Here is a 69289-nt window from a genome sequence, read left to right as displayed (position 1 = left end):
CTCCCTCCCAGGAGGCTGGCTTCACCCGCAGGTGGTGATGCCCTGTGGCAGGTGCAAAGGCAGGTGAGGAGGGCAGGTGGAAGAACCCCAGCAGGATGAGGCAGCCCCAGACCCACTGGGAGACAGCTTTGAAGGGCTGAGGTCAGCAGCGAACAGCAGGCGGAGGCACAGTTCACACGCAGGAGGGACCGAGCATCAGGTGACCAGCACAGGGGCCCCACGGCCTCTTCCAACCTGGAGCATTGAGCAGAGGAGGGAGCAGGTGATTTCACCCCAATCCGTGCCCTTCACAGGGAGGAGGGCAGGGCAGGTGTGCACTTCCTGGAGAGGAGGGCAAGGCTGAGTGAGTGCAAATCCCCCTTCACACCCCACAGGTTCTTCCCTGGCTCCCACCTGTGGGCTGTGCCTTGATTTTGACTTTGTTTATCCAGGGCCTGGGAAGAGCGACATTTAGTCCTATTCATCAGGAATTACCCAAGGCACTTTCTGAGAAACGGTGTATCAGGAGATAGTTTCTGTATCCTTACAATTCACAAGTCCTCATTCTGCCACAAACTTAATGGATTGGTTCTCAGAACCTCATGTCCCTAGATAAGAAGCCAGGTTCTGGTGCCTGTGGCCCCAGGGCAGGTGAGGGACCAGGCAGGTGAGGGTATGTGCAGGTGAGGGACTGGGAAGGTGAGGGTCCCGCAGGTGAGGGACTGGGCAGGTGAGGGTATGTGCAGGTGAGGGACTGGGCAGGTGAGGGGCCCCGCAGGTGAGGGACTGGGCAGGTGAGGGTATGTGCAGGTGAGGGACTGGGCAGGTGAGGGTATGTGCAGGTGAGAGGCCAGGCAGGTGAGGGGCCCCACAGGTGAGTGACTGGGCAGGTGAGGGTATGTGCAGGTGAGGGACTGGGCAGATGAGGGTATATGCAGGTGAGGGGCCGGGCAGGTGAGGGTATGTGCAGGTGAGGGACTGGGCAGGTGAGGGTATGTGCAGGTGAGGGACTGGGCAGGTGAGGGTATGTGCAGGTGAGGGACCGGGCAGGTGAGGGGCCCCGCAGGTGAGGGACTGGGCAGGTGAGGGTATGTGCAGGTGAGGGGCCGGGCAGGTGAGGGTATGTGCAGGTGAGGGACTGGGCAGGTGAGGGTATGTGCAGGTGAGGGACTGGGCAGGTGAGGGTATGTGCAGGTGAGGGACCGGGCAGGTGAGGGGCCCCGCAGGTGAGGGACTGGGCAGGTGAGGGTATGTGCAGGTGAGGGCCCTATAGGTGCTCCCTTGCCTCCTCTGGAGTCTCCTCTGCCCTTTGTGGCAGTGCCTGTGGGTTGGTGGTTTTCCTGGGGGGCTCTCCGTGCCCTCGGGTATGGAAGTTCCCGTCCTCACTCCCTCCCTCCCCTCCGTTTCTTTGCTTGCCCGGGTGGTGGCCCCTGGGTCAGCCCTGCAGCGGCCTCGCCCTCTCCTTTCTGGGAATTTCCTGGACTTTCCTCCCAACCCCTCCACAGGACGTTTCTCACTCCCACCGTTTAATTTTTGGTTTCAGAGAGCTCCTTCTTCCTCTGACTTCTCTTTTCCGCTCACATCTTGGTTTTGGTTTGTGGTTCTAACATCGTCCTAACCTCGTGCTCTTGTGAAGGGTTTGTAACCTCGTGCTCTTGTGAAGGGTTTGGCTTCTGTGGGTTTTATTTGCTTGGAGAAGGAGCTTCCTTTTGCCCCCCAAGCTCCTGTGTCTTCCATGCACCTTTTCAGCGTTTGGCCATCAGAGGCTGGACACTGCTGGAGCCGGTACTCCTGGGGTGGGGGCCTCCTCAGGGCGTGGGGGCTGCTGTCTTGACTGACACAGTCACCCCGTCACCAGCCTTTGAGGGGTGGGAGGTGGAGGACTTGGATGTGTGTGGTCAGCCCTCCTCCCTCGCGTATCATGAATCTGTTAATATCATCGATTAAATTGCAGATTGAACTCAAAATGTCTTCCAACCTCACCCACTGCCTGTTCACCAGCCCTTTACACAGAGGGGCCACTCCCGCTCCTGTCACTTTGTGTCATCACCGTGGGACGTCCCAAGTCTTGTCTGGAGACAGCATCACCCGTTACCTTTATTTCCATTTCCTTTTCCTTTTTTTGAGTCAGGGTCTTGCTCTGTGGCCCAGGCTGGAGTGCAGTGTTACGATCTCAGCTCACTGCAGCCTCGACCTCCCAGGCTCAAGTGATCCACCTGCCTCAGCCTCCCGAGTATATTTTTTTACGTTTTGTAGAGATGAGGTCTTGCTATGCTGTCGAGCTCCTGGACTCAAGTGTCCACCCGCCTTGGCCTCCCAAACTGCTGGGGTTACAGGCGTGAGCCACCACACCTGGCCTCCATTTCCATTTCTTTTCATTTCTTCCTAACTGCTTAGTGGAATTTAAAGTGGGGTTTTATCTTTCCCTAAGAAATAGACCTCTCTCAGCCCCAGGTGAACACCCTGATTTTAAACTACCTGGGGAAAGTGGAGGGAGCTGGGCTTTCTGTCCAGAGGAGCTGGACTCCCAGATTATAGCCAGGTCTCCACGCCGCTGCCTGCGTCCTTACCATGTTGAGCACCTCTAGGTGCCAGGGGGGCAGGGCAGGGGGATTCTGCCCAAATTTGGCAGCTGCCCACTCCCCACTCAGCCTGGGGTCTCAGGGCCCTCCCTGAGGGACACAGGCCTGGGGGCATCCAGTCCACCCTGAGCGACTTCTGGTGGCTGCTGCGCACACATGCAGCCTCTGCCCAGATCTTTGCTCCTCATCCTGAAGGAACAATCCGGCTCTGCGTGTGTGCCCGGGGCTGGGTCCGGGGGCCAGCTCGATTTCGTGTGCAGGGAAACAGAGGTCTTCCAAAGTCACCTGCGGCTGTGCCAGCTCACTTCGAAATGAACACATCACATTCACTTTCCATATTTCACATTACACGGTGCAGTAAAGAAACCCCCTAATGTACACGAACTGGGGCTTCAAGGTCGTTCCTCCGCCCCGGGCTCCTGGTCGCACTCTACGTGGGGAGGCCGGTGGCCAGCCTGGGTGGCAGGAGGACCCCTCCCCAGCCTGACAGCCTACGGTGCCCACCAAGCAGGAAATTGGGGATTGGGAGCCAGGAGACATCCAGCAGTAACTTCTGGCAGGTTCACACCCGCCCCACCCTGGTTGGGCCCAGCACAGGGAGACTTGCACCGCCTCTTCCGACATTCCCCATGTAACACCTTCAGCAGCAGAAGGTTCTGGTGACTTCCAGACGAAAGAAAGCTCCACAGCTGGCACCAAACTGGCCGTCCCAGAGGCCCAGCAAGGCCACGGGTCAGGAGGGTGGGCACGGCAGGACCCCCGATGCCACAGCCTCAGGGAAACCCCCCCCCATGAGCCCCAGGGACGGCTGCAGCTCCCGATCTGCCCATCACTGGCCTCCCCAAGGGCCAAGGGGCAAGGCTGGGAGGGACCCTCGCTGGGGAGCCCACAGGTGCCAAGAGAATGAAGCCGATCTGGCTTGCCCCACAGCCCAGACCAGCCTGCTGCAGGCTAGGGATGGCCTGTTCCTTCTCTGAGGGTGGGCCCACCTGTGGCTGGCCCGCTGGCCAGGTCTGCAACACAGGCCAAGGTCCTCAACCTCTGGGGACACTTACAGGGTAGTCCAAGGCTGATGGAGTTACACCGCCTGCCTTTTGCTGGGCACACCATGTGTGCCCCCGTCCCTCGGACTCCCAGCACAAACTGAGCCTGCCACCCCCTCTCAGCTGCCCCTAATGGCCCCCAGTTGCCAGCCAGGTAAATATCAACTCGCCCAGCCAGCAGCCAGCACCCCAGGCCTCCATGGTTGGGTCAGGCCTTTCCCCTCCTTAAGTCTGATGACACCAGCCTACCCTGTCAATCCTGTGCCCTCCCGGCGGAGGCCACCCACAGGCACCGTCGCTTCCTTCCTCTGTGCCCTCCTAAGCCAGGTGAGGGCCCTGCAGGCGCTCCAGGCTCCACACTCATCTCCAGGCTCAGGTCCCTTCACCAGCCGCCCCGCCCGGCGTGCAGTGAGTGCGCAGGTGACGTTCCGTGTTGGGGCAGCTGCGTGCTCCGTGCACAGGGGAAGACAAAGGCTCTCAGAAACAGAGCCCACGTCAGCTTCCAGCCTCACAGTTGAATCCCATTAAGAGCTCAATCATTTCTTTTTTTTTTTTTTTTGAGACGGAGTCTGGCTCTGCCGCCCAGGCTGGAGTGCAGTGGCCGGACCTCAGCTCACTGCAAGCTCCGCCTCCCCGGTTTACTCCATTCTCCTGCCTCAGCCTCCGAGTAGCTGGGACCACCGGGGCCCGCCACCTGGCCCGGCTAGTTTTTTGTATTTTTAGTAGAGACGGGGTTTCATCGTGTTCGCCAGGATGGTCTCGATCTCCTGACCTCGTGATCCGCCCATCTCAGCCTCCCAAAGTGCTGGGATTACAGGCTTGAGCCACCACGCCCGGCCGAGCTCAATCATTTCTAAAGGTTAAATATGCTGGTGCTTAAAAAATAATCCTATTTAGCTGTTTAGATTTAGGGCACCGACAAAAGTTCTATCCAAGAACGTTCTGTGGCTCGAGGTGGGCCATGCTCCCCTTGGTGCCGAATCTTGAATTCAAGGTGGCGTGACCCTCTCCACCATCCGGGTGCCGGCTGCTGAGACGGGGATTCCTGCTGAAAGGGGAGTGGCCCGCCTGCTGGCCTTACCTCCTCCCCACAGCCAGCCCACTGGCCAGAGTCGCCTGTGGGCGGCTTGGCAGGGCCGCTGAGCCTCTTTCTGCCTCACGCTGTTTCTCTTCCAGTTTCCAGACACCCGTCCTCATCCAGGAGCCCATTTGGAGGGTGGGCTGGACCCTGATTTGGGGAGGGTTTTCCCACAGCTGTGGCTGCCAGGCTGGATTCATGAGCAGCAGAGCTGCACCTTCAGCATGCAGGTGTCTGGGGCTTCACCCCATGTCAGCCACCGGGCCCACAGGCAGAAGCGTCAGACCTGGGCCTGCCCAGCGTCGCCCTAGAGTGTCACATGAATGGGTCCTGGCTGCAGGCCCTCCTGGGGGCGGAACCCATCCCCATGGTGGCCCCTTTTCCATTTCTGTGTGGCACTCCCCACATGGATACGCCCCAAAGCATTCATTCTAACACTGGAAAGGTCACTTCCCAATGTTGGCTTTTAGGATAAATACTGATAAGAACATTCATGTCCGTTTCCTTAGTAGACACACGTGCTCGTTTTTCTTGGGTGATTTCCCAGGATTAGAATTCAGGTCATGGGATATACATAGCTTAGCACCAGTAGACACCACCAAACGCTGTTTTCCAAAATGAGTGTCCCAGCATACACCGCACGAAAATAGCCGGTTCTGGGGGCTCCGTACCCGCGTGGGGCAGTGTTGGTCCTTTCCATTTTAGCTGCATGGGGGAGGGTGTCGGCGGAACCATTGTGCTTTCGTTCCACGTTTCCCCAGTGACTCACCATGTTAAGTAAGTGTCACGTGCCTACTGGCCGCCACTGGCCGCTCCTGGGAAGAACCTGTCGACTCGGCTGCCGTTTTCCCTGGATCATCCGTCGTCTTTCTCTTGAGTTAGAATTCTCCAGGCTTTCTGGACGCGGACGCACATGGCAACATGCCCTGCAAATACCCTTTCCCAAAGCCACAGCTTACTTTGTAACTCTTCATGGTGTCTTTTAATAATCACAAATTCCTAATTTTAATGAAGTCCAATATTCCTGGTGTTTTTCTGTTGCAGTTTTTTAATGCCTTCTTTTTAAAAATCTTTGTCTCTGCAAGTCTTCAAAGATGAGTCGTCTCTCGGTTTCCCCAGAAGCTTCTCTGTCTTTCTTGTATTTCCCATCAGGTCTGCAAGCACCTCAGGTCAGTGCCGGGGCGGTGTGGAGCGGGGCTCAACCCTTTTTCCACGAGACTTGACGTGGGTCCGGGGCCCAGGGTTGCAGGCCCTGCCCTCCCCAATCCCACTGTGTGTGCAGGTCAATTCCCGGCCCTTTCCTGTCCCTTCTGTCCGCACGTATCTCAGTTACTGCCGCGTTAGAGGAAGTCTCGGTGTTTGCCGCGTTAGAGGAAGTCTCTTGCCTCTCATCCTCTTTCTAAGGTCATACTGGAAACAAGCGGGGTCCCACCTCCGTCCCGGGGTGTTCACCAAGTCTTGGGCCTGGGTAGGACGGGGCTTGGGCAGAGGAGCTCTGAGGGTACAAGAGCCACAGGCCCGCCTGGAAGCACGTTGCCTGGATGTGCAGGGACAGAGCCCCTGCCTGCACTCCTGCCCAGGGCCTTTCCTTGCAGAAAGCCACGGTCTGGAGGCCACGGGTGCAGAGGAATCCCGTCCTCTGGCTGCCCAGTGCTCTTAATGGGAAGACTTTTCTTGGCAGATTTAATTTCATTAAAACTTACGGGACAGTTTACATGTCTGTTCCTTCTGGGGCGAATAAGTCATGTCTTTCAAAGAACGTGCCTATGCCATCAGAATTTCCCAAGACAACCACACAAAACGGTTCCTTATCCGGGCTCCTCACGTTGCCTGTCCACATCAGCTGCACCCGTGGTTTTGTGACCCTTTCATGTCGGACATGGCTGATTCGCCTTCTTTCATTTCTGAGATCCACACGTTTTTTCTTCTTCTCAATTGTCCTGCAGGGACCTGTGCGTTTCGAACGTGTTTCCAGTGAAACAGGGTTTGGCTTTAGCAATTTTCTGCTTCACGTTTTCCATCCTGTTTCCTTTGCTCCTCCCTTTGCTACTTCCTTTGGCTTCGACTCACTGTTTTTCTAGCTCCTTGAGACGGGAGGCCAGGTCCCCGGTTTCCCACCTTCCTCCCGTCTTGCATGTGCTGGAGGGAGGAACGTTTCCATTCGAGAACCGTTTTAAGTACAGACCCCAAATGTCAATAGCTGTTATGTTCGTTATTGTTTAATCCAAAAGGTTTTCTATCTTTCATTTTAATGTCTTCTGTTTCCCATTTCAAAGGGTATTGCTTGATTTCTAAATGTTTAGAGATTTTCTAGTTATCTTTCTCATTGGCTTCATCTTAGTTCTACCGAGTCAACATGGTGCCCAGTGATTTTGGAGGCTGTGGACTGGCTCTGCCTGGTGGGCAGGCGTTCCACCTGGGCGAACACACACACGCACTGGAGAAGGCAGTGGTTCTGCTGGGCAAACACACACACTCCAGAAGGTGGTGTTCCAGCTGGGCAAACACACACACGCAGTCCAGAAAGCGGCATTCCGCTGGACGAACACACACACACACTCGAGAAAGAGGCATTCCACCTGTGTGAACACACGCACACACTCCAGAAGGTGGCGTTCCACCTGGGTGAACACACACAGGCACTGGAGAAGGCAGCATTCCACTGGGCGAACACACACGCCCACTCAAAAAAAGGGCATTCCAGCTGGGTGAACACACACACCCACTCGAGAAGGCACCATTCCACTGGAAGAACACACACGCCCACTCAAGAAGGTGGCGTTCCGCTGGGCGAACACACACACGCACTGGAGAAGGCAGCGTTCCACCGCTGGATGGGGGATGGATGGAGGATGGATGGGTGGATGGATGAATGGTGGATGGATGGAGTGTGGATGGGTGGGTGGGTGGATGGATGGACAGTGGATGGATGGAAGATGGATGGGTGGAGTGTGGATGGGTGGGTGGATGGATGGACGGTGGATGGATGGAAGATGGATGGGTGGATGGATGAGTGGGTGGATGGATGAATGGTGAATGGATGGAGTGTGGATGGGTGGATGGATGGATGGATGGTGGATGGGGGAGGGCGGATGGGTAGGGGGTAGGTGGGGGATAGATGGATGGGTGGGTGGATGGATGGACGGTGGATGGATGGAGGATGGATGGGTGGATGGATGAGTGGGTGGATGGGTGGGTGGATGGATGGACGGTGGATGGATGGAGGATGGATGGGTGGATGAGTGGGTGGATGGGTGGGTGGATGGGTGGGTGGCTGGATGGATGGTGGATGGATGGGAAAGGGTGGATGGGTGGATGGATGGATGGGTGGATGAGTGGGTGGATGGGTGAGTGGCTGGATGGATGGTGGACGGGGGAGGGTGGATGGGTGGATGGGTGGGGGGTGGATGGGTAGAGGGGTAGGTGGGGAATGGATGGATGAGTGGGTGGATGGGTGGGTGCGGGGACAGGTGGGTGGTGGTTGGCAGGCATGGACAAGAGGAGGAAGAATGAACGAACAGATGGCTGGAGAATGGACAGGGCAACAGAGGGAATGGAATACAGGATGGTTTCTCCTTTCAAAAAAAGAGGAAGGTTGGCTCCAAGGAACAGCAGTCTAGCCTTAAGCATTTATTTTTCCCCGGGAATTCATTCTGTCTGTGAATACTGACACACGGGGAGGACATTTACTGATCCACATCATAAAGAAATTTTTCTATAGAAATTCCAAAACTGGATGAAATATTAGGAATCAAATTATGTTTCAAGCCCCCCACAAAGGAACATTAGCTGATAAGTAACAAAGAAGCAGAGGGGCTGGAGGAGGGTTTTCCATTCCCTCCTCCTGGATCAGAGCACAGGCCTCCGCGGCAGTGGCTGGGCTCAGAAGGCCGCACTGTGCAGGCGCAGACACCGGGTTGAGACGCCAGGACAGCTCACTTCATGGAAACCACTGAGAAAGGGAGGAGAGAACTGTGAGAACAAATGTTTTCTCAGTAACTTTCTCTTAAATGAGGTTAAGTATCATAAATATGCAAATTAGTTTAACAAAACAAACATGTTTGGGACTTCCTCAACTACTTTGTGAAAATTATTCTGGTTTTATGTAAAGAAATGAAAGGTTTAGTGCTGTTTCTAAAAATGGCCATGACCGAATAAAGATGCAAAAGGCAGTGACAGAACAGTCCGGAAATGCCTGCGGTTCCCACAGCCTGCTGGAGCCGGTCAGCGTGGGTGTGCTTGAAAGACAGACACACAGACAGGCAGACACATGGACACACGGGCGTGCGGACACGCGGCGGGAGTCTCTGCCCCACACGTCAGGGCGCTGTGGCCCGGTGCCGGCCGGGGGTGGGGACAGGGCTGCTTCTCCCAGTCCTAGCTCGGGATGTGCTGCAGTGAGACCACCTGGGAGGTGATGGACCTTCCTCCTGGGACAGTGAAGAGCAGAGCTGTGAGCCCCCAGTGTCCAAGCCCACCTGCCTGCCTGCCCCACCCCCACCCCCGGCACTGTGCTGGCCGCAGCAGAGGACACGTGTCACGTGTGCTAGAAAGCCTGTTCCCAGAGTCCCCTGCTCCCACCTCCAGCTGCCTCCACTCGTCAAGTGCTGGCTGTGACCCTGAGCCAGGTTTGCTCAGGGACAGATGTTTGGGTGGAGGGAGGCAGCGGCATCGAGCCATCAGGGCAGAGGCCGGGGGCACCCTGGTCTCCTGCACAGCCTGGTAGGTGGACACTGGACCTTCTTGGCCTTCACAAAATGGCTCCACTTAGCCCCACGACGCTAGCTGCACCTCACACCTCGGCCGGCCGTGGGTTTGACTCTGCAAGGGGAGGGCTGGGCTGTGCGGCTTCTTAGCCCATTGGCTGAAAGTTGGGAGAGGTTCCAGAGTGTTCTGCACCGAGGGGCAGGGCACCTGTACCTGGGCAAACATCCAGTCCAAGCGTCCATGGTCACACAGAAGAGAGGCCCCGCCCTCCCCTAGCCACAGCGTGGCACAGCAGGAGCCCTGAGAATCCAGCTTAGGGGGAGCTGGTGCTGGGGTGCACGAAGGGGTCTCTTAGCCCCGTGGGTTGTCAGCTCTCTCTGTGCCCTGGGAACAGCCACCCAGGGGTCTGCCCCACATCATCCGAAGGCGGCCGGCAAGTGCTGACCCTGTTCAGACCACGCTGGTGTGAGGTCCCTGTCGGCTGCCACCAGGACTGGCCCTGAGCCGAGGGGTGGCCCCGCCCTCTGCCCGGGCTCCCGGCATGCCCTGTGCTCCGGGCAGGTCCAGTGTTCAGAGAAGCCTCTCCCTGGGTGTGTGGGGGCCAAATTCCGGCCCGTGGCCCTGACCATGCAGCTGAGCCTGGGCCCTGAGTCCCGGATCTGCCATTTCCCTGCGTTCTCTGCAGCCCCTGGGCTTGTCATCACTTTATACTTTTAATTAACTCGGCGATTATAGCCTCTTGTCACTCGTGCGGAAGCGGATTTGGGCTCTGTGGGGAGACAGGAGAGAGCTCCTCTCTGTGGGAGCCGCCTCTCAAACAGCACCTGCGGCCGGCGTGGCTGGGTTTTCATTATTGCAAAACCCTTTGGTGGCTTTTCGTCTGTTTCAGACCAAAACCAATAAACACATTCATTTATGTCTAAGTGAGGCCAGCGCCAAGGGCTCGGTGTGGTCACGGCGCACAAAGACCTTTGGAGAAACCCAATCGTGCCCTTCACTGGCCCGATGCCCGCAGGATCGGCCACCCCGGGCCTGGTTCCAGCTCCTGCCGGCTGCTGTGGGGGGCTTCGGACCCTGGGACCCACAGCTAGGATGCTGACAGGGAGGCCGGGGGGCTGTCAGCAGGTCCCAAGCAGGCCTCTCGGGTGCTCACACCAACCCTGTCCCATGTGTGACCTCAATGGAGCGAAGAAAGGGGTGGCAAGGCGGCTGACATTTTTCTAGAAGCACTGGGAGATGTACTTGGCGTTCTGTTGTGTTTACAGAGGACGTCCACGTTTTCCTGGAGCAGTGTGAGGAACCTCGCCCCCTCCACCCAGGGCAGGCGTGGGAGGGCAGGGGCTGTAGGGTGCAGAGCCAGGGGGCTGTGGGGTGCAGAGTCAGGGGGACCTGGGGTGCACAGTCAGGAGGCCGTGGGGTGCAGAGTCAGGGACCCTGGGTGCAGAGTCAGGGAGCCCTGGGGTGCAGAGTCGGGGGCCGTAGAGGGCAGAATCAGGGGGCCATAGGGTACAGAGTCAGGGGCCCTGGGGTATAGAGTCGGGGGGCTCTGGGGTGGCCATGGGGTGCAGAGTCAGGGGGCCCTGTGGTGCAGAGTTGGGGGGTCCTGGGTGCAGAGTTGGGGGCCCTGGGGTGCAGAGCCAGGGGGCCCTGGGGTGCAGAGTCGGGGGCTCTGGGGTATAGAGTCAGGGGGTCCTGGGTTGCAGAGTCAGGAGGCCATAAGGTGCAGAGCCAGGGGGCCCTAGGGTGCAGAGTCGGGGGGCTGTGGGGTGCAGAGTCGGGGGCCATGAGGTGCAGAGTCAGGGGGCCCTGGGGTGCTGAATCAGGTGACAGAGGTGACAGAGAAGCCACACCCTGCGACGTGTGCCCTCCCTGTGCGGAGGAGGCCTCCCCGCAGCCCCAGGCTCCTCTCTACCAGCAGCTCGCCCTGTGCTGGGGAATCCTTGAGAGCTCAGCTTTTGTTCTTCTAGAGACAGGATCTCGCTCTGTCGCCCAGGCCAGAGTACAGTGGAGCGATCACAGCTCACTGTAGCCTCGAGCTCCTGGGCTCAAGAGATCCTCCTGCCTCAGCCTCCGGAGTAGCTGCTAATAGAGCTAGACATGACAATGCCTGGCGAATCTTTCTATCTTTTACTGTGTAAACATGGAGTCTTGCTATGTTGCCCAGGCTGGTCTAGAACTCCTGGACTCAAGTGATCCTCCCACCTCTGCCACCCGCAGCCCGGGATCACAGGTGTGAGGCCCTGCGCCTGACCAGAAGCTCTTCTGACCTCATTTCTCTCTCTATCTCTGCCTGCTGGCCTTTGAGGCTCAGAGGAGCTGGCCCTGAGGCCCTCACCACTCACAGACTCGCCGGCCTTCCTCGTCGCTCTGCCCTGGGCCCTTCCCACGACTTCTCTCTTCTCCACTTGGTTCCTATTCATCTTTCAAAGCCACCTCCTCCAGGAAGCCCTACCTGCTTGCTCCTCCCTTCCTTTGCCTCAGGTGAGCGCCTGTCCCTAGTGACTTGAGCCACAGCTATTCCTGTGCCTGTCTCTCCTTAGGGGCCGCCCACCCGGCTCACATCCTCCGTGTGACTTGGCCCATCTGCACAGGCTGGTGACCTATTGGAAGGCTCAAGGAGCAATTTCAGAGATCAATTCCTCCATTGCTCTGCAATCTCGGATCTGAGTGGAGACACCCCAGCCTCTCAGGGGGTACAGCAGACCCAGGAAGGGGCACCTGCCAGGCAGATGCGAGGCCACGGGAACCACTCGCGGCTGAAATCCCGATATGCTTGTCTGGGCAACGTCCATCACCGCGAGGCACAGATGGCGCACAGTGCACCCTGCCGAGGGGGCTGTATGCCACAGTCACCTGACAGCCAGGGCCGCAGGCCCGGGGGCCACACCCAGGACAGATGGACGGACAGGCCAACCGAGGCCCTCATCAACGTCAGCCTTCCCAGAGCAAAGGTGCTGCTGGGATCTGTGGCAGCTTCCCCCAGGACCCAAGTCCCAAAACCCATGTGCAGAGGCCCCTCCAAGGTTAACTCACACCAAGAAGCCGCCAGCCAAGAAGGAGAGAGTGGGGGTACTCGGGGGTCCTCTCTCCCTCCTTCTCTCTCTCTCCCTCTCTCCCTCTCTCTCTTCCCTCTTCATCCCTCCGTCCGTCTCTCTCCCTTCTTCCCTCCCTCGCCCTCCCTCCCTCCCTCCCTTTCTCTCCCCGTCGGGCCTCCCCACTGTGCTGTTGTTCCCCCAGGGTCAGACTCAGTAGCCCGTGGCCCCCAGCCTCACACACCCTGAGCCCTCAGTGCATGTCATGAACCAATGACTTTAAAATGAGCCAACCAACTCTCACCTCAGGGCCAGGCACAGCAGATTCCTTAACCCGACTGCTGCTATTGCTCAGGGTCACTGGCTGGCTGTGGCTGACAGCGTCCAGCCACACACTCCTTCCCCAAGACGTGGCCTCCCAGCTGGGGGCTCTAAGTGAGCTCTGGACCACTGGCAGAGGGAGGGCAGCCCTGGGGGCCTCGGGAAGCCGTGGGGTGGAGCACAGGGCAGGGCGACCCAGGCCTGGCCTTGGCCCTGGAGAAGGAGGAGTTCCACAGCTGCTCTCTGGCAGCAGATGCCCCTGCCAGACGCCACACGCCTCCAGGCACCTCAGGATGGGAGGTGCCAAAGGCACACCCTCATGGACGAGGGTCTTGAGAAGTGACTATTCCCAGAGACAGGCTCTCCTGGGCTTCCTGTCTCCACCCGCGTGGGTGCCTGTCGGTGGCAACACCATCCAGGCAGGGACTCAGGTGAGGCTGGTGGTGCCGGGGCCTGCAGATGAGGCCCTTCCAGGAGACTGGGGCAGCAGTGGGGAGAGTGCGGCCCGGGCGGCACCGTGGGCCTGAGAACATCCTCCCGGACCACAGCCTGGAAGGGGAGTGCCAGGGATTCCTGCTGAGGAAGGGGCAGACGCCTGGACTCCAGAGGGTGGCCCACAGGTGGGACATCTGCCTGGGGAAGGGCCTGAGGGTCCTGGTGACCAAGGACACCCAGGAGCCTCTTCACTGGAGGAAGTCGGCTCAGGGTGGATGGAGTCTGGCCAGACAAAAGCGGTTTATCTCCCAGGATGAAGGGTGCCCCCAGGAGCCCGAGGCTGTGACCAGGAGGCCCTGGAGCTGCCACAGGTGCTGATGGACCTGTACTCACCACAGGAGGTCCAGCTGGTGGACAGGTCCAGGCAGGGGCCACAAAGTCTGTCCTGCCTGGGGCGCTCAGGGTCTGTCCTGCCTGGGGGGCTGCCTGGCCCTGCCTGATTTGCCCCATCACTGGAGCACCAGTTGGATGCTAAGTGCCAAGCTGGCACGGTTGTACCCACTGGTGTGTCCACAGGTGTATCCACGGGTGTGTCCACGGGTGTGTCCATGGATGTATCCACGGGTGTGTCCACAGGTGTATTCATGGGTGTGTCCACGGGTGTGTCCACAGGTGTATCCACGGGTGTGTCCACGGGTGTGTCCACAGGTGTGTCCACAGGTGTGTCCACGGGTGTGTCCATGGATGTATCCACGGGTGTGTCCATGGGTATATTCTACCTCGCTGAGAACGGAAGAACTGTAAGTAGCACATTCACAAAATTCACACATCAAGCTTTTTAATTTCATTTCCAATTTAATATCATGTCTGAGTCTGTTTCTCCTGTAATGCAGTCTTTAAAGTTAAGTGGGCGTGACCCACTTAACTGTTTCCACCCCTTCTGGCGCGGCACCCTCACCATCCCAGGCGCCCCTCAGGATTCTTGGGACCTGGATTTATTGACCTGCTCAGAGGGGAGCCCAGCGGCCATGCAGATGGGAAGGCAGCTGCTCAGAAAACAGGGCGTCTTTATTTGTTCCCGACTTTCCTAGGCAACAAATAACCAGAGGCCGCCAACTCCTTTGGGGAAATTGCTTCTGAGAACAGTGTTATTTTTACCTCCGTCTTGCAATCCTCTCACCCACCCGGCACCCCACTGCCCAGTGCACGCGAGCCAAGTCCCGGAGCTGCCATGCTCGTCTGTGAGGAAACGCTGCAGCTGGCTCCCCGGGGCTGCTGGGGGTCCATGAGCCCCCAGGGCCAGGCTGTGAGCTTGGTGAGTGGGCCCACGGCCGGAGGCTCCAGGCTGGTGAGGACCCCAGGCAGCAGGAGCCCCCGTTGCCTTCTGGGATCAGGGCTGATGCCGCAACGCTGGCCCAGTGGCCCCAGGTGGCCTTACGCCTCGAGGACAAGTGGATGCCAGAGCCCAGGTCTCCCTGGAGGTCCCAGGTACAGAGGAGTCGCCAAGGCCAACGGCGGGGCCTTAACCCACACCCCGTGCAGGCCTTTGTACAAAGGTCCCCCTTGCAAGTCCTGATAAAAGGGCGATGTGTGTGCAAACGCATGCACGGTGTGTGGGTAAAGTGGCAGAAAGAGTGTCATGAGGCAGTGACGCTGCCGCCCCCACAGCCACCGTCATCTCACTGATGCCTCCCTGTCCCCACGCAGGTGATTTTGAAGCGAATCCCCAACATTGTATCGCCGACGAAATATCCAGTGTGCATCCAGTGTGCACTGCTAAAATACAACGACTGTGAACTCTTCCAAAATTAGCAATAAAATTCCTCTGCTTGATCAAATATTAAGCCTAGGTTCCCATTTTCTGGATTTTCTTTGTACAGTTTATTTGTAAAATCAGGACTAGCGCAGGCCCCAGGCGTAGCTGGCTGATGTCCCGCCCTCCGTCTGGGCCTACCGGCCTCCACCAGCCACCTTTGTCTCCCGAATACTCTTTGTTGAAGAAACGCCAGCCTCCTCCCTCTGAAGTTCCACCTGTGGACTCAGGGGTGTCGCCCGTGGTGTTGTTTACAGGGTCTTGTGGCCTCTTGTCTTTTTTTTTTTTTTTTTTCCTTTTTTAAAGAGACCAGGTCTCATTCTGTTGCCCTGGCTGGAGTGCAGTCGCCTGATCTCAGCTCACTGCAGCCTCAACCTCCCGGGCTCAGGTGATCCTCCCGCCTCAGCCTCCTGAGTAGCTGGGATTACAGGCACACACTACCACACTCAGCTAGTTTTTGTATTTGTGATGGAGACGGGGTTTTGCCATGTTGCCCAGGCTGGTCTCAAACTCCTAAGCTCTAGAGATCCTCTTGCCTTGGCCTCCCAAAGTGCTGGGATTACAGGCGTGAGCCGCCACACCCAGCCCCTGTGTGTCTTATAAGTTTGCAGCTGAGCCTGAGGTACTGACCACTCAGAGGTGATGGAGTCTCTCTTCCTGCAATGGCTGTTGCACGTCCACTGACCCAGCAGGGGTCAGAAGGCCAATCCCCTCATCTCCTTTTCTTTCAGTGGTCCCTGTAGACGCCTGCACAGCTCCCCGTGGTCCGTGGTCCCTGTAGACGCCTGCATAATCCTATGTGGTCAGTGGCTCCAGAGTTCCCCCGAGACAATGTCGGCAGCAGCAGCCTGGATTTCTGGTGCTGTCAGACCCCGGCCCCGATGCCACTCTTCCTGCTCCAGCTGGACATCACCACCGTGCCCAGGAGACTGGGCTCCTTGCAGGGGCTGTGGGCTTTAGAGACCACAGAGTGTTTGCCCAGAGTGTTCACTGAGACTGGGCTGCTCAGTGCCTCTGGCCTTGTTTAACTAGGCAAACTGGGAAACGTGGCAGCCGCCAGGGCTGGGGACTCACACTGGAGTGAAGAGAGGGTTGGGAACCACAGGTGCTGGCAGCCCGTGGGGACCTTGGCTCAGGGTGAAGATGGGAGTCGGTGTGAGGACAGTGACACAGCCCTAGGGCCCGGCCATGCGCTCAGAAGCAGTCGCCCCTCGGGACCCTCCCCTCCGACTTCTGTCACGAGTTTCCTGGGGGTGGAGCAGAGGCTCCCGCTCTTCATAGGCCACAGCAGAAGACTCAGGCCCCAGCCCTGGCCTGTGGTCACAGCAGGGGATAGCCACAGGCCCCGAGCTCTGTAGCCCACGGCACCCCCTGCAGAGGCCCAGCGGCTGATCTCTGTGCCAAGGCTTGACCGACAGCAACATGTCCAGCCCTGCTGAGGCTTCCGTGTAAACTGCAGAGCACACAGCTCCTGCACCTCCCACACAGCACAGCCCAGTCAGGGAGCCCCAAGTCCACACAGGAACCAGCCGTTTTCTCCGGGTGAGCACCCTTGCCAGGCAGGTAGGAGAGGGCAGAGTGGCGGTCGCAGGGCTGCCCCAGGCCACGCCAAACCACGTGGAGGGAGGAGCAGGCCCAGCCTGGAGCGGTCACAGTCCCTGCCCACCTGGCAGGCAAGCTGGGGTCATGTGGAATCATATGTGGGCGCCCTCGGTCAGGAAGACAGCACCCACAGACCAGACATCGAGCGTGTTTCTCTGCAGCGTTGCCCTGGGAAGAGTGGGTGCTCAGGTCTGGTCCAGGAAGCAGCTGGGGCTGAGGCGGCCCACGGGCGGCAGGGCTGGCAGGAGGCTGGAGCCTGGTCTGTGTGTCCTCTCTGCTGGCCACACACCTGCTACCTGTGTCCTGTGGCCCCCGGGGTGTCCTGGGCGTGGCACGACCAGCGTGGGGAGCCGCCTCTAAACCTATTGGCTCTTTGAGGAGTGAAAAGGGAGGGCAGAGATTTGGGGGAGGAATTTTAAAGTCAATTTGAAAGGCCAGCTTAGTGGATCTGGCTGTGTCCGAAATGCATTTGGAGAAAACTGCTGTGTCAGGAATTTTTTAACCTGCGGATGAGGAAGGCTTGTTCTATCCGTAGTTTAGGAGTGACAGGGTTGCGCTGTGTGATGAGGTGAGTGCAATGCTGGCTCCTCATGCCCCAGTGGAGGGCCCCGGGGCTCCTGGCATCCATGGGGCCGCAGGCAGGGTCCTCTGAGGAGTGGCCCACATGGGAAGATGCAGCCTTTTCTCCATCAAGGGCTGTGCCCACCCCTTGCTCCCCCAGCATCACAGGCCAGAGGTCTGAACCTGGCCTGGACACCATTCCTGACGTGCCAGGCAGCCTTGGACCCTTCTTCCCCCACCCCGGGCACTCTCAGGGTGTGGGACAGGTGAGGGGCAGACAGGAGCAGACCCCCCACAGCACAGATCCTGCAGATGCAGGCACAGCAGGCCACGGGGTCCAGGAGGAGGATGTGGCAATGCTGGGCGCGTGGGCTGCGGGCCAGGGGCAGGATCTGAGCAGGATCTACCACATCTGAGGGACACGGGACGCCTCACGCCCTCTCAGCCGCGTCCCTGCACCTCGCTCACCCCTCCAGGTCCTCAAGCCCACAGCCCTTGCAGGGCAGGTGAAATCAGGCACCGTGGACAGGCCTTCGCCTCCGGCTCTGCCTCCACCTCACGCCTCATCCTCTGAGTCTCCCGCCAGCTGCTCTGGCTGTGAAGATGGCTGAGCATATGGACGCACTGGTCAAATATTTGGAGTTTGTGAACTGTGTTTTGAAATTAATGAGGATTTTAGTATTCATAGACTTCCAAAATACATAAACATGCCAGCTTCTGGGGAGGATGTGATGCACCTGAAACCAACCGCTTGTCAGCAGGGCTGTTTGCTTTCGGGTGGCACCTTTAGGAGCCAGGTTCTGTGGCCACGTGTGCCAGTGCCCGTGTCTCAGGCCCTGGGGGTTCCCCTGCCTCCTGGGTGATGATGTGGCTCCCAAAGTCTCCGCATCTTCCAGGGAGGATGCCTGTGCTGCCGTGGCCACCTGCCCAGCCCAGATGGAGCTGCCATCTCATCACCAGCCCCCAGGGCCCCTGGCCCGGTCTCCTTGTCTCTGTGGCACCAGCCGCTACCCACGGATGCAATTGGTTCAAGTGCTTATCACCCCCCAGAGTGGTTCCTGAGGGCCTCCCAGTGGTGCCCCTCATGCAGCCCAGTCCGGGAGGGTCCACTCGCTGCTTGTACGGGAGCCTTGTTTGGGGAGAGGGGCTTGTGAGGCTCTGACGAATGCCCTCAAGACCCCAGGCACGTGCTGCAACCATCTGTCCACGGTTCTGCGAGTCACCGGCTTCTCTCCTTTCCACAATGCGGGGAGAGGTCCCCACGGAGGGCATGAGTCCCTGCAACCCACTCCCGCTTCAGGTATTAGCTTGTTCTGGGCTTCGGCTATTGCCAACAGCTCAAAGCAGGAATCACTGGCTCAAAGATTATTAGAAACTTTTAAATGAAAAGATTATTTTTAGGCTCAAAGATATTTTGAAAGGAGAGAAAGCAATGTCTGAAGACATAAAGAACTGAAAAACTGCCCCACAGTGTGCCAAAACTGCTAATCCTAGAAAAACCAGCGACTCGGGAATATTAATTTTCAAACAAATAATTATTTTAACAAAATTGCCAGGTGGAACGACTTGCTTCCAACCACATCTAATTTGGTAAAATTGCTTTGGCCCAGTTGCCAGAGCCTTGGCAGGAACCAGGCTAAGGCAGCTGGGCCAGCCGTGGAGGGGAGCGCGGCCGACCAAGGCAGGGCCAGGCAGCACCAGGCGGCAGGTGTGGTCAGACGGAGCAGGTCCCACGGAAGGGCCGGGGCTTGAGCTGGACAAAGGCTGGGCCATCAGGTGGGCAGGACTGCAGGGACCAGGCCTACTCCGGGGAGCACCAGGGACAGCTCCCGAGCCACGGCCGGCTCTGGTCCCCAGGGAGGGGCTGGCTGCACCATGGGCCTGTTCAGAGTCCTCCAGGCCAGACGCTCCAGGGACAGCACCCGGGCTAACCCTAGAAGACACTCCAGGGCTGTGGGTGAGGCAGGGAAGGCTTCATGACTGTCAGGACAGTGAGGTCCCGTGGGTGAGCCAGAGGCAGGTGAGGGGCTGGTTGGGAGAGAAAGCATGCTTGGTCCTTCCTTGGTGGTTCAGAGACAGTATTGTGGGGCCACCTGCTTCCTCCTCACTGGATCTGCCCTTTCGCCTAAGCAGGATCCAGAGGGTCGCGGTGGGGGCTAGGCCTCCGTCCTTCCTGTGACCATGGCCCAGGGATGGCTGGCCAGAAGGGGACAGCGTCCCAGCCCTGACAGAGCAGGGACGGGGCCAAGAAAGGCCCCAGAGTCACCCCCACTCCTGGGAAGACCCCAACGGTGGACTCGGCCCTGGAGGGACCACCAGAGGTGGCTCCCGACCCACAGGGCTGGAGGCTGTTATGAAAAGCAGGTCGTGTGGCTGATTATTCAGGTCTGGAAACTGGAATTGTCTCTAAAATGTAAAACCATCTGGACACTTGGCTGTTTCTGTTTCAGCCTTTATCCCACATTGACAGCAGGGTAGACCCGGGAGCCAGCTGGGCGGGACGCCTGGCTCTGACACAGGGAAACCAGAGCCGCGGACACGTCCCACGTTGAGATCAGGGTAGACGGTCTTGGAGCCTGCTGGGCGGGCAGCACCGCTCTGACTCAGGAAAGCCAGAGCCGCAGACCTGGATGTAAAAGCCCCATGTTTACAAAGCTTCCCGAGGACCCATGTTAACTTCTGAGCCCAGAAGAAATCATCTGCACGAAATCGGGGGTCTCAGGGTGCTCCCACATCTTGGCGAAGATGGCGTCTGGTGGCTGTGGGCTTCGCCGTCCGACTTTGTGGACGTTAAGGGGCAGGAGCGCGTGCGTGTTGCTATTAAGGTCGGGCCCGTGACTCGCCAGTGTCTCTCATCACTCTCTGTGATGAGCCCTCATTACAGTTCCAGGCTGCGTGTGACGGTTTCTGCGGCAGTTCATGGGAAGCGTCCTCACCCCACATCTGTGGCCGGGTGCCCAGGCCGCGTGTCAGCCCTGGGAGGGGTGAACAGAGACTCACGTCGAACACTCCTGAGCCTGCCTGGAGCAGCCACAGTGCTTGGGGTGCACCGATGGGAAGCCCTCCTTGGTCTGCTGAACCCCAACTCCTTGTAGAGTGCTCGGGCCTCACCAGGGCTGCCCCTGTGAGTCCAGGGCCGTCAGGGGTGGAGGAGAGCACCAGGAGGGCAGGCTGCGTGCTGGTGGGCCCCCCGAGGTCGTCCGCCCACAGAAGCTATGTTCTCATTATCAACACGCCCTCTGGCAGGACCCCTGGAGACAGAGCTTCCTCGGCAGCACCAGGCGCTATAACCAAACCCGCGCACCAGGCCGCCGGCAGCAGGGGCCGCGCTCGGATGCAGCTCTACGCGAGGATTTTGTGCCTGGCACAGCCACTGGCAGGCAGGGACACTGTGGGTTCCCAACTACTGTGGCCTGGTCACATCCGCTCCCTTCCCCCACTCAAGTGTCCAGACAGAGGCGGGGGGAGCTCCTGGTCTGCAGAGGTTTTATCCATCAACGCGCAGCTGAGGACGTCAGAAAGCCATGTCTGGGGTGGGGCCTGTGGGGCCGTGGGGAGAACGGGTGAGGGCGTGCCGCCCCCAGAGTGTGAGCAAAGCTGCAGCACAGCCGTTGCCCCAACAGCCAAGTGCACACCTGCCCCTCACACCCCCCACCCCCGACACCTGCGTGGCTCCCCTGGTCTGCAGAATGAGCAGAATCTGACACCCATCCAGCCCTCCCCACCTGATCCCAGACTGCCCCAGGTGCTCTCTGCCTGGGTCCTGGGTGGGTTCAGTGAGCGAGGAGGCCACGTGACTCCTCCAGGGCCACCGGCAGGAGCCAACAGGAGCTGTGGGGGCCCCAGGCCACACCAGGGACCCCAGGAGCTTGTAGGATCAGGGCTCTGCGTAGGGCCTCCCTTCCCATGAACACCCACTCAGAGCCTACTCCTGCCTTCTTTCAATACTCTCCACAAGCCTTCAGCAAAACCAAGGTTCACAGCTTGGAGAAGGGAGGCCTTTATGCCTTTTCCAAGGAGGAGACGGTACCTGAGGCCCAGTGGGTAGAGGCCTACGAGACCCCACAGCCTTGGCCTGAGGTGGGCATAGGATGCTGAGACAGAGCACACCCCTCACACAGCCGGAACCCTGACCCTCAGAGTCCGCCCCACAGTACAGGCTGATGGAACCCTGTGAGCCTGGATGCGTGTGCCAGGGCCTTGCACTGGACACAGAGGCCTGGCCGAGGCACCTTGGATGCAGGCCCTGCGCAGTGAGGCCTTCCAACATAAAACCCACCAGACGGGCTCATTCTGCAGGGGCCCACAAGTGCCAAAGGGCCTGTTCGCCACACATGGTGGTCAGTGGAGCCATGTGAGGTTCCCTAGGGCCTCCTGCCTCCGAGGGAGACTGTGCTCGCCCTGCGTGCTCTTGGGGGCTCTGCTGAGTGCTTACTAAAGAGGCAGCAGCAGTGAGAAGATTTTAGGTTTGTTAATTTTATTATTTGGTTCTTAAACGAGGCTTCACCTCAGGGTAAGCACGAATCTGTTGGCTTGAATCTTGGCTAGGAATGGTCTGCACAAATTCAAATTGACGCTGGGGGGAGACCGCTGGTTGCCGTGGCAACCAGAGAGCCGTTTTTAATTCCGCTCCGTGAGTGCCGGCTGCTGCGCGCTGTCTCCGGAGGACGGTGGCCCTGGGTCCTGCGCTCCGCGGCCAGGCTTCCCCCCACCGAAGGCCGCCATTTCCCCTCTCGGTGGGCTTCTAAGTTCAGGCTCTCAGAGTCCCCACCAAATGGCTGGAAACGAACACTCTCTCAAAAGTGCTCCAAAAAGAGGCAGGTCCTGCCCGAGACACCAGTGACATGAGGCCATTGTTGCTCCAGAGTTCAGTAATGACGGCGAGCTCCACACGCAAGTCCCTGGCAGCCACGGCCCCTCCAAACTCGGGGCTGGGGAGGGGCTCGCCCTAGGCGAGGGAAGGCGGGGCTGGGGGCTCACCCCAGGCGAGGGAAGGCACCGTCACCATCCTGAGCCTCCTGCGTCAGCCTGACCTCCAGCTCTGTTACCCTGCATGAGGCAGCGTCATCCCTGGGACTGTTTCCTGCTCTCCCACAAACAGCCTGCAGATCCCAAAGCCACAGGGTGCGGAGAAGCGTGGTGCCCTGGCTGAGGCCTTGCAGGCAACACGGCCCCTCTCTCTGGGTAGGGGTGGGCCCAGCCCCCACTGTTCCTTCCCTACAGAGGCAGTAGCCTCAGCTCTGGCCCCAAGGTGGGACTCTGGCAGGAGCGGGCGGCCACCCACGGGCGCCCCACATCTTGTGTCCACCAGGAGAGCCCCTCAGAGGGAGGAAGCCCACGTCCGCTACTAAGAGGGCCGAAGGCTCTGGGAGGAGGCAAGGTTTTGGCCCCAGCCCCAGCTTTTTGGAGGAGGTCCGAGTGGCCTCCCCAGTTAATGGGGCCAGGTTCCCCCGTTAATGGAACCCCAAACTGACCTTTCCGGAAGGTAGGCAGAATCGCAGAGCAGTGGGAAGGGCTGGAGGGTCCCGTGCACCCGAGACCTGTGAGCTGGGGCCTCAGGTGCCAAATAAATGACAAAGCCCTCGAGAGTCGCCTCAGAAGTGGGGTTCTCAGTGCTGTCAGGGCGACGTCCAGCAGCTGTTTCTTTGGAAGGTCAGTGTTGAAGGCGTTAGGATTTGTATCAGGAAGAACTGCCCCCCCCCGCCCCGTGCCAGCCCCACCTCCACCAAGGCCAGCTGGGCTGCGTTCAGACTGCCTGGCCCTCCGCAAACCCCTCTGCAAACTCAGCCATTTCTTCTGAGAACATGTTTCCTCCCACAGTGAGGCAGGAGCCACATGCCTGCTTCCGTGTGGACTGTGAGTTGCGTGTTCTTACAGTTTTAAACCATCAGAAAAAGTCAAAAGAAGAATAACCCTTCGTGGCACGTCCGTGGGTGACGCTTCGTGGCACACCCCTCACTGGTGTGCTGCCCGCAGTGCTGAAGCCGGGAGGAGGCTGCCCTGATGGAGAACGCAGCTGGAGGGGCTGCAGTGGCCAGCCCTGGGCGTCTGCTTGGCAAGGCTGCTGTCCGCAGTTTTCCATCGAGCACTCGTGGAGTTGCTGCTGAGAAAGGGGTGGTGTAGACGCGGTGACCATGACCAGCACTTGGCCGTCTGCGCTGTAGGCCAAGGAGGCCTGCGTGGGCCCACCTGGCTGCAGCAGGGAGCTGAGCCTCCCTGAGGAGGAAGGAATCACGCCTGGAGCAGCAACAGCAGCTCCTGCCTGCGTCCCTCACGGAATGAGCCGACTCCGACTCCTCGATTCCTCGCAGTAAAGCTCTTCACCTACGTAACTATGTATCATGTAAACAGGAATGTATCCTCCAGCTCTGCAACTCTGGTGGAATCCAGGCGATACCTGGTGAGACACCTTAATAAACACGTAAATAGACTGCCGTGGTGAGCACCTACACCCACGAGGCAAGCATGGGGCATTTTCCTGGCTAGGAATTCCATCTTTTTCACCACGAGATTCTTCATGGACTTACATTTTGAAATAGCATTGTTTGGGTTTGTTAGGGTTTTAAATTTCATTCTTCTTTGCCTTATTTCCATTTCCTGGTCTTTTCTATCTTTTTTCTTTTGTTTTCCTTTATTGGGGAGGTAAGAGTCAGGAAGGCAGGCGGCACCTCACCCGTGTGCCTGCAACATGGACAAGATGCTTCCCTCCGGCCAGGACTGGAAAGGTGGGCCCTGTGGCCAGCCAGTGCCACGGCCAACCCTGCAGTACAGAAAGTAGAGGCTTTGCTGATGAACAGCCAGCAGAGAGAGGGCGGAGGGCCGAGGGCCGGGGGCCGGGGGCCAGGGGCCGGGGGCCGTGACATCTGGGGACAGGGCAAGTGCTGACATCCCCGGGCTGCAGGGCAGACGGCCGCCGGCTCACCTTCTGAATGCCGTCCAGAGGCCTGCATGATCCTCCAGGGCGGCAGCTCCTTATCCCGCTGCACGGCGCCCGGAGACTTCTGGAACGCACAACTGCACGTGGGGTCTAACCCGCAACTGGAAGAGCACAAGACTGGAAGAGCACGTGACTGTCCGTGCCTCGGTTTCCCCATCCACAGGCGTGCCACCAAGGCTACCATGTGGGACTGCTCAGGAGACAGTGCCCAGTCCCCAGCACCACCCCAGAGATGAGACCTGAAGCAGGTGCCTTCCAAGGGCAGCTCTAGGGAAGGGCTGGCAGAGCAGCGGGGGAGGGGCCCCGGGGGCAGCTGTGAGTGGGCAAGAGATGCCCAGCGCCCCCACCCCTCACAAGACTGAGCCCCACAGACTCTGCCCGAGGGCAGCTCTGGGACACGTGGCAGTGCCAGCTCCCCAGGATCCCTCTCCTTCACCCGGGTTAGCACTGGGTGTGGAATGGGGGGGGCAGCCCTCCCCGGTCCCAACCACCACGTACAGGGCAGGGGACATTCACAAGCCGGTGGACCTGTCTGCCTCAAGTGCTGGACCCCAGGGCCCCCACAGCACCTGGTAACCTTCTGTGCGTCCTACTCAGAGACCAGGGGCCTTCAGGGCTTTCCCTTGGACAATCTTTCCCTTTGGAGCCTGTGGGGGCCCAGCCCAGGGCCCAAAACCAGTTGGGACTGAGAGGCGTAGTGGGAGCTTCTCTAGGGCCTCCCAGAGCCTGGCTGGCTCCACCACCTCCCTCTGACTCCACAGCACCTTTGAGAAGTTCCCCCGCAAAGCTCCCATGGGACTCAGGGCAGGGCTCGAGTCCATGTGCAGGGAGAGAAACAAGCCAGGGCCCCCACACCAGCCGGGGCCTCCGCTGGGCCCCAACCGTGATGTGCCAGGAGCGCCCGGGAAGACAGGTTGACCTGTGCTCAACTTGGTACCCCTCACCTGGAGCAGTCTCTGTGGTGGGAGCTGCTGGGTGCAGGAGTAAGATGTCATGGAGACCCCTGGCCTGGGGGCGCCGGGGGCAGAATCCTCCCCTTGCTGCCGGCCCCTTCCCAGCCCTCTTGTCCAGGACCATCACCCAGGGGTTACCAGGGGGCTCCGAGGCTCCAAGGGGAACAGCGTCCAGGGAGTCAGGGCGACCAGGGTCTGGGGTGCCTGGAGCGTCTCCAGCTGGAAACTGGACCATTGCCTGCCTGGACCCTGTGTCCCTCAGCTAGAGTTCAGGGCCCGTCACAGTGTCCCCACAGAGGGGCTCTGGGGACACCAGCTAGATGGGGGAGTGGCGCCCTAAGGGAAGCGGAACACTGTCACCCCTGCATCTAATTCTGCCTCTGTGAGTCTTCATGACAACCCCCCACTAGTACATCCTTCAGGCCCCTCAAAATCCATGGCAGCAGGGCCTGGGGATCCCCTGAACAGGTGCCAGTGCCAGAGAACCTGGGGCAGAAGCAGCCATGCAAGAGTGGAGGCCAAGGACGGAATAGGTGGAGGGGGCAGTGGGGTCACCCAGGGCCAAGGAGGGAACAGGTGGAGGAGGAGTGGGGTCACCCAGGGCCAAGGAGGGAACAGGTGGAGGGGGTATGGGGTCACCCAGGGCCAAGGAGGGAACAGATGGAGGAGGAGTGGGGTCACCCAGGGCCAAGGAGGGTACGAGTGGCAGGGGTATGGGGTCACCCAGGGCCAAGGAGGGAACAGGTGGAGGAGGAGTGGGATCACTGAGGGCAGTTCCTGAGACTCTTGCTGAGGTTGCCACCAGGCCAGCATGTGCCCCAGAAAACTGATCTTGCGACGAAAACTGGAGTGCACTTGGACCCACCTTGTCGGGTAGGAGGTCCCTGGGGGCAGGATAGGGGCCTGCGGGCTGTGCACAGAGCCCACACCTTGCTGCGGGTGAGGCTGGGCTGTTTGGCCCCTGGCACCCCAGCCTCCACACTCACCTTGGCTCTAGGTGCCCAGCTCTGTGGCCTAGGATGCAGGAGGGTTGGGGTGGAGGGACAGGGACGCTTTCTGCACAGCCACGGGCCCTGTCTGTCTACACCGGCTGCGTCTGCCCTGCTGACTCACACTCAGACGGGTTCAGGACAGGTGCACCTCGGTTCTGGCATATCTGGACTCGAGAATGTTAATAAAGGATGGAAAATTCCGTCCAAATTCATTTTCTTGTGTATATTTCTGTTCTTGCAGCTTCTCCAAGGATGGAGATCTCCTTTGGGAATAACACAGGGTCGTGCAGTTCGCCCCCCGGCGTTTTCAGGCGAGGGTCCGGTGCTGGGGCGCGAGCGCGGAGCCGGGTGTCTCTTTAAATGCGCTCTGCAGTGTGACGGCGGCCGCCCGGCTGGAAGAGCCATCCCCGCCCTGCGGCAGGAGCCCGCCCGCCGCCATCGCCCGCCCCGGTCCCCATGGTTACGCGCCTGCCTCCGGCCCTGGGTCCCCCCTGTCGCCGAGGGAGGTACTCGCAGAGGCGGCGGCGCTGCTGGCCGGGCCGGGGCCGCCCGTGCGCGGGGCGGTGACTCACCGGCCGGCGCCGCAGCCCCGCAATCTGTTGATAACTCGCTCCCAGCTCGGCCGCTGCCCTCGCGAATGGAGAGCGGGTCCCCGGCGCGGGGAGCGCAGCGCGTCAGTCTCCAGGAGCGCGGCCCGGCCGCCCCGGCAGCCGCTTAGGCCACAGCAGGTGGGAAGGACGAGAGGGTCTGGGCGCGGGTCTGGGCGGCGGGAGGGACGCGCGCGGCCGTGGCTCGGCAGAAACGCTCCCGCCCCGGGGTGACGCCGGCCGCGGGGAAAGAGGCTCCGAGTAACTTTCGGCTCCGCTGGGGCGGGAGGAGCAGCGGATAATCCAGGGCCCCCGCCCCGCGCGCCCGGCCGCAGCTCGAGCCACATCCAGGCAGAGCAGGCGCCGCGGCCGGGCTGGGGCGGGCGGGTCACTCGGTGCCCGTTCCCGGTGCAAACGCCTCGCGCGCCTCTGGCTTTGTGCAGCCCCAGACGGCTGAGTTTGGCTCCGGAGCCGGGAGTGGGGCGCAGATCGATTTTTAAACATGGAGAAGGAGACGCATCTGCCGCTGGCACGTTCGGTCCGAGCCCCCCGCCTCCCCCCGTCCCACCGGCACCGCCTCCACCAGCCCCAGGCGCAGCCCCCGGGCCGCCCGCGGAGAGGAGGGGGCGACAGGGGCCGCGGCTGCTCGCCCGCGGGGTCGGGGCTGCGAGCTGCCCTCCGCGGGGACCCTCCTCCCGCCCCGCTGACCGCCGCTGTCTTCGCAGATGGGAGCAGCTCCGGGACTGCGCCCGCCCCGCCACGGTCACCCTGAGGCCCGGGCCCGGGAGCGCGACCTCCTGGCCGCCGTCTGGGACTTTGACCTTCCGGAGGCCATGGAGGCTGGCGGGGAGCAGGGCGCGACCTGATCGCCTCCCCCTGGACGCCTCCTCCAGCGGCGCTCACGCTTCGGTAACTTTGCAGCGCTCATGGTGAGTACGGGGGTCCCAGGGGTCCTGCAGCTGGGGCTGGGCCGCTGGGGGGGCTCCGCCCTTTCAAGGACTCCCAGGCTGGAAAAGTTGTGGAGTCGTGAGCTGGTGACCGGGCTTCCGTCCGAGCTCAGCGCCGGGGTGGGAGGCTCCATGCGGTGGGGGCCGGGGACAGGCCGCACGTCTTGGCGCCTCTGCTCCGGGGGCTGGGTGCTGGTCATACTAATGAGTTGCAGGCATACAGCAATGTCGAATCATTTAATCAATGGAGGTGACGTCCCTCCCGCAGAGCAGGCATCCGTGCCCTGTGAAAACCTGGTCTGTGCCTAGGCTGAGGTCCCTGCCACCCCAGGCCCCTCCAGCCTGGTCACCAGGCCTCCCCTACACCACCATGCCAGCCCCTTCCCATCAGAAAGTTGATGAAAGGCAGTGGGGACAGAGGTAGGTGGGCTTCAGTGGAGGCTGTGGCGGAGAGAAGGCGGCCGCACACACCACAGGCACGGGAAGGCTGTTTCACCGGGAAGGGGCTCGTGGCTGGCAGCTGGCTGGAGCGGCAAGCGGGACCCATCCTGAGTCCCTCCCTGAGGCTCCAGCAAGCTTTTGCTGCAGTTGCTGAAGGTCTGGGCTCTGGAAGGGCTGACAGCTGAGTGCACAATGCTTTGTGTGTGCTGGTAAGGGGCAGCTGACAGGCGGTGGGGACCCAGGGCACGTGCAGAGAATGCTGATGGCCCCAGAATGTGCGGCTGCCACAGATGCCGGCTGGCGTGCCTCGGAGCAGACCCAGTGTTCCCTGTGTAAGGAGCCATCCGTCTGAGTCACTTGTTCATTTTCTTCTTGTTCCATTCAAAATGTCCAAGCAAGAGAGATGCCTTTGCCAACATTCAGTATCATCTTCCAGCGGCTGCTTCACCCTGAGGCTGGCTGAGGCCTCCGCACTTACCTTTCAGAACCTGACAAGGTTGCGTGTCCAGCACCGGCAGCACCTCAGGGGGCAACAGGCCGGCCCCAGGGCTCCTGCCCACCCCCGGGCTCCCACCAGCCTCAGGAACCACTGCTGTTGTCCCACAGGTGCCACACCCAGCCCAGCCCTAGGCCTCCCAGTTGGCAGAATCTGTGGCTTTTCAGCCTCAAATTCAGGCCCTTATTTGCAAAATGGAAAGCTGTCATTGACAGAGGACAGTGAATGGAAAAGGGCTTCTGAAGATGGGGGTGCTGCCGTAGCCCGGGGATCCGTCTCATCCCCTTCCTCGCCTCCTCCTCTCTAACCCTTGTTCCTTCTACGAAAAACTGTGCAGGGGCCTCCCCAATCCAAGAAGGGCACTCTTCCGTCACAGGCTGAGCCTGTTCGCGCAGTGTCCTCTCAGCTCCGGGCTCCTGGTAGAGCTTCCTGCTACCACCTCCTCGGCCCAGGGCCACCCAGTCCCAGCCGGCCTGGCAGCCCAGAGCTCCTGCTCACCCAAGACTGTGAAAGCCTGTTGAGTTCGATCTGCCTGGAGAGTGTGGCATTCCAGCAGCTCACTGGGTTTTTATTCACAACAAGTAACATTTGCACCTGAGAGAATCTCTGAAAGGGACAGAAAGTGGGTGGCGTTGCCTTCTGTGCTACGTCAATCTGGTACAGCACTTTTCTGCATGTGTCTCGAAGTTCACAGTGTAGATACCTGGGCAGGCTCACCCCATGGCCGTGGGGTCTTGGGAAGAAAGCCTGGAGGCCGTGGCCAGGGCAGGGTGGCCCTGACTCTGCCTGTCCCATTGCTGTGCTCTGGGGTACTCCTGACCCCTGCCAGGGGCAAGTTGACTGCCGAGCTCCCAAGTGTAAGGGCATAGGACACAGGTCACAGGTCAGATTCTTTGGTGGCATCGCTCCTGGCCGTGCACGAAGGCATGAGCCAGCTGTGGATTCTGAGCTGCTGTCCAGCAGGTTGGCTGGCCCAGGCCGTCCTCCCGAAAGGCTGGTTTGTCGGCCTACGGTGCTCTACAGGATGGACAGTTTGCTCCTCTCTGGAGGACCTGCAGGCCACGTGCCCAGTGGTTAAAGCTGGGGCACCTCCTTCTGCAAGCTGTGTCTCCGTCACCACTGTTAACAAGCAAAAGCAAACGTGAACTTGCCTCTGTCTCCGCAAGGGGTGCCGTCAGGACTTAAGTTCCAGCAGGCTGCGAGATGGAATAGGTGTCCCTTTGCACCCTGTAACCTGCAGTCCTCACACTTAACCCGGAGAACAGTTGTTCACGAGGAGAGCCAACTGTCAGTCTTTGGAATTAGATACAGCTGCAGAGCTTTTGCCTTCCCTGTGACCATTTCCCTCAGAGGATGGGAGTCTGATGGCCTCGCCTTCGGCACAGACTCTCGCTCTCCTAGTAACACTGTTTGTGGCCAGAAATTAAACAGAATAATAAGATTGGCATGACTGATGTGGTGTGGTGTGTGGTGTGGCTGGTGTAGTGTGGTTTCTGTGGGTTGAGGTGATATGGGCTGGTGTAGTGTAGTTGCTGTGGGATGGGGTGGTGTGGGTTGGTGCAGTGTGGTTATAGGGTTGGGTGGTGTGGCTGGTGTAGGGTGGTTTTTGTGGAATGGGGTGGTGCAGGCTGGTGTGTGGTTGCTGTGGGATGGGGTGGTCTGGGTTGGTTTAGTGTGGTTGCTGTGGGAGGGGCAGTGTGGCTGGTATACTGTGGTTGCTGTGGTTTGTGGTGGTGTGGGCTGGTGTAGGGTGGTTGTGGGGTTGGCTGGTGTGGCTGGTATAGTGTGGTTTCTGTGGGATGGGGTGGTGTGGGCTGGTGTGTGGGAGGGGGTGTGGTGTGAAGATGTCGTCTGGCCCTTTGTGGCTACTTTCATTCCACAATTGCAATATTTAGGTGCAGCTGGGGGCATGAGCTCACCCTCCCTCAGTGCTCAGCCCCGTGCTGGCGGCACCACTGCTGGTCAGCATCTGTGTTCTGTGTGGTCACCTGAGAGCTGCCAGCTTCCTGTGAGTAGGGTGGAGGCTCTCAAAGGAGACTCGACAGAGCCCCTTCCAGCTCTCAACTCAGGGCTGACTCTGGGTCATCGGAGGTGCTGTTTGCTGCATCCTGCGGGTTCCCAATGCGTGAATTGAGTGAGAGGCCAAGACTGACCTGCTCCAGCTTGGGCTGGGGGACCCTAGAGACCAGGTGTGTGTGGGGAGCTCCTTGAGTCTAGCACTTCATTTCCCACCTTCCGAAAGGACAGGTGCCTTGAAACCGCCAAGGAGACGCGGCGGGTACCTGAAGGGTGAAGACCTCCCACTGGAGGGTGGCAGGCTGAAGGTCAAGGCCAGGCTCCTGGCGGTGCCCACAGGAAGGGGAGTCTCGGAAGCCGAGACTGAGGAGGAGCCTGCAGCTGCTCCCCGAGGCGGGTCCACGCAAATCCACCCTGAAGAGAACCAGGATCAGGTCCTGGCCCCCAGGCGGGTTGTGGGAGCTCCGGAGCTCTGAGTGTTGAGGAAGTACGTGAGCCGCCTGTGGTGGGTTTATCTCCGCTGCAATTTCACCCCACAGCCTCTGCCAGGAACGGGCGTTCAGGAGACGGGAGGGGCCTGGGACGCAGGGCCTCTCCCAGGGCGTAACGATGGTCGGTCACATTTACGAACATTTCAGAGCCGTACTGAGTTCTTCTCAGCTGGCTGCTTTTTAGTCTAATATCTAAATTACTAAAAATGGCTACAGTCTACTTCCTTCATCTCACGGATGGAAAGCTTGTCGTCCCACCTCACATCTTCCCAAAAATTAAGAACTTTAAACAAGTAACTACCAGTCTAGAAAGAAGGCGTCTGATATTTTAACACATTTTTTCCCAAATCTCTTCAAAACTTCACTAGCCCGTCTACCCCTCCAAGAAGAAAATCATAACACACCTTACAAACGTAACGCCGACGACAGGTCATCTGTGTTCTGGAGGAACACGTTCTTCTCCTCTACCTTCTGCCTTTCCCCTGGAACACATCCGTGAAAAGTTGACAGATCCGTAGAGGCAGTTATTATTTTAAAGGCAGACGAAGGAATACATCAGGCTCTCAGGAAATCAGTCTTTGTTGGCACAGAACCAGGAAGTAAAACAGAGAGAACCCGAAAAAACAAGAAAGAGAACCAGGAAGAACCAGGAAGAAGCACCTGAATGAAGAAGGAGAAAGAGGGAGGGAGGGAGGAGGGAGGGAGGGAGGAAGGAAGGAAGGAAGGAAGGAAGAGCCTGAACCTGGAAGAAGAAGAAGGAGGAGGACTCGAAGCACCTAGGAGGATATGTGTTCCTTCCTTAGCCAGTCAGAGCCGCAGACCCGGCCCCGGATGCCTCACCATGCAGGGAAGAAGGTTCCTTAGCCAGTCAGAGCTGCAGACCTGGCCCCGAACACCTCACCCGCAGGAAGGAAGGCTCCTTCAGGCAACTGGCATCCCCCAGGTTTGAAGAGGTCACTTTCCCACCTCTCGCTGCTGCAGAAAGGTTAAGTTTTTATCAGAAAATTCACACGTAACTTGACTGACTGCTTTCTTCTCATCTTTCCTCCTTTATTTTTGTCTTTAACACCCTGACCCACTTGATTTGCAGAACACACCAAGGAGGAGACCTCCAGTGAAAATGAGGGGAAACAGAGGAGGAAGTTATGACTCAAGAAAGAGGAGATACAAATAAGCCGGAACACGAGTCCCCCGCACGCCGAGCTCACACGCTGGCAGGACTGTTGGCTCAGAGGCTGGCGGATGGGAGATGGAAGCCCGTCTTCCCCAGGGGAAGCAGAGACATCTCTGGCCGGCTTCTAGAGCAACCTGGGCCATGCTGCAGGCACAGAACCAAGCTGGCTTTCCGGCCATTTCATCTGGGCCAAGAAGGTCGGGGTCACCTTCATCCGCCCCTCCCCAGCCCCCGTGGGTCCTCTGAGCCGCGTTCTTCGCCTCCCAGGAGCCCGGCTGCATTCCGTGCCGAGGGTCCAGGAGCTCTGCTTCTGTGGCCTCGCCGGGGCTGATCAGCCCACCCCTGTCAGCCAGGCTCTGTTCAGCCACAGATCAGACCATCAGGCCCGGGGAACACTTGCAAAGAGGAACCCGTGCATGTGCAAACTTTAAAAGACAACACACGTCTCCACTGCGCGTGACCCACTTGGAATTTTAAATGTCATCTCTGAAAATATAGAAAGGCACTGTTGATAACTGTAATTTGGAGCAAAGAAAAGAAAAAAAAAGAAACCAAAGCAAATCACATGTCTGTTTCTTATAAAACATTTTATTGACCCACGGATCATTGCACAGGTGAGGACCGTGGCCCAGGCCTCCAGCTCCGGGAGCCCACACCTGCCCTTGCCACCTCAGTCCCTGTGAACCCTCACATCCTGGCCTTCAGACAAGAAGCCCCACGCCAGGCGGCATGGCCCCCGCTGTCACTGGAGCTTGGGCGGCGTCCTCCCAGCGCAGCCGCACCCTGCACTCACGCTCTGACGTGTTTGCCTCCTGCATGAAAAGCAGCTCTGACTGGGCTGAACACGAACGGGTTTGTGTCTGTGATGAAAAGCTGCAGATAGGAGGCTAAAGTCTCCTTCTGGCCCTGGGGATGGAGGCAGCGGGACAGGACGCGGCTGGCGGGCACCAGACATCAAGGCGTCCCAGCTGCCATCTGCGCCTCCGTCCACCATGGCTCCACCCCCCGCCCCCACCCCTGCAGCTGAGCAGGAGTCTGAACCCTGCAGGAAGGCGCAAGGCGGCCACAGCAGCCCCAGAAAGGCCGGGCGGGGGGACGTGTGAGGGCCCGGGCAGACCACCCCAGGATACTCAACACAACAGATGAGAACGAAGTGCTGGTTCCAGGCAACTCACGGAGGAAATGCTCCTGATAGACTCGGAGAGGGCTGGACACGGAGTGGACCCCACTCTCTTGGCTTCTCTCACGGATCTGGGTTTGCAACAGCAGCTCGTGGGAACTGTGTAGAGTGTTCACGTTTATTTTAGACCCTGGGTCAACGTCATGGAGGAAAAGCCATTGACTCTCGTGGAAGAATCCCGGGGACAAGAATCTCGGGCGTCGTGTCGCTCGCGCCCTGTTAAACCTTCAGTTCTTCTACCCCCATGGGGTATTCCCCACCTCCCAGCAGCAGATAACTCACTGGATAACCTGATGTCGGGATTTGGCCGGGAAAGCGTGCTTTTCTGTGACTTTCGAGCTGTTTGCAAGTGGCAGGAAGCGGGCGCCTACTAAACCAGCAAACGTGGGACAACCGGCCCGGCACTGCCCGAGCCACGCGAGGGCCCCCATGCATCGCCTCCCGATGGCAAGCGCTCCAGCAGCCAGAACACCAAGGGGGGGTGTGGGAACGTCCACAGCTGGCCGGGCTGTCCCTGGGCTCTCTGGGGAAACAGGAGCCCCAGCTGGAGCGCGGACCAGACACTCCCCCCACAGCTGTCACAGGAGGTGACTGACGCTTCAGGCTCTGGGGCACTCAGGAGAATCCGGACAGAGGCCCGCCCAGTTCACCTCTTTACAGAGCGGCAGAGTGAGGGTGGGGCTCTCCTGGGCCCTGACCCTCCCAAAAACCCTCAGGGGCCTCTGTCCAGGGTGGGCCTCAAAGCCGAGCCTGAACCACAGGGCACTCTCTCTCTGTGGGGTCCCAGTGTCCGGGAAGAAGTGGGCAGATTCTAAATACTCCCCAGAAAGCAAAGTGTCTGCTGTCACTCCAGCTCTGCGGCCTCACACCGACACCGGCTGCTCTCCCAGGCGCCTTCGCCCTCGCACAGGTCCAGGCCCCTCCTCCCAGGATGCAGGGCCCTCCAGTGCCCACCTGGCCAGTGCTGCCTAAACCCTGGGACAGGGGTCCTAATTCGGACTTTGATTGCCACCCCGTCCCTTGTCTCCCCAGAGTGCCGTCTGTACATGGTGGACACTCTCTAGCCAGCCAGGGCCTCGTCTTGGCTGGACGGACAAGAAGTGTGACCTCAGGAGGGAAGCAGGAGCTCTCGGGCCGCTGGCTGCCTGCGTCCCGACACAGGTGACACTGCCTCCACCCATGACCCTTCACGTACAGGAGGGTCCCTCTCCACTTCCCGCCTCACTCAGCCGGGGCCATCCCAGAGGCCCAGCCGGCTGCCTCCTCCTGCCCCGATGCCCAGGGCAGCACCCACGACGTGGTCAGAGCTGCCGGAGCCTGGCACAGGTGCAGCGATCACCAAGGGGCTGGGGAGGGGCCAGGCGGCTGCAGCCCTCACCCCTGCTGGCACCCACCCACAGGGTTGTTACAGGAACACGGCACCCACTCCGCGGGGCACACTCGCCTGCCTGACGTTCACAACTAAACACCTGAAGCAGACGTGTTTCCCACAGTCTGGAGGCTGGAAGCCTGAGACAGAGCTGAGTGCAGGCTGGTGCCCCGAGGCCCCCGTCCCGGGCCTGTACACGCGTGTTTCTGGACTCTGGTGCCCCAAGGCCCCCTCCCCGGCCTGCACACCCCTCTGTGATTCCCTGGTGAACTCACCTCACTCACCTGAAGAAGGAAAGATGAAACCCCGTCAGCTCCGATCCTTTCCAGCGGGGACGAGTTTCCCCCCGTCTACTCCACCACAGAGAACACACATTCCCCTTTGAACTCTGACCCTGAACCCTCTTCTTGGGCAGTGAAGCAGGTGGAGTTGGTGCCCTCCAGTCCAGGTCTGTTGGTGCCCAACGGCCTCCACTCTTTCTGCATCTCACAGACGCTGCTACAGGATCCTCCCGGGAGATGTTGACAAGCAGGGTTTCAATGAGTGTGGGGCTCCCGGTGCGGCTGGGGGCCATCCCATGGGTTTCCCTGCCTCTCTTAAGGCCCATCCAGATCCCACCCAGCCACACCCAGGCCACAGGAAGAGAGGAAGCTGGAGGCAGGCATCAGTCGGCCAAAACACCGTCTCAGGAGTCGGCCTCAGAGCCACACAAGGATGCCTTTGGCCAGCAGAGCCGATGGAAAGCGAGGACAGACGTCGCTTGGTGGCCACATGAGGCCCCTCCTGTGCGCTCCCTGAGAATCCAGACGCAGCCTGACCGTCCTGCCCCAGGCAGCCCCTCTCCCTGAGACCCCACATGAAAATGCCTGGAGCGGCTGCAGGGGAAGCCGAGCCCCAAGGGGATGCCCAGGCAACGGCACCACCCACAGACCCCTCCAGTCAGTCACGCACGTCTGCTTTGCTTTCTCCTCAGGATCTGAAGACAGTGCTCTCCCTGCCCCGCTACCCAGGGGAGTTCCTGCACCCCGTGGTGTACGCGTGCACGGCGGTCATGCTGCTCTGCCTCCTGGCCTCCGTCATCACCTACATCGTGCACCAGAGGTGAGCCTGGCATGGGCAAGGGCGCCCACTGTGCCCAAGAAACCTGTTCTTACCTTCAAAGGCAAGTCCCTGAAGGGCAATGTCGCTGCCCCCTCATGTAGCAAGAAGTCCCTGAAGGTACAGCTCAGGTCTCCAGCCAGCTCAGACTTGGGCAGCCTGGTGCCCACCACACAGCCGAAGGGTAGATGGAGCTCGGGGAAGTCACGCCTGTCCACTCAGGCCTCCGTCAGGATCTTCTGACGGCATCCCCATGTCCTTAACTGCTGAAATACGTTCTTCCAGAAGTGGGTGCAGTGCTGGTCCAGGTGCCCTGAGAAGCTCAGGTCCCCCTGGGTGGTCACTATGGCTGGCAGGGCCTCGGAGAGGCACCAAGAATATGAGGGGGTCCAGCCGCAGTCAGGGTGGGCATGTCCACAGCCAGCCACAGGCGGGGGTTCAGGTATGTCTGAGGCTAAGGTCGCCTTGGTCACGGACAGAGCTTGGATGCGCCCAGGGCCACAGTCTCATCAGAGACTTGGGCGTACACAACGCTGTGATCACAGGAAGAGGCTTGGGCAGGTCCGAAACTGTCATCTCAGCTGTGGCAGAACACGGGGGCCTTGATGGTTCATCGACGGTAGAAACTGACTTCTCAGTTCTGGAGGCCAAGGTCCCAGATCAAGGCACCCGTGACGCTGTGTCTGGAGAGTCTGGAGAGGGCCGGCTCCAGGCTCACGGACGGCGCCCACTGCCTGTGTCCCTGCCTGTGTCCCTGCCTGTGGGGGGTGAAGCACTCTCGGGGCCTCTTTCTCGAGGTCCTTGATCCCATCACAACGGCTCTGCCCAGAGGCCCCCGCTTCTGAATACCATCAGCTTGGTGGTTAGTGCCGTCCTACCAACTGTCGGGTGGGATAAAATACATTTAGACCAGAGTGGCTGTGATTACAGGGAAAGGCTGAGGCTAGGCCGTGGCTAGAGTCACAGTGGCCGCCGTGCAGCCGTACCTGTGCTGGCCACAGCCTGGATGAGTCGGGCCCCAGACATGGTGGTGGTCATGGAGAGGGTCACAACCACAGGCGGGCACGGCGGGCTCAGCCCCAGGCTATGGCCGGGGTCATGCTGAGCCAGTCTAATCACAGTCTCGTCCTGATGTGCCTGACGCCTGCTCCGACGGACGCCCGCGGCCTCTGTCTCTGAGACAGTGTGTGGCCGAGTCCTGGAGTCTCAGGGCCTCAGTGTCTTCACAAACCCCTTTCAGCCTCAGTGTGCCAGGGTGACATAAGGCAGAACTTTCCAGTGGCCACCACTCAGGGCAGACGCGGACGGCCTGTCTGCTCTCCCCTGACCGGGTCCTCAGACAGCTGCCCCTGACCCCACGGAGAGCCCGGACTTCCCGGGGACAGAGCTTGTGCCCCAGGGGGCCCCTTCCATGTTGTTCAGGCTGGTCTTGAACTCCAGACCTCACGTGATTCACCCGCCTCGGCCTCCCAAAGTGCTGGGTTTACAGGTGTGAGCCACTGCGCCCAACCCCAACTCAATCTTATGATACAAACGCAGACACCAGAATCAGACAAGTCACAGCTCCACTATTTGCCAGTTGTGTGCCTCCCCATGCAGGGGACAGAGCCTACGCCCCAGGGGGGCCCTTCCAAACCTCCTTGTGCAGAGCCACTGCTCACGTGAAACCTCCTTCCTGCCCCACAGCGCCATCCGCATCAGTCGCCGGGGCCGGCACACGCTCCTGAACTTCTGCTTCCACGCAGCCCTGACCTTCACGGTGTTTGCCGGCGGCATCAACCGCACCAAGTATCCCATCCTGTGCCAGGCGGTGAGTGCCAGGGCGCCTTCGCTGGCTTCTACCAGAGGGGAAGTGTGGAGCGTTGTCTTGTTTACTGAATAATATTCCGGTGTTGGCTCAGCTATTTCCTGGGAAGGGGGTCGGGCCCCAGTGCGTCGGCGTCTCGGCTTCACGTCGTGCAAGGCCCGTGTGCTCCACGTTTGACCCCAGGGTTGAGTGCACCGCACGGCCCCCTCCAGGCCTGCGCTCACCTGACATTTACCGTCCCCAAAAGGTGCACTCCCTGGGAGCAGGGACACAGCCTGCCCCTCCCGGAGAAAGTGGTGGGGGCAGCTGGAGGAGGGACACACGCTCCGGTCAAGGGAGGAACCTGCAGGTGCTGCTGCCTGAGTCCCAGGAGGGCAAGCGCGTCCTCTACACAGACCCCTGGAAGCCAAACAGAAATGTCACTCGGGAAATCCGCCTCCCCCGGTGCAGGGAGAGCTGGAGACTTGAGGCACACAGGTGGGCTCCTCACCTCCGGTGGCCCAGCCTGACCTTGGTTTAAAAGGGGGCACGTGTACATCACACTCAGTTCCTGGCAGAGCTCATGGTAGAGACCCTCACATCAAAACTAAGCCCCGTCCTCATCCACTTTGGGCTGTGGCTCATGGCCAAGGAGAGGACCTGCCCGGAGCCTCTGTAGCCACAGCTCTGGGGCGGCTCCTCCCTGCACACCCAGCCCAGTCCCAGTGGCCACCCCACTTCAGCAGCCACACAGCCCCGTACAGTCACCTCCAGGGCCCGGACACAGCCGGGGGTTGCCATGGACGGCAGGGCAACTTGTCAGGGATCTACCCTGTGGTTTCTAGGACCCTCCCGTAGTACCTGGCACTGACGTGCACCTGCAGACAGCAGTGGTTGAGACTCCCACAGGGGCTGCTCCACAGGGGTGTCTGGGGAGAGTCCGGGCTGAGGGCACAGAACCCCCCCGACTCCCCCCAGGCTCCCGTACCTGCCTGCAGCAGCCACGGGCTTCCTTCCTTCCCAGCACCACACTTCCATGTGCCAGGCCGGGACGGGCTGGGCAGGTGCTCACACAAACACAGGGCCCTGGCGTCTGGCACGCAGAGGAGATCCCTGTCTGTGTGACCACACATCATGCCAGCCTGTCCCGAGGCGGAGCCCAGCACGGCCCCGGGCGGAGAAGTCGCTGGCACGCACCTGAAGGTGGCTGAGGTCGGACGCGCCTCCTGCCTCCTGAATCGTTCCTCTGATAAGTTGGAAACAACCACAGCAAGTGCCCGGGAAATGCCACTGATGTCCCGCCTGTAAGTGCCCGCGAGAGGCCATTATCGTCACGTCTGCACTTTGCCACCAAGCACACCACACACTGGGATGGAGCCTGCTGGATCCGCAGGTGGCCTCCCACCACCACCAGCCAAGGGCCTTCGGCAAACCCTGCCCGCGCCTTCGGGAGCACCTGCCACTGCCTGCCTGGATGGAGCTGCTGGGGCCCGGGCCTGCGTTGACAGCTTGAGGCAGATGCTGGGGTGTTGGGGCTGCGGCCAGCAGGTCTGGAAGGTTCTGGAGGGTGGCAATCTTGGAGGAGATTTTGTTAAGGCTGCAGCCCTCAGGAGGAAATTAGGGGAAAAGACTGTGGCCTGTCTCCAGATGCCATCCTGATCTCCCAGGGAGCACGGTCCACTCACTCACTCAGCAAACGTGCTGAGGGCCTATGAGGTACCAGGCCATGCTGTGGGCACTAGGGCACTGCCAGAGACAAGCCCACATGGCTCACTGTGGAGTCGCGTTCCAGGACAGGAAGCAAGTGTGGAAGATGAGCCGTGGGAGCAGCCGGGGGTGGGAGATGCCTGCCGGACACGTGACGCCAGGCTGGGGAAGCGGAGGCAGGGGCTGCAGTGGCTGCAGCCCCAGAACCACTCGGGAAACTCACAAGGCAACGTTCTCCGAGCCCCCGATGCACTGTCTGCTCCCCTGTGCTCTGTGACGTGAACAGAAGCTTTCTCACTGATCTAACACTGAGGCCAGGCCGGTTCCACATTCGCAGCCTCCGGGTAAGGAGGAAAATTCAGCCACCACCGGCTGGAGGAAGAAGACCTGAGGGTCTAGTAAAAACTAGACTTGGAGCCCGACCTGCCCACACATGGGCCAGTGGTGCCCGATCCACCTGCCCTCCCGCCCGCCTCACGCTTGTCACACCCACCTTCCTGCCCGCCTGCCCCACCCACCAATGCCACAGCCCAGCACTGAGTGAAGCCTGGCCCAGGCTCTGGATGGCTGGAGAGGACGGACGGTTGCTATGGCGACAGAGAGATGGCCACGAGCCCGTTCGCAGGCTGAGTGACATCGTCAACAGAGACAGGCGCTGGCCCTGGGTCTGGCGGGGTGGGCCGGCCGGGGAGCGCTGTGGGACGCCGGTGGCTTCCCTGCAGCCTCTCCACCTGTCCAGCCTGAAGTCGGTGTCCGGGACTCCGAGCTCTGCCGCTTACACCTTCTCGTGATCCCCAAATGCACACGGCCTGGGTGAGGCTCAGCCCAGACAGACAAGGGGCAGGGCCGGCTCTGCCATCGTCCTCAGCGCCCCAGGCAGTGACAATGACAGCCCCGCGGCTGCTTCCTGGAAAGAAAGAACCTCAGGCCCAGCTGTGGGGCCCCCGCTCCCCCACATGGTGCCCCGGTTTCCGGGCCTCCCTGTCTCCACCAGGCTGCATGAGGCCTGGGCACGGGGATGGGACACGCCAGGCCAAGGGAAAGGGTGGTGCCCCCGGGGCCTGCTGTGTCTCCTGCCACCAGCAGCACGCGGGGAGCTCATCTGAAACTGCTAACGCAGCCCTCCGGTCTTTCCAGCCCACCCCACAGTATTCTCTTCAATTATTGCAGAGCCTCCTCAGAAGTGAAAATTGAGCTCTGGATTTGATAAATCATCATAATGGTGCGACGTTAGCTTTATGCGGCGAATCTCTGTATTCCTTAAACATTTATGTCCTTTCCAATTATAGCAGTATTTTACCTGTCATTTCCAAATGTCAGGTTATTTATTACTCCAAAGGTAGCAGTGTGGCCCTGGTAATCAACTAACGCAGGAAGTCTCCATAGCAATGAGGAACGGCCACCTGCAGTGTCACACGAATGCGTCCTCGTGGGGGCTCATCCCATTCACCGTAAGAGCATCCTGGCGTGACCCCCCGGGGACTTCACCTCCTCTCCCTTGGTGGACACCTGTCCAGGTCTGAGCTCAGGGGACGTTGGTCTGCAGCTCACAGGGTCCCATGCCTGGGCCACAGGGACCACAGTGGGTTGTGCATGCAGGGGGGTGTGAGTGCACAGAACCATTGGTCCCCACAGGCTCCCTGCTCCCGTCTCTGTGCGGAAGGGGAGCAAAGTTGAGCCGTTCAAGGGTCTCTGCAGCTCGGCGTCTCCCTGTGACTTCTGGGCGGCTGTGGGGTGGCCGCCGTCTGCCCTGGCATACAGACACTCCTGGCCGCCTGCTGCTCTCATTCTTGAAGACGCAAGCCCGGGCCGGGGCTGCTGGGCTCTGGGGGGTGGGTGCCCACCGAGGGCCTGGCTGACCGCTGCTCCCCCACAGGTGGGCATCGTGCTGCACTATTCCACGCTGTCCACCATGCTGTGGATAGGAGTGACTGCCAGGAACATCTACAAGCAGGTGACCAAGAAGGCCCCTCTGTGCCTGGATGCAGACCAGCCGCCGTACCCCAGGCAGCCCCTGCTCAGGTACTGAGTGCACCTGGGCCCTGGACACTGCATGCGCCTTCTGGGCCTTGGCAAACCTCCTCGCCAGGCCACCAAGGGCCTGAGGACGATCCGGTCCATGGGGGAGGGTCAGTGTTCCGAGGGAGGGTGGAGAGCAGGCGAAGGATCTGGGGGTGGGACAGTGTGCTGGAGGGGAGGGGCGACGGTCACTGGGGATGAGGCGGAGGGGGCCCAGAGGGTGGAGGGTCCCGGCTGGGGTCTGAGGCAGGCGGTGCCCTGCCCTCCACATCAGCGGCTGGAGCCCAGCTGGTCGGGGGCTGGCGTGTGTTGGGGCTGGACGAGCCTCCTGTGCCCCGCAGGGCAGCCACGCCGGGGAAATGGGCTCTGGGTGGTTTTGGCTTTGGCTTCATGGTCTCCGTAACATCAGGCGGCTGACTGCTGGTGGGTGGAAAACCTCACATGCTCAGGCACTCATTTCAAGGTGGCCTGGGCCTCTCAGACCAGGAGCAGGTGTGGTCCCCCAGTTCCCAGCACCTCCCCATCTCTGCTGTGTGGGGCCCAGGTGCTGGGATGGGACACTGGCCCCCACCCGCGGCCTACACCAGCTCTTGGTCCCCATCCATCCCCAGGCTGGGAATTCACCGTGGCCTTGGTGGGAACCACGGGCCTGCCTGGGGGCAGAAGCAGCCCATGATGGCATGGGCGCAGACCTCCCTCTCTCCCCTCTCCCTCAGTCCAGAGCCAGGGAAATCCGGATGATGGCATGGGCGCAGACCTCCCTCTCTCCCCCCTCCCTCAGTCCAGAGCCAGGGAAACCCGGGCGTCCACGTCTGGGAGTGGCAGAAGCTCCTCTGCACCAGCAGGAAAGAGCCGGGTCAGGGAGCCCGGACAGCTGCTTTAGACAGGGGTCTGGCCGCAGCCGTGACCGGGCCGCGGAGCTCGCCAGGGAGTTCCAGCACCTTGGTGTTTCCTTTTCTGAACTGAGACCGAATTCCAAACACTCAGTCGGCGACAGCCAGGCTCAGAGTGTGGCCTCGAGGTCTTGGGTGTCTACCTGGCCCATCCTCTGGGGTTCCCTGAGGCTCCCTGAATGCCTGCCTTGGGCACCTTCGGCTTGCCCGGAGCAGCGCCCTGTGTGAGGCGCCCCTGCCAGAGGCTGCTCTGAGGCCGGCGGTCCCAGGGGGTCTTGGAGGACATTCGTCCAGTTGCGTGTGAGATGTGGTCCCTGCTGGTGCACGGACACCTGCTTCCTCGGAAGGGTGGGCCAGCACTGCCCCGTCCAAAAGCATCTGAAGAATTCGTTTCAAGGCAGATACAGCCACGTCCTGTGTTGTTCAGTAAATAAGGCTCATTTCCACCCGGAGCATTTTCTGACACTGTTTGATTTTCAGATCCACGCAGACACGTTGCCACTTAGCAACCAGGGCTGGGTGGTGCTTCTGCGGCTGGTGGGGGCTGGGGAGGGAGCGTTTCATTATCTTGCCTCTCCTGCCAGGGAGGCCCCAGGTCCCCTGGGTTTACAAATCACTCTCAAAACACATTTCCTCATCTATAATTGATGGAAGAGCCGCCTGGTTTTGAAGACCAGGCTGGCAGCCGTGGAGCACCCCGGCACTCTTCCGTTCGCCGTCTGCCAGTGCGCGCCACAGAGCCGTGCGTCCGTCCAGGTGCTGTGGGGCCAGCGGGCCTGGGGTTCGGCGCTGACCAGTGGGCCTGGGGCTCGGCACTGACCGGCGGGCCCAGCAATGGCAAGGCCCTGCTTGCAGCCACAGCGCTGAGGCGACTGCTGTTCCTCCTGGAGCTGCCTGGAGAGCCCCATCCTCCACCCCCTGCCCTCTGGGCCCCCTTCCTCTGTACAGAAAGGTCTTGACATTGTGGCAGGGGGTGTCCACATGGTGCCGTGTTCCAGCCGTGTTCCTTGGTTACTGGCCTGCCTGGTCACTCTGTCTCCCCAGCCGCTCCCCAGGTGCCTGGTTAGGGCTCGGCCTGTGCACCCCTGAGGCAGGTGCAGACTCGGGAGTGGTGGGCGGTGTTAGCTTGGACTTCGCCGAGGGCCTGCTCTCTCCGTGGCCGAGCCTGGGGCTGCTGGGAGACTGTGCTGGGAGACTGGGCGTCACCTCCTCAGGGAGACCAGCAGGCTGGAGCGGGGCCTTTCTCCCTACACCCCGGAGGGGCTCACGGTCTGCCCTCCAGGCCCTGGCCCAGAGCCTCTTCTCACCTCCCCCTCCTCCACCAGGAAACCTCCTCATCAGAGAGGCCGTTCCCAGCGGACCTGCCTCCCCAGCCCCATTCCCTGGCCCACACATTATCACCGCCAACAGAAATTTAGTTTCTGAGTTCCAAGAATCTTGCAGTCTAGGAGGGAAGGGTGCGGACACCTCTCCAGGCAGCATGTTACCCACACCCTTTCTGGCTGTTCCCATCCTGCCCTCTGAAAAGGAGACCCACATTACTCCCTGCCTCACCCTCTGCCGGGATGGGGCAGCATGACCAGCTCCCACTCACATGGACAGTGGCCAAGTCTCCGCTGCTGCGCATGAAGGAGCCGTGTGTACCGGCCGCCCACCGCCAGCCCAGCTCTGCAAGTGTTAACGAGAAGTAACGAGAAAACAGCCGTCCCTGAGAAGCGGCTGTGTGAACTCAGAGGACACTCCTGGAGCCGCCGACGTTTTGAGAAAGGCCTCGCCATCCTGAAGGCCACAGCCAGGGTTTGCCACGTGCAGCGGCCGCCTCTGCTTGGCTTCGCGGAAACCAAACCTTCAAAGTCCAGGGAAGATACAGCCACGTCAAATGTTGCCACGCTGGTGTCCGTGAGCATTTCACATGCCTGAGTCCCTTTCTGTGTGAGCATGGGGGATGTCCCACCTCTGCGTGGGACCTCCCCTCTCCACAAGACAGCCTGGTCAGCAGAGGGGGCGGATACCCCCCAAAACCCCCAACTCTGCAGGGGTTGGACTCCGTGGGCAGGAACTTGCCCTCTGGTCAGGGTGAGGTCAAGGAGTGGAGGGGCCAGTCCAGGGAGGCCCAGCAGTGAGAAGCCAGAAGGGGCCCCATGGCCAAGGTCACAGCCGCCGTCCACCTCTCCCCTCACGCAGGGGTGTGGCCCTTGTTACTATGACAACACAAGCCTGGGCTCCGTGCGGGATTCTGCCACTTTCTAGATGGGGATTCACCTGATCTCATCTCCCCTTGGTCCCAGGATGAGCCCCCCAGGCATTTGGGCCTGTGGGGAGAGATTTGAGGGCACCCTCTGCCACCCCAGTTAGGAGGCACTGCACAGCCAGGCCCTCAGAACTGCCCTGGGCCTGTGGAGGGGCAGTGGCCTGACGGGTGTGTGGTCTGAAGCCCACACCAGGGCAAGGGCGGCAGGACTGGACCCCAAGGGGGGTGCCTTGGATTTGGGGGGCGCCGGAGCCCTTGCTGGCTGCAGCTTCCCTGCTTTAGTCCCAGGCCCATCACTCCCCTCCATTCACACAGCGTTTTCTCCAAATTCCAGCAGCATCGCAGCCGGTGAGGCCCCTGCCGACTGAATGAGTCACACACAGGCCCCAGCTCCTAGAACCTTTGGAGACCCTTTTCCAGGCCCAAGCTGCGGCCCTGCCTGGGCCCCTGCCCAGCAGCCCCACCAGGATGGGTCCCTCTGCTCTCCTCAGCTCCCACCATGCCAGGATCTGGTCATCTCCATCCACCCACATGGATCCCTTTGGGCATCCCCAGCACAGCGGCTCTGGGCCAAGGAGGGTGCACAGGGTGGGCACAGCCTGGCCTCAGGGCACAGGGGACCGGAGAGCCCCCAGGAAGGGCACCAGCCACCAGATGCTGGCTTCCCCACATTGGGGGCACCGTGGCAGGCACCCATCCCAGATCCTGTTGAGGTGAGGCCTGGGCGAGTGGATGGACATCACACAGAATGTGCAGCACGCTTCCTGGGGGAAGGCTGTTGAGGCCAAAGACACTCAGATAAAGTGGCAGGTCATGTCTCTGCACACAGTCTCACCCCCACGGCTCAGAGTGGCCATCACAGGCTCCTGGGCAGTGTTTATCGGGGCCACGCCAGCTCTGAGTGTCACTGGAGTCACAACTGCATCTCAAGGCCGCATTAAGAAGCACTGCGTCTTCCAACCCGTGAGCACAGGACGTCTTTCCTTTTATTTAACTCTAATTTATCCCAGCAAAGCTTTGCCATTTCCAGTGCACACATCTTGCACCTCCTTGGCTGAATTTTCTCCCAAGGATTTTGTTCTCTTGATGTTATTATAAATGGGATTCTTTTCTTAATTTTCTTTTTGGATTGTTCATTTGCTTGTGAACAAAACACAACTGATTTCTGTGTGCCAACCTTGTGTCCTACAGCTTTGCTGAGTTCCTTTATTGGCTCTAGTTGGTGTTTTGTTAATTCTTTAGTATTTCCTGTGTATATAATTATCACATCATCTGTACACAGGGATAGTTCTACTTCTTCCCTTACAGTCTGGAGGGCTTTATATTTTTTTCTTGCCTAATTGTGCTGGCTACAACTTCCAATACAATATGAGTCTCTCTTTTTTTTACTTGTCAGTCTAGCTAAAGGTTTGCCAATTTTCTTGATCTGTTTACAGTCAGTTTGAGTTTCATTGATGGTCTTCATTTTTCTCTTGTCTATTTTATTTATCTCCACTCTGGTCTTTATTCCTTTCTTCCATTAGCGTTGGATTTAGCTTGCTCTTCTCTTTTCAGGTTTCTTATGGTGTAAAATCAGATGGTTGACTTGAGCTCCTTTTTCTTATGTGGACGTTCATGGCTATGAATATTCCTCTGTGTGCTGCTTTTCCTGTATCCCTGAGTTATCTCATGGGGTATTTTGTTTCACTTATCTCCACAGAGTCACTTCTACTTTTCCTTGTGATTTCTTCTCTGGCCCACTGGTTGTTTAAAAGTATGCTGTTTAATTCTCACAGATGTCTAGATAGTCAGGGAAAAAAACACCCTAAAATTGTGCTGCAACTATTAGTGTCAAGCTGAATGAAGGGAATCCCGGCTCGAGCAAAGCAGCATGGTTTTGGGGAGCTTGTCTCTATAAGGAGATCTTCATTACAATGATTAAAAACATTGTTTCATTTCTTCCTTGTGATTTGGGTACAGCGGAGGGGTGGGAGGGAGTGGGTGACCCTGCACATCCTGCTGTGTGGCCTGCCCTGGCCAGGCCAGCCTTCTTCCCTTTCTCCACGTGTGAGGAGTGGAGTGGGTGTGGGCACAAGGGGCCACGGAGTGCCTCAAGGTTAGGCCTGGACCGGACGCCACACAGACCTCCCTGAGCACACCTGGGAGTGTGCAAGACCTGCTGTCCTGCTGGTGTCTTCAGTGCAAGTGTGGTTGTAGGTTGAGTGTGAGTCTGTTCCCTGGCCCCAGAGCTCTGCCTTGGGGCCTCCTGTGGGTGAGAAACCACACAGAACCTGGCATGAGCCTTCGGCCAATGGAAGTGCCACCCTCAGCCTTGCAGGAGGGAGTTTAGGGGAAGGACAGATGCAGCCTCAACCGAGGAGTCCGTGGACTCTTGGCACTGCTAAGTGGGGCTAGGGTGACTCCGTGGAGAAGGAAGCAGGGAGGGACGCCAGAAGGGCAGAAGGAAGCAGCTTGGCTGGGAGGAGACAGAGGTGTTGGACACAGGACCCCCCCAGGCCCACAGAGGCACTGGCTCAGCCACCCAAGCCCTCACAGTGGTGCCTCCTCGGATTCAAGCACCCTCACCTTCGACCAACATGGTGGCCACTGTCACCTCCCAATGCTCTCAAGATTCTAGACACAGACTCTGTTGCAATACTCTGTCCCAAAAACACCATTTGCAGTCTGCACACCAGTCCTGACCACCACACACATTTGCCACAGCCTCCTGTTGCCTCCCTCAGATATCCCAAGACAGCTCAACACTGTGTGCATGTGGCCCCAGCTCCACTCCTCCCTCAGTGCCACAAGGGAACCAGCTCCATTTGGCCCCAGCCCCACCCCTCCCCTCATGTCCTCCATGGCCCCAGCCCCACTCCCTCACCTCACGTCCTTCATGGAACCAGCTCCATGCCCGAAATGTCTTTGCAGCTCAGCAGCCGGCACTGCTGTCCCAGCATTCGTGTCTGGGTGCTGGACATTGTGCCAAACTCTCTACCTGCTTTCCCAGATAAGGCCACACCTCCAGGCCCAGGAGTCTTCCCCACCTCTCCTGTGCCCTGTTCTCTCCAAGCCCCACTCCCTGGACCTCATTTTTCCTGCTCTGTGGACTGCCCTGACCCCAGCAGGCCTCCACGCCCCTTTCTCAGCCTCCTGCTCTGCCACCTCCACACCACCTGGATACTTTTTCTCCCCAGCTGGAAGCCTGACTGCTTGCCCCCACGACCACCCCCCAGACCCCCCATTGCTGCTCAGCTCTGGCTCAGAGCCTTCCTATCTGCCCCTTCCTGGCCTCTCCTGCCCTTTGGGCACTGAGGGTCAGTCCCTCCAGTGGGATGGGCACTTCCATCTCCACTCCAGTCTCCTTCCTGCACCTCAGCTTCCTCTTAGGTGAGACCCCTGACCCTCTGCCCGGTGCCCACCCACTATTGCAGAGCAACTGTCCCCTGACCTCTCCTCCCCTAGATGACAATGATGGGAAGGTCCCTCCTGCTTTGTATTCTCCAGGCTTGGCATCCAGCCCCTCCTGGTTAAATGTTGAAACCAGAAAGAGACAAACGGCAGGGATGTAGTAAATATGTGTGAAATTGGCCTCCATGCTCAGCTGGGCTGGATGTGTTGATGGAAAGCAATCAGTTTCGTACTTTATTCTGACGCGTGGGTGAGCAGCACACTGCCCGTCAAGCGGTGTCACCCCACAGCCTCCGCACACTCAGGGAGGGGCTGGAAGGACCCAGGACTCAGCAGTGGCGGCGTTTCTGGGTGTGGTTTATCTCCACAGAAGGATCCACCACAGGGTCAGCGAGGGAAAAGGTGTCCAGCAGAGTCCGAGACTCCAAAGTTCTCCAGGGAGACAGCAGGTGGGGAGGATCCACACAGAGCCTGCTCCTTCCTCCAGCAGCAAAACGCAGCAAAGTGCGCCCCGCACTTCTGCCCAGGAGGCCGCTCAGGCTCAAGCTTTGGGTTCTTGCTGGGACGGGTCACTCCTGTGTGCTCTGCCAGTTCCACTGGCCACAGCTACGGATGCTCACACTCCGGCGGGAAGGCAGGTGTCGCCATCAGTCTCAAGGTTCATGCAAACAGCCCAGGCTGCTGTAGTGCTACATCCTGCGTCCCTGCACACAGAGCAGCCGTATCAGGCAGTGACGTGGGGAATGTGCTGAAAGCCACTGACCCAGGCCCCTGCCACGGCCCCGGAGCTGGACCTTCCGCAGAGCAACACCGGGCTGCACAGGGTCGAATGTTCAGAGAGAACCTTCTTGGATCCGCCGTTTCTAACTATATGGGTGAGAAGAAAGAAAGACTGAGAGATTTGGTAAGAAATATAAAGAAATACTGGAAGAAAAAGAATGAGCAAATATGATGTACCCTGAGCTGATGCTTTCTACACAAAACAGGAGCCGCAGCCTGATGCCCGTGTCTGAACGATTAGCCTGCTTCCTGCACACCCAGATCTCACAATCCAGATTTGTTGTTTTCCAGAATTCCGTTTTGACCTCTATTCAACCACTTCCCCTTCCTTGTCTTTAGTTTCCTGCCCAGTCCCTTTGCCACAGAGTGATGCCTGCCTGGGGCCCTGGACGCAGGTGCTGCTGGATAATTCAGTGATCCCCGGTCCCTAAGCACCTGCTCGGATGTGAGCAGAGCCCACTGAACGGTTATTTCTGCATCCTTTAAGTGGAAATGTGGCTGAACTGGGGAGGTTTGGGTAGGCTGGGCCTCCTGCCCACCACGGGCACCTCCCCTCCTAATCCTGCCAAGCCACATGCCTGCCATGGGCACCTCCCCTCCTAATCTCGCTGGCCACCTGCCCGCCGTGGGTGCCTCCTCTCTTAATCCCTCCAGACCACTTGCCCACCACGGGCACCTCCCCTCCTAATCCCTCCAGACCACCTGCCTGCCATGAACGCCTCCCTCCTAATCCTGCTGGCCAGCCCACTTTGAGGAAGGGCCTCTAAGTAGACTGAACTTTCCACATTTTCTGCTCCCCCTGCCAGCCAAAGGGAAGCCACTCCAGAAACAAGCAGAACTTTTATGATTTCACAGGTGCTCGGGGGCTAATTCCCCATTCAGCAAAGAGTAATTACGTCCTAGTTTTGCAATCTGCCCACCCTTTCTGGTCAAGTGCACCAAGCTGTGTCAGTTATTTGAGGTCTGTGGGGTGTGTCAGTTATTTGAGGTCTGTGAGCTGTGTCGGTTATTTGAGGTCTGTGGGCTGTGTCTGCTATTTGAAGCCTGTAAGTTGTGTGGGCTATTTGAGGTCCGAGGGCTGTATCGGTTATTTGAGGTCTGTGGGGTGTGTCGGTTATTTGAGGTCCGAGGGCTGTGTCGGTTGTTTGAGATCTGTGGGGTGTGTCAGTTACTTGAGGTCTGGCCCGTGTCGGTTGAGGTCTGAGGGCTGTGTCGGTTTGGAATTCCACTGGCACTGACACACTTGGATTCCGTGTCACAGCCCAGCTTGCTAAGGACGCCTGCTCCCACCTTTACCCGCCTCGCAGCCTCCCCGGTGCTGGCCAGGCACAGAGGAACGCGCGTCCCTACCGCATGGATGAGTGCTTTCCTGAGGCTCCTTCAGCCAGGAACCCCCTCTAGGCCACAGGGCAAGCTCTGGAGACTGCCTTGGGCTTGGGACCTGACGGTGGCCACACACTGGGCCTGGCTTGGACCCCACAGGACTGGGGCCCTCGGGCTCTGGGGCCCTGGGAATGGCCAGTGGGAAGCGTCCACCCCCTCCTGTTCCATCTGGAATGCGTGCTCGAGGCCAGTCCTCAGGATGAGCTGCCTAAGGGCAGGCAGAAGTCACAGGCCAGTGAGCAACCTGGTGCCTGCCACTTCTAAGAATGTGGGTTCACACGGAGAGGGCAAGGATGGGGGTGGGAGGGAGCCGAGGGAACTTTGTGTGGGGAAAGCCCTGGAAGGGAGCAGCTCTGAGGTCTCTGTGAAGCAGCCTTCCCTCCCTTTCGCATCTCCCTGTGGACCCTTGGACGTCAGGCCAGGAAGGGCTTGGGCCTTCCAGTTGACCCTCTAGCCCAGCCCTGAGCTTTACAGATGGGGAAACTGAGGCCCCAGAGGCACGAGGTCTCGCCCAGAGCGCTGGCCAGGCCACCAGGACCTGGCATCTCACACTTTGGCAGTCTCCTGACTCTGTAGACACCGTGAGTACCTCCCCCTCCCGCCGGTCCTGTTGTCTGCTGACAGCAGCGTTGGTTGAGGATGGGAGGAAGGGGCCACGTGGCACAACCGCTTCTCCACCCCCGGGAGTAGCACCAAGCCCAGTGCCAGCACGCTTAGCTCCCCTGAGCAGGAGCAGAGGACACTGGAGCTTCGAGGGTAGAGCAGGACACACCACCACTAATGCTTGGGTCCAGTGGTGGCCCCTCGAGGCCACACGTGGCCTGACATCCTGGAACACAGGCGCTCTTCACAGCACAAGTGATCCTGCAGGCCCACCCGTGGGCACCCACTGCAAGTGGACTGGAGTGACAGTGCTATGGCGTTCAAAGCATCTTGTCAGTCATGAAGCTTCCATGGCTCATGTCTGGAGCCGGGCATCGTGGTGCCATCTGCAGGGCACAGCTGGTGCCCAGGACAGTGGCGCTGTCCTTCTCCACCTGACTGCTGTCTTGCCAACCTGCCTTCCTCCTGGTGCCCGCGGCGTCCTCCTCCATCCATCCTCCGCGGTTATCGAATGCAGAGGAGCCCAGGATGCACTTCCGAGGCTCGCCTTGACTTTCCGGAGATACTTAGACAAATGGACGTAAATAACTCTTGGATCCTAGCAGGAATTCTCAGCCTGAATTCTCTGAATTCAGAAGTCACAGTTAACTCAGAATGCTAACTGGGCCAGGGACCACGATCTCACAGACGGTTGTCCCAGGGAGGTGAGGGTGCCAGGGCTGTCTCCTGAGGTATCTGCTACTCGTCCCTGCACTGCCCGCTCCCCGAGGCCGCGTCTGCACATGCGGTTCCTTGGCTCCTTCTGCTCCTGGGCGGTGCCAGCCTCGGGTCCACACCTGGAATCCACCGTCTTTGCTGTGACAAATGACCTCGGTGCATCGAAGGCCCCCTGGGGCCGCAACCTCCATGAGTGCGACTAGCTGGTGGGGCAGCGCTGCTGTCCTGGGGACATGCTTCCCGTGGAGAGGCGGCTAGGAGCCTGGGGGGCTTCGTCGAGGGGGTCCTGGAAGGGCTCAGTGGTCAAACTTCAACATGCACCTGGGCCTCACCCATCGCCTGAGTAGGGTTGTCCCGAGTCCACCCCCAGCCCCTGAGCCCTCCTCACCCCTCAGTCTTCCCCTGGGTGGGCCTGGCACAGGCTGGGGTCCTCCACATCATCTCCAGCAGGGCAATGGCACACAGGCTCTGCCCAGTGGTCAGCAGCAGGCACGGGCAGGCACAGGGAGGAGGCAACCCCAGAGTAAAGGGAGACTGACAAGGCCTCTGCGCCCGCGAAAGCCGGGCCCTGGATCTGGCCAAAGAACTGTCCTCATGAGGCCACAGCTGGACTCAGCCTCGACTCCTGACCCCAAATGACACGGTGGATCGGGGGTCCCTGAGAAGGGCGGAGGCCTGACCCCAAAGGACACGGTGGATCGGGGGTGCCCTGAGAAGGGTGGCCCCCAGGCCTGGCCCATGCTTGGCAGAAGGGTGTGCAGCGCTGGTCAGCCACCTCCTTGAAGACGGGGGGAAATGAGTAATCACAGGTGGCTCCCCGGGAAGGGGCCCAGGACCCCGCGGGCACTGTGGGGACTCAGCACAGCCAAGGGCCAGCTCACAGCGCTGTCACCCCTCCCAGGCCCCTCGAACCACCCACTGCTGGGACCCTGGACACATGGGCTGCAAGTCTCCAGCCCTCACTGTCCTCAAGACGGCCATGTCCCCTCATCCTCTGAGCTGCCAGGGCCACACATCAGACCCAGCCCCGAGACACCACTGCCAGGTCCTGGTGTACTACAGCCCCCAACCCCTCCCTGCCTTCCAGAGACCCTGCCCCAGGGGAGAGCTGGCGTTCTGCTCCTGCATCCACCCAGCAAGACCCTCTCCCTACCTTATCCCTCCCCCTCACCCCTCCCCTTTCCCTCCCTCTTTTCCCTCCCCATTCCCCTCTCCCTCCCTCGACTCCTCCCCTCCCCTCCTCACCTTCCATGGGCTCCAGGTAAAGCCCAGGGCTAGAGGCATGCCTGGCCCCCGCACGCCGCCCTGCAGGGGCACTCCTGGTGGACCCCAGGCCCCTGGCCACCCTACCCTGGGCCACTGCCCAGTGTAAGGCCATACTGGACGAGTGTGGATTGGGTGAAAAACACAGTAATGAAATGTGGTGAAAATGCTCCTGGAAGCCCAGCTGATGGGATCCAACCACCCTCCCCACAGGGCCTGTGCCTTCGCCTTGCACAGTCCCTCGGCCTTTGGGGGAGCCCAAAGCTCTCGGCTCCTACATGGTCCAGGCTTTGTCAGTGTCCCCCGCCCCCCTGCTGCCACACACGGTCCCTTCAGGGCCACCACGGCCGCTCCAGCTCCCTCAGTCCCCGTCTGGTGGGCGTCCCCGGCCCTGCCCAAACCCTCCTCCCACCCAGACCACACCCAAGGCTGCCCCCCAGCCGCCCCGCAGCACACCCAACCCTCCACAGGCGTCCTCTCCCTCTCGTGTGGCAGCCCTCAGCCCCAACAGGCGTCCCTCCCTCTGGTGTGGCAGCCCTCAGCCCTCTCACGAAGAGCCTCAGACGCCCAACCAGAAACATGGGGCAGCCTAAGGAGGGCCCCCCTTCCTCTGTGGTGGGGACACCTCTTTCTTTCCTGCATCCTCTCCTGCCCATCAGACCCCACCCTCTGGTCAGTTCCGAGTCAGGCCAGGGGTGGGCAGGCCCCTCGAGCAGAGGCTCCTCTGGGAACCCAAGGCGAATGAGGAACGCCAGGATAGTGTCAGCAGACAGATGCAGGTCTGACCCCTGGTTTGGGATGGAGGACGGGGAGGGTAGAGGGTGGTGGGGACGCTTTTCACCATCACTGTCCCCATCCAGTCACTGGAGCAGCTTGTGGAAGGTGGCCTCGGTCGATCATGCTCTCTGTAGTGGGGTCCAGGGCTCAGTGCCAGGTGCTCTCATGGAGGCACAGAAGGGGGAAGGGGAAGGTATGAGCCAGCCAGACGCCAGTGTCAGAGCGCCCCAAGTGAGGGGTCAGTGCCCGGCAGGAGCTGAGAGTCACATGCTGTCTGGTCCAGAGTGAGGACTGCTGACCGCCCTCCTGCGAGTGGACAGACGGACACAGTCCAAGGCATAGAGGCAGCACCCAGAGTCCACCCCTGCCCACTGCCTGGGTCCGAGACCCAAGAACTGTGCACACAGAGCAGGCATCTGCCCAAAGCCTGGCCTGAGTGAGTGCCCAGGGTGCCCAGCAAACACCACGGAGCAGCCAACTGACGGTGCATCCAGCCTGGAGCCCCACAGAGGCCAACGCTCAGTGTGGCCACACCAGACCTGCCCCCTGGGAGGTCCTGTGCACTGTGAACGCAGCCAGGGCAGAGCCCGGGAGATTGCCTGGGCTGGGAGGCCCCAGGATCAGGCCCTCACTAGCCCAGACACCTGCTCAGGGCTGGTGCTCCCTGGTCTTACCCCTGGAGCTCAGGCCGTGGACAGTCGAGAGGAGACTGGCAGGGGTCAGCTCAGCATCTGGAATGGACCTGGAGAAGGGGATCGACTGTGTCCCTGACCTCAGCCGAGTCCCATTTATTTCTGGGTTCTGCACACGTGACCTCAGTGGTTGAAATAACGGGCAGCCAGCAGTGACTTAGAGACACGAGACTGGCTGCAAGGCCACTTGCAATCTGGTGACTTCCTTCTGGGATCCTGGGAGGAGTCCCTGCCAGGCCCAGCTCCCCTGTCACCCCAGTTGCCAACTCCAACCAGTGGCCAGGCAGCAATCATCCCCACCCGTCCCTTTGCCCACATGCTGGTTGTCCTCCTGTCCTGTCCGGGACAGCAGGAAGGGCTGTGGCCAGTTGACTGGTAAAGCTGTGTTTGACGGTGGAGCCTGGGAGGGAATGAGCCAGCTGATCAGGCCAGCCAGGTGAGCCCTGTGGGGAGCTGGACGTGTCCCCAGGCTGACGCCACTGCCCCCAGTCAGCACTGGCACAAGCTTCCAGATGATTCTCTGGTCTCACCGTCTCCAGGAACTGCAGCCCCACCAGCCTCTCCCTGTCTCATTTCCCAAACTTCCTTTTCATTAGAGAGCAAAACCCCTTGAGGACCAGCAGCTGTATGGTCCACGGAGGCCTCAGGTAACAGTGCCCATAGGATTTTTAAGTTAAGGTATGTCCATTGTTTCTTTAGACATAATGCTATCGCACTTAGTAACTACAGTACAGTGTAAATACAACTTTTATGTACTGTAGTAGTCCACTGTCACACTGCTATAAAGAAGTACTCAAGAGTGGGTAATTTATAAAGGAAAGAAGTTTAATTGACTCACAGTTCCACATGGCTGGGAGGCCTCAGGAAACTTACAGTCATGGCGGAAGGGGAAGAAGAAGGAGCACCTTCTTCGCAAGGAGACAGAAGAGAGAAGGGAAGAGCGAAGGGAGAAGAGACTCCTATAAAACCTTCAGTCTCGTGAGAACTCAATATCATGAGAACAACGTGAGGGAAGCCGCCTCCTGATCCAACCACCTCCCACCAGGACCTGCCCTCAACACATGGGGATTACGGGATCACAGTCTGAGATGAGATTTGTGTGAGGACACAGAGCCAAACCATATCATGTGCACTGGGAAACCAAAAAATGTGTGTGATTCACTTTATTGCAGTGTTTGGAACTGAACCTGTACCATCTCTTCTGTGTGCACACACATCACACACACATGCACTCACACGCCACACACATGCATTGCATACATGTACATATACACTCATGCAGTTACATCACATGCACTCACACCACACACACACACTTGCACTGCACACGTGCACACTCAGGCACTTACACGCACTCACATTCACCACACACATACACACACTTGCACTGCACACATGCACACTCAGACACATGCACTCACACACCATGTACACACACACTGAACACGTGCATACTGAGGCACTTATACACACTCACATTCACCACACACATACACTTGCACTGCACACACGCACACTCTGGCACTTACATGCACTCTCACCACACACACACACTTGCACTGCACATGTGCACACTCAGGCACTTGCACGCACTCACATCACACAAATACACTCTTGCACTGCACACGTGCACATTCAGGCACTTACATGCACTCACACTCACCACACACATACACTCTTGCATTGCACACGTGCACACATACTCATGCACTCACACACTCACATCACACTTGCATGCACACCCACGAAACACCGCACAGGGAGCACAGCTCAAGTCACAGCACTGGTGAAACTTCAGCTACAGCATAAACTGAGGCGGGTATGGCAGAGGAGGCCATGACCATGACCTGAGGCCTTCACAGACCATACAGCTGCTGGTTCTTTATTGCTAAAAAAAATGCTAATGACTTCAGCAAGTCATAATCTTCCTGCGGGCAGAGAGTCCCGCCTCGATGTGGACCGCTGGGGCTGACCAGGGTGGTAGTGACTGAAGGCTGGAGTGGCTGTGGCAATTTCTTAAAATAAGACAACAATGACGTTTGCCACATTGATTTTTCCTTTCACAAAAGAGTTCTCTGTAGCACGCAGTGCTGTTTGATGCATTTTACCCACAGTAGAACTCCTTTCAAAACTGGAGTCATCCTCTCAAACTCTGCACGGCTGTGTCGACTCAGTGTATGAAATATTCTCAATCCTTTGTTGTCATTTTGGTAGTGTCCACGGCATCTTCACCAGGAGCAGATTGATCCCAAGAAACCTCTTTCTTTGCTCATTCATAAGACGCGGCTCCTCTTTGGTTACGTTTTACCATGAGACTGTAGCAATGCAGTGCCATCTTCAGGCTGCTCTTCTAATTCTTGGGTGGCCAGGAGCAGTGTCAACTAGCAGCAATATTTTGAAAAGAATCTTTTTGAGAAATAGGTCTCAACAGTGGGCTTTAAATATTCAGCAAACCATGCTGTCAACAGATGTGCTCACACCAGGCTTTGTCGTCCTCTTACAGAGCACAGGCAGAGTAGATTGAGCATCATTCTTAAAGGCCCTGGGATTTTCAGAATGGTGAATGAGGATCGGCTTCAACTCAAAGTCCCCGGCCGCATTAGCCCCTAGCAAGAGAGTCCGCCTGTGCTTGGAAGCTTGGAAGCCAGGCACGGTCTCCTCTCTAGCTGTGAAAGTCCTAGAAGGCATCTGCTTCCAGTAGAAGGCTGTTCCATCTGCATTGCAGATCTCTTGTTTAGGCTAAGCGCTGTGGCTCATGCCTGTAATCCCAGCACTTTGGGAGGCCGAGGCAGGCAGATCACCTGAGGTCAGGAGTTCGAGACGAGCCTGGCCAAGACAGCAAAGCCCAGTCTGGACAAAAAAAAAAAACAAAAAATTAGCCGGGCGTGGTGGCGGGCACCTGTAATCCCAGCTACCGGGGAGGCTGAGGCAAGAGAATCACTTGAACCTGGGAGGTGGAGCTTGCAGTGAGCCGAGATCACATCACTGCACTCCAGTCTGGGTGACAGAGCGAGACTCCGCCTCAAAAAAAGAAAAATCACTCTTGTTTAGTGCAACCTCCCTCATCCCTATCCTGGCCAGATCTTCTAGAGAACTTGCTACAGCTTCTCCATCAACACTTACTGTTTCACCCTGCACTTTTATGTTGTGAAGATGGTTTCTGTCCTTAAACTTCATGAACCAACCTCTGCTAACTTGGAGCATTTTTCCTGCTGCACCTCTCTCAGCCATCATAGGGTTAAAGAGAGTTAGGATCTTGCTCTAGATCAGGCTTTGGCTTGAGGGAATGTTGTGTCTGGTTTGATCTTCCATCCAGACCATTAAAACTTGCTCCACATCAGCCAGGAGGTTGTTTCACTTTCTTATCATTCCTGTGTTTGCTGGAGGCAATTTTCTTCAATAATTTTCCTTTGCATTCACTACGTGGCTGTTTGTCACAAGAGGCCAAGCTTTTGGCCTATCTCTGTTTCGACATGCCTTCTTCACTAAGCGTAATGATTTCTAGCTTTATAAATAAAGCAAGAGACGTCCAACTGTTCCTTTCATTTGAACACTTAGAGGCCATTGTAGGGTTATTAATTGGCCTAATTTCAATATTTTTGTGACTCAGAGAATAGGAGGGAGATGGGGAACAGCCAACCCATGGAGCAACCAGATCACACAGGACATTTACCCACTAATTTCACCGTCCTATACAGGCGTGGTTTGTGGTGCCCCAAGACAGCTACCACAGAAACCTCAAAGATGACTGATCACAGCTCACCATGACAGACATAGTAATAGTGGTAAAACGTGAAATATTTAGAGAATTACTAAAATATGACAGAGACATCAAATGAACACATGCTGTTGGAAAAATGGCACTGATGGACTTGCTCAACGCTGGATTCCCGCCTTCACCTGTGAAAAACGCAGGAACTGCAAAGCCCAGGTGCACCTGTGCATGTGTGAGTGCCTGTGCGTGTGGAGGGCCTGTGCGTGTGGAGGGTCTGTGCGTGTGAGTGCTGTGCATGTGGAGGGCCTGTGCATGTGTGAGTGCCTGTGCGTGTGTGAGTGCCTGTGCGTGTGGAGGGCCTGTGCGTGTGGAGGGTCTGTGCGTGTGAGTGCTGTGCGTGTGGAGGGCCTGTGCATGTGGAGTGTGCCAGTGTGTGTGTGTGCATGGTGTGTGCCAGTGTGTGTGAGTGTGCATATGTGAATGTGTGTGCATGTGCGTGTGGTGTGTGCCAGTGTGCATGTGTGTACGTGTGTGCCTGTGCATATCGTGTGTGCCAGTGTGCACGTGTGTGTGCCTGTGCATGAGTGTGTGTGTGAGTGTGCATGTGTGCCATTGTGCCGATGTGTGTATGTGTGTGCCTGTGCATGTGGTGTGTGCCATTGTGCGTGTGTGCCTGTGCGTGTGTGTGCCATTGTGTGTGTGAATGTGTGTGCCTGTGCATGTGATGTGTGGGTGTGTGCCAGTGTGCATGTGAGTGTGCATTTGTGAGTATGTGTGCTTGTGTGTGTGATGTGTGCCAGTGTGCGTGTGAGTGTGCATGTGTGCCAGTGTGCATGTGGTATGTGTGTTCCAGTGGGGGGGTATGTATGCGTGGAAGTGTCATGCAAGCGAATGTGTGTGTACATGTGAGCATGCATGTGGTGTAAGGAGAGGTGCAGCATGGAGGCAGGGGCAGTGCCGCCCGCCTGAGCCCAGAGATGCAGTGTTGGTCTCAGAGGGGCTGTCCTGGGTGGCACCTGGGTCTGGGACCTTTTCGCTCGGGCTTTGATGGTGCCACTGTACCTGGGGAGAGGTGTGAAGCGTCAGCCGTGACGGGAACCAAGCCGTGGCGGGACCACACCCGTGGTCCGAATCCTTGCCCCGTTTCCCCGTGTCCCAGCGTGCGCTGATTCCAACCATCGGCTCCAATCAGCAGCGGGCGAGTGTGCCAGGAGGGATCACAGAGCCGGCAGCACCCAGGCGGGGCACATGCTTCTATGGATGGTTTAAGGCACCCATCCTCACGCCACATGCGCACCATGGCTCCTCCCCTAGGCCCCTCCCCGAGGCTCCCCAGTCACCCAGTGTGAGCAGCATGTCCGTCCTGTAGCTGCCAGTAGCTGGGATTCGCCGCACAGCTGGGGCCGCACCGCAAGCGCAGTGGATAAAGCAACTCAGGGGGATCATCCGACAGTCGAGAGCCATAAGTCCAAAACGGGCCCCGCGGGACCGACATCGAGGTGTGGGCAGGGCTGCCTCCATCCCCCCGGCACCATCTGGGGCTGCCTCGGCCGCCATCACTCCTGGGCTTGGGGCCTTCTCCACCCTGAAAGCCAGCAGCCCTGCATCTTCTCTCCACTGGGATCTCTGCCCTCCCTCTTAAGAGGGCTCCAGTGGTCATGTCAGTCCAGCCAAACAACCCAGGACAGTCTCCGCCCTTCACCATCGCTCACTTAACCGCATCTGCAAAGTCCCTCTTGACGTGTGAGGTGAAACCTTCACTAGTTTCAGGGAAGAGAACATGGATGTCTGGGGGCGTTATTCAGCCGACGTAGGTCGGAGCTCCTGTTCTCCTGTGTGACACTCATCTACCTGCCCCGGCACTGATGGTCACTCCTCCCTCACTTGGCCCTGGGTCACGTGGCAGTGCACTCAGGGCTGGTCCCGGGCTCTGCAGCCTCCCTGGCCCTGCAGCCTCCCTGGCTAGGCCACCCTCCCCAGTTCTGCACCCTCTCCAGCTCTGCACCCTCCCCGGCCAGGCCACCCTCTCCAGCTCTGCACCCTCTCCAGCTCTGCATCCTCCCCGGCCAGGTCACCCTCTCGGGCTCTGCACCCTCCCCAGCTCTGCACCCTCCCCAGCCAGGCCACCCTCTCAGGCTCTGCACCCTCCCCAGCTCTGCACCCTCCCCAGCCAGGCACCCTCCCCGGCCTCTGAGCAATGTGCTCTGCCGTGAGTCAGCTCCCGCCTTTGCTCCTCTGGACACCTCTGGGTTGGGTTCACAGCTCCCAAGGGGAAGCTGTTAGGATTTCATCGAGATTCAGATCCGCCCTCCCTTTCTAGAAACCTTCATCTAACGCAGCCGTTGGCCTGAGTCCCGGAAATCACGTAACCCGGAGATGTTCCAGTGAGTGGCCTGGCATGGCGAGCCACTGTCCCGACGCTGGGCACCTGGGCACAGAGGGGTGGCTGGACATTCCTCGACGCCCAGAGTCCAGCTGGGGTTTAGATGGGATTCTAGGTAACAGAATACGACGCTTGAGTGACAGACGCGTCAGTGCCCAGAGGAGGAGGACAAGCTGGACCCCCACCCTGGCTGGGGCTCGGAGCCATAGGAGAGGGTGCTCCCAGCTGCCAGATGGGCAGGAACAGCTCCCCGGACACAGGTGGGCTGAGGCTGTTGTGAGCGGCCCACGCCGGGCGGTGGTTGGTGGATGCTGGACCCAGCAGAGCCCCCGGCCGCGCCCCAGCCCCGCGCCTGCAAGTCCACGGCAGTCACTGCCCAGCGGCGGCGCGAGAAAAGCGGCGGCCTCCAGCGCCCTCTGCCGGCCGACCTGCACGGCGCGCCGGGACGGAGCCTGGAGCCGGTGGTCCCGGCAGGCAGAGCCGGGCAGGCAGCTTGGAGACGGCCGGCCAGACACAGACAGACCCTCCCACAGGCTGCAGCGGCGTCTCCTCTGAGCAGCTGCCAGCAGCTTTTCCACGCTCGCTGCAGGACACTGGGGTCCTCAGGAAAAGACCTGCAGCCACAGGAAGGCAGGGGAGCTCACAGTGCTGCATCGTCTGGTGAGACCTAGGCAGGGCCTCCAGGACACCTCAGCTGCTCCATCATCCAGCCTTGGGTGCGCAGAGGCCACTGCTGCAGGCCTTCTTGCGGGCTCCTTGTGGGTAACTGGGGCCACGGGCCACAGAGGAGTGTGGCGGGCTGGCCTTGCTGCACAAAGCGCGCCCTGAGCCGGACGCCAAAGGGGACTTCAAGGCCAGAACCTGTAGCTCCGTCTCCTGCAGAGGGTGGAGGGCTGGCTCGGAGACAATGGCCTTCTGTGTGTCCAGAGCAGGGTCTAGGGGATCCCTGTGCCTGGCAGCAGCAGGACCCTGGGGGGCTTTCTGTGCCACCGTTGACCGTGGGAGCAGAGCAGAGGTGCCCGTGCTGACATCACAGGTCAGCCGGGTGTGGACAGCTGAGCCCAGGCCCTGCTAGAACAAGCTCTGGATGAGACTGTCCCGGCCGGGTCCCCATGGCCCCTATAAGAAGTTGGGTCTGCTTTCCCACTCCATGTCCTGTTTTGCCACCTGTGGGCTTCACAGCCAACTCTTTGCCAAAGTCATGTGTGGCTCACTCCCCCCTGTCTTCACCTTCAGAGAAACATTGGTCTTTATTTCTCCCGGGCCCCCTCCCCGCTCGGCAGGAACAAACTGCCAGACTATCTGGGTGACAGCGTCGGGCAGGTTTCTCCTGCTTCCCATCCAGTAGGGTGGTTGGATGCCTACTCAGAAAATCAATGGACTGTCTCTGGTCTGTCCTGCACCACAACTGTGCACCGTGGGTCCGTCCTGCACCACAACTGTGTGCTGTGGGTCCATCCCGGACACTTCTGCATCCCATGGGCCCCTCTATCTCACTGTCTTATCATCTACTTTGCCTGGCATCGGTGTAACCGCTGGAGCTCTCTTACTCTCACAGTTGGCATTGTATGGCTTTTTCCATCCAGTTACTTTCAGCCTACTTGTGTCTTATATTCAGTGTTTCTATTCTAGTCACCATGTTCCAGGAGCTTACTATCTATCCTGATAATCTCTGCCTTTGGATTGGAGCCTTTAGCTTGTTAAAATTAATTGGAATTTTGATTTGGTTGAATTTAGTCTACATTTTACTCTTTGTTTTCTGTTTTTACCACTTTAAGTGATTGTTTTGCTCTTTGGAATTCTTCCATTTCTCCTTCCTTCTTTTGGATTATTTTAACATTTTTAAAATTTTTGTTTTAATATATCTATTAGTTTTTTTGTTTGTTTGTTTGTTTGTTTGAGACAGAGTCTTGCTCTGTCGCCCAGGCTGGAGTGCAGTGGTGCGATCTCGGCTCACTGCAACCTCTGCCCCCCGGATTCACGCCATTCTCCTGCCTCAGCCTCCCAAGTAGCTGGGAGTACAGTCACCCGCCACCATGCCCAGCTAATTTTTTGCATTTTTAGTAGAGACGAGGTTTCACCATGTTAGCCAGGATGGTCTCAATCTCCTGACCTCGTGATCCGCCCACCTTGGCCTCCCAAAGTGTTGGGATTACAGGCGTGAGCCACCGCGTCCAGCCTAGTTTTTACCTAGTTTCCTATGGTTGCTCTAAGGGATTAAAATCCACAACCTTTCCACATCTTATGTAGAGTAAAATTGTTCTCTTCATATAACACATTTATAGAAAACTTGAAACTGTATAGGACCATTTCCTGCCTCCCACCTTTCCTCCTACAGATGCTGGGCATAGCACCATCCCCACGTACCCTACACAAGGCGGTGCTCAAGTTCTTTCTTGAAACAGTCATTGAAAGAGGGAGGAAATTAAGAAGGGGGAGACAAAGCTTTTCTATTTATCCCTCAGCGTTTCTGGTATCCTCCTTCCTTCCAGACAGTCCAAGTTCCCCCAAGCATCCCAGGGGCTCCCTGCTGTTCTGATGAAGTCCACAGCATGGACCCCCAGCCCAAGGCCCACCGTGCAGGTCTGGTTAGGGTTTTCCACAGGTGCGGTGCCTGCGGAAGGGTCCGCTACCCTCCACCCTGAATAATTTCAGCCAACATTTCCTGAAATACAGGTCCATACATGGCAAGTGCTCTTAGTTTTATTTTTATCAGAAAATGTCTTTATTTCATCTTTATTTCTGAAGGATATCTTCTTGGGATATAGAGTCTGGGAAGCACAGGTTTCCTAGGGGTCCCCGAGAACCACCAGACCCAGGGCCACCCCTCCCACCCCTGCACCTTGGAGCCCACTGAACGCGTGGGGCAGGGGTCCGTGGCCGACCTGGGTGTTCCCAGCAGCCGGGGAGACAGCACCCATGGGGGATGGTCTCTGAACCGGCCCCTAGGTCACCCATGCTCCATAGGGCTGGCAGCCAGGGGGTCTTATGGCTCAGGCCAGGGGCTGGAGGCGGTGAGCAAATGCACCCGGTCCGGGACACACAGCATCATGCATGGACCCCTGGGTGCCCTCAGCACAATTGCCAGGCCCTGCGGAGGGGAAGGTCAGCTCCTGCCCTGGGGTTGGGCCGTGCCTGTCAGGATGAGACTGCCCATGCAAGGCAGGGTTCCTGGGTCTGACAGAGAGCAGAGACCACCGCCCTCCAAACTGCTTCCCCTGAGGCTAAGCGGGGCTTTAAAACTGTTTAAAACGGGGCACCACTGGTCACTGGCCACGCGCACTACCCGTGGGGAGGGGCCATGACCTGGAGACTCAGTGGGACACTCAGCTCCCTGTGTGACCCCACGCCGCTCCGAGGAGCGGTCCCTCCTGCAGCCAGGGGCTCCCTGCAGCTGCAGAGAAGTCCGCAGCTAACAGAGCTCTCCTGGGGCCCACCTGTTCCGGGACCTGGCCAGGGCCCTCTCCAGGCGCAGAGGCCCGCGGGAAGCCAGGCGAGGCCGGCACAGGGTGCTCGGTGGGCGGTCGGGGGTCTTGGTCCCCTCCTGCTCCGCCCACGCCCGCCGCTCTCCCTTGCCCCGCGGAGTGGGGGAGGGACAGCGCTGTCCCCGGAGGATGCAGGCAGCGTCTGCAAGGTGGTTAGCGCCTTCCTCTCCGGCAGGTTTTACCTCATCAGTGGAGGGGTCCCCTTTATCATCTGTGGGGTCACGGCTGCCACGAACATCAGGAATTACGGGACAGAGGACGAAGACGTGGCGTAGTGAGTACCGGGCGCCCAGAGCTGGGAGCTGGGAGCAGCGGGTGGGCTCTGCCCGAGGTCCCTCCGGGGCACCTGCAGTGGGGGAGACCAGGACGAAGCAGCAAGGCCTGGGCCTGGACCTGGGGCTCGCCCAGAGCTGTGCCCCTCCCAGCTCGCGCCCCTGAGGAGTGCGCAGTGCCCCCTCCTCTCCTAGGGACTCCAACCTAATCTTTGCCTCTGGACGAGTCAGGCCTGGTTAGCCTTCTGTGGGAGGGGTCTGGGGACAAATAGCGATTTGGCAGCGGCACGGAGCTCAGCTGAGAAGGGAAATCCCATAGGGTAGAACGAACCCAGCCGTCCCGCCATCGGTGCCCAGAACCAGCCTGGAACCCCTGATTCAGGCCCTCAGTTCCTTCTGCGGACCCAGGATGGCCCGTCCGCCTGCCCTCCGCCTGGCCCCGCCCACCCGGCTCCACCTCCACCTGGCCCCGCCCACCTCACGCCGGCCCCGCCCACCCGGCTCCACCCTCTGCCTGACCCCACCCATCCAGCGCTGCCCTCTGCTCAGCCCCGCCCACCTAGCTCTGCCTCTTCCTGGCCGCAGCCACCCAGCTCTGTCCTCCCTGCTCCTGCCCACCCAGGCCCACCCTGCACCTGGCCCCCCCCCCAGCTCCACCTCCGCCCACACCTGGGACGCCTTCCTGGCTCCCCGACCGCCCAAGCTGGTAGGGCCAATAGGGCCCCGTTCCCATCCACACTCTCAGCGACTCTAGAAACGCCCAAGGCCCCCAAGCCGCAGTTGTGCAAAGCCACTTGCTGGTCCGGGCGGCTGCGGGGCCCTTTGCTCTGCAGAAGTCCTGAGTCCTGGCCGTGCTGGCCCGGCTGACCCTGACGTGCGTCTCCCCACAGCTGCTGGATGGCCTGGGAGCCTAGCCTGGGCGCCTTCTACGGCCCGGCCGCCGTCATTGCCCTGGTCACCTGCGTGTACTTCCTGGGCACCTACGTGCAGCTGCGGCGCCACCCAGGGCGCAGGTACGAGATGCGCGCACAGCCCGAGGAGCAGCGGCGGCTGGCCACGCCCGACGGCAGCCGTGGGATCCGGCCCAGCACCCCACCCGCACGCGATGCCCCTGGCGCCTCGGTGCTGCAGAACGAGCACTCGTTCCAGGCACAGCTGCGCGCTGCCGCCTTCACGCTGTTCCTGTTCACGGCCACGTGGGCCTTTGGGGCGCTGGCCGTGTCCCAGGGCCACTTCCTGGACATGGTCTTCAGCTGCCTGTACGGCGCCTTCTGCGTGACACTGGGGCTCTTCGTGCTCATCCACCACTGCGCCAAGCGCGAGGACGTGTGGCAGTGCTGGTGGGCATGCTGCCCACGCCGCAGGGATGCCCACCCCGCACTCGATGCCAACGGAGCCGCGCTGGGCCGTGCCGCCTGCCTGCATTCGCCGGGCCTCGGCCAGCCACGGGGCTTCGCGCACCCACCGGGACCCTGCAAGATGACCAACCTGCAGGCCGCACAGGGCCACGCCAGTTGTCTGTCCCCAGCCACCCCGTGCTGCGCCAAGATGCAGGGCGAGCCACTGATGGCGGACGAGGCACACATGCACGCACAGGAGGAGGGTGCCTTCGGGCACGACCCTCACCTGCACGGGTGCCTTCAGGGCAGAACTAAGCCGCCCTACTTTAGCCGGCACCCAGCAGAGGAGCCCGAATACGCCTACCACATCCCGTCCAGCCTGGACGGCAGCCCCCGAAGCTCGCGCACAGACAGCCCCCCCAGCTCTCTGGATGGCCCAGAAGGGGCACACACGCTGGCCTGCTGCGCCCAGGGTGACCCCTTCCCCATGGTCAGCCAGCCTGAGGGCAGCGATGGGAGCCCTGCCCTCTACAGCTGCCCCACACGGCTGGGCAGGGAGGCAGCGCTTGGGCCCGGCCACCTGGAGATGCTGCGGAGGACACAGTCCCTGCCCTTTGGTGGCCCCAGCCAGAATGGGCTGCCCAAGGGTAACTTGCTAGAAGGCCTGCCGTTTGGCACCGATGGGACTGGCAACATCCGAACAGGACCCTGGAAAAATGAAACTACTGTGTAGGCGGAGCAGGGGACACAGTGTTCCTGAAGGAGCTTCAGAGCAGAGTGGGGGGCCCATCTGCCACATGAGGTCACTGGGGGCACCAAAGTGACCCCACCTTTCAGAAGCAGTTCACACCCCTGCCCCCTTCCTTGTGAAAGACCTCAGCGGGGAAAAGCTCTGGGCCTCGCCCACTCCTTTTGTCCCAATTCCACGTGCTGGTCCCTGCACAAGGTCATCTGGTTTCTGTCCTGTGGCCTCCAGTCCTGGGGCGCCCCAGAGGCAGAGCAGGGGATTCCAGCAAAGGACCCACCCAGACCCCAGCGTGGCCCTGCCTGAGATGCCCTGCCATCCACGGAGTCCTGGCTTCCCCTGGTGTGGCCAGGCGGGGCCGAGATCGCAGCAGGGGGCTGCCCTGACCTTTCCCAGTGTTCAATGTGTGTGTCTTGCGTTCTACTCCAGGGGTGGTGGTGGCAGGTCTGTCCCCAGCATTTTCACTCTGGGCAGAACCCTCGGGACCCACTGCTGTCGTGTGTCTGAGCCACCCCTGCAGCTTCACGGGACCCCTGCACACCTCTGCCCACTCAGTGTCCCTTGTCAACCCTGTCCTTGTCATAGCCCCAGCCCTGCAGGACTGAGAGCACCATGGATGCTGTGGGCTGCAGCCGCACTCTGGACTTTGGGGATGGCTGTCGGCCTCAGAGGGCCAATGGAGTGCTCTCAGGGGCCCAAGCCTTGGGAAGATGCCCAGACATCCTTTAGTGAAGACTCGACTTCCAAAACCAGCCGCCGATGGGACTGGATTCCACTCCAGTATAGGCACTTGGCAACAAGGTTTATTCCAAAAAGAAGAGGGGCTGCAGACGGGACATTCTCATGGACAAAATTCCTTTCCCTTTTTCTCATCTCCATGAACATCTGGGCACCAAGCCCTGACTCAAAGGACAGATGTTGATGACAACAAGCCTTCTGTGAAAGCAAGTGGCCCGTCCCTTGGTGGGAGGGAGTCCAGAGGGCCATGGGCGTGAAACTGTGCACAGCTTCCCTCCCTCCCCCCTCCCTCCTCCTTGTCTGTGACACGTGCTCACCCACACACACACACACACACATGTGCATATCACACACGTATACATACACACAAACATGTGCATATCACACACGTATACATACAAACATGTGCATACCACACACATACACATGCACACACACACGTGCATACCACACACATACACACACATACACACACACATGTGCATACCACACACATACACACACATACACACACACATGTGCATACCACACACATACACATGCACACACACACGTGCATATCACACACGTATACATACACACAAACATGTGCATGCCACACACATACACATGCACACACACGTGCATATCACACACATACACACACTCACACACGCAAACACGTGCATATCACACATGCACACACACAAACGTGCATATCACACACCTACACATGCACACACACAACCACATGTGCATATCACATACACACACTGACACACACAAACACGTGCATATCACACACCTATGCACGCACACAAACGTGCATGTCACATACACACACACACATACATATTGCACATACGCACACACGTGCGTGTCACACACATACACATGTGCACACATAGTTAACACACACATGCACCTGCCATGCACATGTGTGCACACACGTAGCAGTGTGTTTTCCAGCCGCCCACACACTGGGTTTTCATTGGAGAGTGTTTCACCCTGCAAACGTCAATGTCAGCAGACTCGTGGGTGCACTCTGCTATCCAGTCGGGAGGTCTCACCAGGTGCAGAGCCTCCCTAACGTGCACCTCCGTGAAGTGGGGTGTTGGGGAGTGTTCCCGGCGCCTGCTCAGTGGAAGGGCTCTCTGGAGACACTCAGTATGTGAGTATGAGGAGCCCCACTTCCCGGGGTGTTGGTAAACTTGACTGTGACGCTGTAACCCACAGTGTGCTCCTCCCAGCAAACCCCCTGTGTCCTTACAGGTCAACCAGACCAGCCACCGGATGACTGCCAGGCGGCTCTGCCTCCGCCTCACCTTTTCACCTGCTTCCATAGCTGGTGTGAACCAGAATCCCCCCGCTGTGCTGTGTACACACTGTAGGTGCAGAACCGTCCACACAAAAATACAGTCTTGGCATCGTTGGTTCTTTGTGAGGCTGGTTAATAGCATCCCCGTGTGTTTTTCTCGCCCTAGATGGGGGTAGAGGGACACCTGAGAGTCTGGCCCCCTTCTGTGTCCTGAATCCTGGGGCGAGGCTGCTCTGCCTGGCCCCTCCAGCCCCTCATGAACTTTCTGCCCTCAGTGCTCCTGGCTGAGCAGAGAGGCCTGCCACCGTTCAACCAAAGAAAGTCAACATGAAACATTAAACCTCTGTGTGTTTCTATCCTGACTTAGCCTCGTGAGTCCACTTGGGACCGGTGTTGGGCCATATCCACTTGCACGTAACGTTTTGGAGCATAAACATCCACAGCCTGACCACCCCAAAGGGCTCCTGGCTCAAAGTCAGCTTCCACCAGACCATGGAGCCAGAGCCAAACCTTGCATTCCGCATCTGACTTTTGTGCCACTTCCTTCCTTGAGTGTGCCCGTGTGCCTGCGTGTCGGATGGGATGGAGCGTGGGTGCACACCAGCCTTTGTGGGTGTGTGTGCCCGTGTGCCTGTGTGTTGGATGGGATGGAGGGTGCGTGCGCAGTGGCCTGTGCGGGTGTGTGTGCCTGTATGTCTGCGTCTTGGATGGGATGGAGCGTGGGTGCACGCCGGCCTGTGTGGGTGTGCTTGTGTGCCCGTGTGTTTGTGAGTGGCATGTGGGTTGTGTGGGTGTTGATGTGTGTGTGAGAGTGTGTGCCTGTGTGGTGTGCAGGTCCCTCTGTGGGAGTTGTGTGCAGGTCCCTCTGTGGGTGGGTGCACACATGCACGTGTGTTTGAGGGTAAGTGTGCATATGTGTGCATGCTCTTCAGAGGAACAGCGTGAGGCGGCCCCTCCGCCCTGCCTCTGTGCTCGTGTGTCTCCTACCATACAGCAACACCGTGATGACTTTAGTCAGCTTAAAGGACTAGGAAGCAGAGGCCGCCTGTGCCTCCAGACCCTGACAGTTCTCTGGAGCGGTCCTAGCTGAGGAGGCCTCCAGTCCTGGGAGACACACACACAGTGGCATCTGCTGCATCTCCCGCGAAGGCCCCGACAGGGCTCCGATCTGGGCAGCTCTGTCTCTGAATGAGCTACCCCTGCAGGGGCTTCGGGCAGC

General features: G+C 59.2%; 1 protein-coding gene, 1 long non-coding RNA gene and 1 pseudogene across 3 annotated transcripts; 1 reads left to right on the top strand and 2 right to left on the bottom strand.

The window, feature by feature from the left end:
• Positions 1-21610: 21610 nt before the first annotated feature.
• On the bottom strand, positions 21611-24359 carry LOC117082285. The gene is made up of 2 exons (XR_004436533.1): positions 23343-24359; positions 21611-23253 (listed from the first exon to the last, which is right to left on the bottom strand). It is a non-coding gene; the product is annotated as an uncharacterized LOC117082285 (long non-coding RNA).
• Positions 24360-24367: 8 nt separating this feature from the next.
• On the bottom strand, positions 24368-26411 carry LOC117082783 (annotated as a pseudogene).
• A 1010-nt stretch (positions 26412-27421) lies between these two features.
• ADGRA1 (adhesion G protein-coupled receptor A1) lies at positions 27422-67098 on the top strand. Of its 2 annotated transcripts, none has more exons than XM_033208904.1 (6): positions 27422-27551; positions 35710-35837; positions 37521-37644; positions 41204-41349; positions 63854-63952; positions 64841-67098. In XM_033208904.1, the coding sequence occupies exons 1-6, from the start codon at positions 27549-27551 to the stop codon at positions 66021-66023; spliced, it is 1683 nt and encodes a 560-aa protein (XP_033064795.1). In that variant the 5' UTR covers positions 27422-27548; the 3' UTR covers positions 66024-67098. The 2 variants fall into 2 exon arrangements, with proteins under 2 accessions (XP_033064795.1, XP_033064796.1); XM_033208905.1 differs by lacking the exon at positions 27422-27551 and adding an exon at positions 32814-34528.
• The last annotated feature ends 2191 nt before the right edge of the window (positions 67099-69289 follow it).

This window comes from Trachypithecus francoisi, unplaced genomic scaffold (genome assembly GCF_009764315.1).
Source record: "Trachypithecus francoisi isolate TF-2019V2 unplaced genomic scaffold, Tfra_2.0 Lachesis_group9, whole genome shotgun sequence".
Taxonomy (NCBI): Eukaryota; Metazoa; Chordata; class Mammalia; order Primates; family Cercopithecidae; genus Trachypithecus; species Trachypithecus francoisi.
The sequence above is the reverse complement of the archived record's forward strand: the minus strand, read 5'-3'. Positions and strand labels throughout refer to the sequence as shown.

What these genes read in the sequence shown, in the direction of transcription:
- ADGRA1 (XM_033208904.1), top strand. An exon ending in ATCCCATCCTGTGCCAGGCG is followed by an intron (nt 37,645 to 41,203) that starts GTGAGTGCCAGG and finishes GCTCCCCCACAG; the next exon opens with GTGGGCATCGTGCTGCACTA. An exon ending in CCCAGGCAGCCCCTGCTCAG is followed by an intron (nt 41,350 to 63,853) that starts GTACTGAGTGCA and finishes CCTCTCCGGCAG; the next exon opens with GTTTTACCTCATCAGTGGAG.